Source organism: Equus caballus, chromosome 15 (assembly GCF_041296265.1).
Source record: "Equus caballus isolate H_3958 breed thoroughbred chromosome 15, TB-T2T, whole genome shotgun sequence".
Lineage (NCBI taxonomy): Eukaryota > Metazoa > Chordata > Mammalia > Perissodactyla > Equidae > Equus > Equus caballus.
In genome coordinates this window covers 28,796,504-28,868,003 of record NC_091698.1, presented here as the reverse complement: position 1 = coordinate 28,868,003, position 71,500 = coordinate 28,796,504, and the positions used below count along the sequence as shown (strand labels likewise).

General features: G+C 47.6%; 1 protein-coding gene across 2 annotated transcripts; it reads left to right on the top strand.

The window, feature by feature from the left end:
* The first annotated feature begins 38,055 nt into the window (after window positions 1-38,055).
* LOC100629143 (myelin and lymphocyte protein) lies at window positions 38,056-65,109 on the top strand. 2 transcript variants are annotated; one of them, XM_014731020.3, is made up of 4 exons: window positions 38,056-38,283; window positions 58,885-59,052; window positions 60,219-60,350; window positions 63,542-65,109. In XM_014731020.3, the coding sequence occupies exons 1-4, from the start codon at window positions 38,221-38,223 to the stop codon at window positions 63,641-63,643; spliced, it is 465 nt and encodes a 154-aa protein (XP_014586506.1). In that variant the 5' UTR covers window positions 38,056-38,220; the 3' UTR covers window positions 63,644-65,109. The 2 variants fall into 2 exon arrangements, with proteins under 2 accessions (XP_014586506.1, XP_070092255.1); XM_070236154.1 differs by having other exon boundaries at window positions 38,075-38,283; window positions 63,827-65,109.
* Window positions 65,110-71,500: the final 6,391 nt, after the last annotated feature.

Below are 71,500 nucleotides of genomic sequence, written 5' to 3'. Positions count from 1 at the left end.
TTGAGTTAATTTTTGTGTATGGTGAAAGATAATGGTCTACTTTCATTCTTTTGCATGTGGTTGTCCAGTTTTCCAAACACCATTTATGGAAGAGACTTTCCTTTCTCTGTTGTATGTTTTTAGCTCTTTTGTCAGAGATTAGCTGTCCATAGCTATCTGGTTTTATTTCTGGGCTTTCAATTCTGTTCCATTGATGTGTGTGTCTGTTCTTGTGCCAGTACCATGCTGTTTTGATTATTAAAGCTTTGTAGTACATTTTGAAGTCAGGGATTGTGATGCCGCCAGCTTTGTCCTTTTTTCTCAGGATTGCTTTAGCTGTTCAGGAATTTTAGGATTCTTTGTTCTATTTCTATGAATAATCTCATTGGGATTCTGATTGGGATTGCATTGAATCTGTATATTGCTTTAGTTACTATGGACATTTAAACTATATTTATTGTTCAAATCCATGTGCATGGAATGTCTTTCCATTTCTTTAGGTCATTATCTATTTCTTTCAATAATGTCTTATAGTTTTCATTGTCAAAGTCCTTCACCTCCTTGGTTAAATATATTCCTAGATATTTTATTCTGTTTGTTGTGATTGTAAATAGGATTGTATTATTGAGATCTCTTTCTGTTAGGTCATTATTAGCATATAGAAATGCAATTGATTTTTGTAAGATGATTTTGTACCCTGTAACTTTACTGTAGTTGTTGATTATCTCTAATAGTTTTCTGATGGGTTCTTTAGAGTTTTCTATATATAAAATCATGCCACCTGAAAACAGCAAGTGTTTCACTTCTTCCTTGCCTATTTGGATTCCTTTTATTTATTCTTCTTGCCCAGTTTCCCTGGCCAAAACTTCCAGTACTATGTTGAATAGGAGTGGTGAGACTGGGCACCCTTGTCTTGTTCCCGTTCTCAGAGGGATGGCTTTCAGTTTTTCCCCATTGAGTATGATGTTGTCTGTGGGTTTGCCATATATGACCTTTATTATGTCGAGGTAATTTCCTTCTATCCCCATTTTGTTAAGAGTTTTTCATCATAAATGGCTGTTGGATGTTGTCAAATGCTTTCTCTGCATCTATTGAGATGTTGTGGTTTTTATTCCTCATTTTGTTAATGTGGTGGATCACATGGATTGATTTGTGGATCTTGAACCATCCCTGTGTCCCTGGCATAAATCCCACTTGATCATGATGTATGATCTTTGTTTTTTTTTAATTTTAATTTTTTTCGGATGTACATCATATTTCAAATTCTGGATACATTACATCATGTTCACCACCCGAACACTAATTATAGTGCATCCCCTCACATGTGACCTTAATTACCCCTTTTGCCCTCCCCCCACCCCCCTTCCCCAATGGTAATCACCAGTCCAATCTCCAATGCTATGTGGTTTTTTTTCATCGTTTTTATCTTCTACTTATGAGTGAGATCATATGGTATTTGACTTACTCCCTCTGACTTATTTCACTCAGCATAATACCCTCAAGGTCCATCCATGTTGTCACAAATGGCTGGATTTCATCATTTCTTATGGCTGAGTAGTAGTCCATCGTGTATAAATACCACATCTTCTTTATCCATTCGTCCCTTGATGGGAACCTAGGTTGCTTCCAAGTCTTGGCTAGGTGTGTGATCTTTTTGATGTATTGCTGTATTCGGGTTGCCAATATTTTGCTGAGAACTTATGAATCTATGTTCATCAGCGATATTGGCTTGTAATTTTCTTTTTTTGTGATGTCCATGTCAGGCTTTGGTATCAGAGTGATGTTTGTCGTGTAGAATGTGTTAGGAAGTGTTCCATCTTCCCTAATTTTTTGGAATAGCTGGAGAAGGAGACGTATTAAATCCTCTCTGAAGTTGGTAGAATTCCCCAGGAAAGCCATCTGATCTTGGGCTTTTATTCTTTGGGATGCTTTTGATTACTGTTTCAATCTCTTTAACTGTGATTGGTCTATTCAGATTCTCTATTTCTTCTTGATTCAGCTTTGGGAGTTGTAAGAGTCTAAGAATCTATCCACTTCCTTTAGTCCATTTTGATGACATACAGTTTTTCGTAGTAGCATCTTATAATCCATTGTATTTCTGTGGTATCTGTTATTATTTCTCCTTTTCCATTTCTAATTTTATTAGTCAGAGCTTTCTCTCTTTTTTTCTTTGTAAGTCTGGTTAGGGGCTTGTTTATTTTATCTATCATCTAAAAGAACCAGGTCTTTGTTTCATTGATCCTTTCTGCTGACTTTTTTGTTTCAATAGCATTTATTTCTGCTCTGATTTTTATTATTTCTCTCCTTCTGCTGACTTTGGGCTTTGTTTGTTCTTCTTTTTCTAATTCAGTTAGGTGCCATTTGAGATTGCTTATTTGAGATTTTTCTTGTGTGTTAAGGTGAGCCTGTATTGCAATGAATTTCCCTCTTAATATGCCTTTTGCTGCATCCCATATGAGATTGTATGGTATGTTTTCATTTTCATCTGTCTCTAGATATTTCTTGATTTCTCCTTTAATTTCTTCAATGATCCATTGCTTGTTGAATAGCATGTTGTTTAGTCTCCACATCTTTGCCCCTTTCTCATCTTTTTTCTTGTAATTAGTTTCTAGCTTTATAGCATTTTGATTGGAAAAGATGCTTGTTATTATTTCAATCTTCTTAAATTTATTGAGGCTTGCCTTTATTCCCAACATATGGCCTATAGTTGAGAATGTTCCATGTGCACTTGAGAAGAATGTGTATTCTGCTCTCTTTGGATGGAGTGTTCTATATATGTCTATTAAGTCCAACTGGTCTAGCTTTTCATTTAATTCCACTGGTTCCCTGTTGATTTTCTGTCTGGATGATCTATCCATTGATGTGAGTGGAGTGTTGATGCCCCCTACTATTATTGTATTATTATTAATATCTTCTTTTAGGTTTGTTAATAGTTGCTTTGTGAACTTTGGTGCTCCTGTGTTGGGTGCATAGATATGTATAAGAGTTATTTCTTCTTGATGGAGTGTCCCTTTGATCATTATATACTGCCCCTCTTTGTCTCTCTTTACCTGCCTTATCTTGAAGTCTACTTTGTCTGATATAAGTATTGCAACACCTGCTTTCTTTTGTTTGCCATTAGCTTGGAGTATCATCTTCCATCCCTTCACTCTGAGCCTGTGTTTGTCATTGGAACTGAGATGTGTTTCCTGGAGACAGGATATTGTTGGGTCTTGTTCTTTAATCCATCTTTCCACTCTGTGTCTTTTTATTGGAGAATTCAATACATTTGTGTTTAGGGTGATTACCAATATATGAGGGCTTAATGGTGCCATTTTATCACTCATTTTTTGGTTTTCCTGCATTTCCTTTGTTTCTTGTCCTGTGTATTTTGTTGTACCAGTCAAATTAAGTAATTTTTATGTTGTCTGTCTTTTTTTCTCCTTATTTATTATTGATGTCTCTGTTCTGCTTTTTTGTTTAGTGGTTACCCTGAGATTTGTATTCAAAATCTCATGGATAAGACAGTCCCTTTTCTGATGGCCTCTTATTTCCTTAGACTAAATCGATTCAGTCCCTCTCCGCTTCCCCTCTTAAGTTGTTTTTCTCACATCTTATTCCATCTTGGGTTATGACTTTGTGGTTAAAATGACAAGATTCTCTTTGTTTTTGCTGTTTTGCTTCTCTTTGTCTTTAATGCTATACTTGAGTATTTCCTATCCTGCTCTGCTTCTGTCTACCTGTTTATCTCCTTACTCTGTGCTCTGTAACACCTTTCTCCTTTTTTTTTCCAGGTATGAGGGCCTTGTTGAGGATTTCTTGTTGGCAGGAGTTATTTCATGGCTACAAACTCCCTTAGCTTTTGTTTGTCTGGCAGAGTTTTTATTTCTTAATCATATCTGAAGGATATCTTTGCTGGATAGAGTATATTAGCTGAAAGGTTTTGTCCTTCAAAGATTTGACTATGACATTCCAGTCTCTGCTAGCCTGCAGAGAAATCCAATGAAAGCCTGAGAGGGGTTCCTTTGTAGGTTATTTTCTCCTGCCTTGTTGCCCTGAGTATTCTTTCTTTGTCATTCACTTTTGCCAGTTTCACTACTATATGCCTTGCAGTAGGTCTTTTTACATTAACATATTTAGGAGATCTGATAGCCTCTTCCACATGGATTTCCATCTTCTTCCCTAGGTTTGGGAAGTTCTCTGCTATAATTTCTTTGAACAAGTTTTCTGTTCCATTTTCCTTCTCTCTTCCTTCTTGAATACCTATAATTCTTATGTGTCATTTCCTAATTGAGTTGGATATTTCTTGGAGACTGTCTTCATTTCTTTTTAGTCTCAGTTCTCTCTCCTTCTCTATCTGGAGTGTTTCAACATGTTTCTCTTCTATTATGCTGATAGGCCCCTATATGCTGTCTGCTCAAGTGGTCAGGGAATCCATATTTTGTTTTATTTCTTCCATTGTGCCTTTCATCTCTAATATTTCTGATTGATTCTTCTTTATAGTTTCACTCTCTTTTGTGATGTAGCTCCTGAACTTGTTGTTTCTCTACTTTCTCTTTTAAGTCATTGAGTTTTTTGATGATAGCTATTTTGAATTCTTTGTCACTTAGATTACATATTTCTGTGTCTTCAGGACTGATTTCTGGGTACTTGTCATTTTCTCTCTCTCTGGAGATCTAATATAATGTTTGATATTGCTATAGGGAGTGGCTCTGTTTTTTCACATCATGATGTTATTTGGTCACAGTTACCACCTATTGCCACTGGGTAGGGGTCAAAAGCCTGTATTCTGAGCCCTCTGCCTAAAGCCAAAATCCCAGGGGCTGGAGCCATTGTGGGGTGGGTGGTGGGGGTGCCTTCTCCTGCATGCTCTCAGGGTTTTCTGCCTCTGCTCTCCTGGGGTGTTGGCTTGATGAGGTCACCCATGAAAGCTTTCACCCCAGTAGAGGGCTTCCCTCTAGGCTGCAGGGGTCCTCAGGGACTCTTGATGTTCGTCCAAACGAATGTCACCTCCTGCATTCCTCCCCTCTCAGAGGCCTCCTGTGTCCCAGATTGCAGTCTTTGGGGGTGGAGCAAAGTTTTCTCTTACCCCATTGCACCTCCTCCAAGGGGGCTACAGCGTCTCCACATTCCATCATATGGCTGCGTTTTTTGTGTTGTGTTTGGATGTCCTCCGGTGGAGTATGAATGACATTTTCATTGTATGTTGGAAGGGAGAGATTACTGGGAAAGCTTACTCCATCATGCTGCTGATGTCACTCCCTGCCAAGTACCTTTTTATGTTGGTGTTTTCATAATAATAATGGCACCTGGCCTGTTTAGTAAGACATTCTGGCTCTCTAAGGGTCCTCTTCAAACTCTCCAGGACCCACAGGCACAAGAGTGAATACCATGTAGGAGCACAATCCCATAAGATAGTTCTTTCACAGTAATAACTACAACCATTCCAAGACGTGGCTTGTGAGTACACAGCCTGTGGTCTCTTGGTGGAAACTTCTCCTCTATTTCATGGAGCATCTCTTTCTTGGTGCCATATGTCACATTCACCCCAGCGCCTCCCTACTGAAAAGGGCCGATGCTTTCATGTAACCCATGAAATCAGGCACCAACAGAAGGAAACCTGCAGACAGACATGAAACCGAGGCCCTGGAAGGAGCAGCCAGGAGACTGGGAACACTCCCCAATGCTCACAGTCTGCCCAGAACTGGCACTGAGTGCCTTCAGTTCACACTTCTGTGGGATTAATGGAACTCTGGGTTTCTTATTTCTTTAAAGAACATTTGTGAAGATTTGTGGATAGATGAAAATATTTACTTCCAATGCTGTACTTCAACTTATCTCACCCCAACTATTGTCATCGTCATGGCCGACAGAATTGTATAGAACTGTGGAATTTGGCAGTTTTCTTTTTCATTGGTGTCTCACCTTAAAGGCTCACTAGTATTTAATTGTTCAGCTGCTGTCTTTCAATGGATGTGTTAGTGTTTCACTGATTCTGTTCTTACAGTAGTTTTGACTTGTAAGAATCATGGGTTTCTGAGGTATCTTTCACTGCCTATTCAGTCTGAGTCATTAGAATAGATGCTACAGATCCACTTCTTACATGTCTAGGTTGTATACAGTGTTTCAAACCCTGTCCTTAAGTTTAATTACAGTGAAGTTGCAGAAGCGTGACAAACACTTGTGAATACTAGGATCGGATTAGTATATCTATTTGTTTTTTAGAGTTTGTGGACTGAGAAAGAAAGCAAATTAAAGAGATATGATTTTCCTCAACTAACTTACTATTTGCTGTGTTCACTTTTGCTTGCACTTTCTAATAATGCTTCTTTTTTAGTTAAAGTAGCCAGAGTCACATCCCTCTTAATCAGTTCAACTGTTTCATTATGGTTGACAGGACACTTTTCATGAAAGGTATGGGTGATCAGTTCTTAATGTGAAAAGAAACACTTCATCAAGACAGTCATTTCAGATCACTGTGTTTGTTTAATTGAGGGAAAGTCTCTAAACCGAAGTCTTCCACTTGGCTATCAAATTTCTCTTGTTTTCAAAAAATTCCTCTAGCTCTCTATTCCATATCAGGTAAGGAGAAGGAAAAAAAAAATTGACCTAATCTGTATCAGACATCAAAAAAGTTCACAGTTCGTCCTTCCATTGCCACAGGGGTACGGTTGTTACCAACCAGAACTTACATTAGTCAGTGAGTAGGGGCTTGACTGCTCCAACCCAGGATTCAACAAACTTCTTCTGTAAACTTCCAGGCCCAATCTCAGCTGTCATCTCTCTCCTCTGTTTTTCCCATCTCATCCTTGTGCCCTCTTACATTCACCACACTCCACTCAGAATTTTTTTTCCCCAAATACAAACTGGAACACGTCTCTCTCTCCTACTGAAGATCTTGATCGCTCCCACTGCTTGTGGATTGAGCCCCAATTCCTCAGCATGGCTGAACTGTGTGTCCTGCAATGAGAGAAGTCCACAGGAGGCAGATGGTGGCTGATGGAACCCAAGGCAAGGTGGTCCTGCAGAATCCAGGAATGAGCAGGACCCCTAGACCTCAGGCCCCCTGGGACCAGAGACTTAAGCCCAGCTCTCCTTTGCCTTTCCAGTCTCTGCACAGCAGCCTCTTTCTCTGTTTGTGGAATGGCGCCCTCATGTGGCAGGGAGCTCACAGCCAGAAGATTCCTCCTGTGGAGCAGCCTGACTTTGCTCCTTAATCCTCACCTGAACTCCCTAGGAAGGACTCTCCTGCCCAGGCTGGATCCAAGCCCACCACTGACCAGTCACCGTGACCAGAAAGGTCGAGTCCTGTGTCAGTCTGGGGGCTCCCACAGGGACCAGGTGGCAGGAAGAAGAGGTCCAGAATGGGGTGCTGTCCCCAGCATGAGAGTGGGGTGCGGGAAAACACTGTGATGCACTAGGGGGTCACAAGGTGGTTGAGCTGGCTTCTCAGCCAATATTTGAAATTAAAAGGCTCAAAATGACTTTGTTGTCAGGCAACTGAAGTACTTAAAAAGGAAAGCATGTATATTAAACTGATGAAGGAAGTTGAAAATATTGGAAGGTATTTCCTTAACTAAGTTTTCAATTGAAAGCAAATGTCAATCAAAGACCCATTGAAAGCGATTGCTGGCTGTACACTAGCAACCAATCATCCAAAAATAGAATTAAGAAGAGAATTCCATGTACAATAGCATCAAAAAGAATGAAATACTTAAGAATAAATTTAATTTAAAAGCTGCAAGACTTGTACACTGAAAACTATAAGACACTGTTGAAAGAATTTTTTAAAGACCTAAATAAATAGAAAGACATCCTGTGTTTATGGCTCAGAAGACTTAATATCATTAAGATAACTATATTCTACCAAACTAACCAACAGATTCAGTGCAATCTCTATCAAAACTCCACTGGCAGTTTTTGCAGAAATCGACAAACTGACCCCAAAATTCATAAGGAAATGCAAAGGACCAAAAATAGCTAAAACAATTTTCAAAAAATAAAGTTGGAGGCCTCACTTTTCCCAATTTCAAAACTTAATACAAAGTACAGTAATAAATACAGTGTGGTACTAGCAAAATGTTAGACACATAGATCAAAGGAGTGGAATTGAAAATCCAGAATTAAACTCTCACATTTATGGTCAATTCATTTTCAATGAGGGCATCAAGAGTTTAATGGCAAAAGAATTGTCTTTTTCACAAACAGTGTTGGGACAACTGGGTATCCACATGCAAAAGAATGAGGTTGGATCCCTACCTCACATCATATACAAAAATTAACTAAAAATAGATCAAAGACTTCAATGTCAGAGCTAAAACTACTAAAGCCTTATAAGGAAACATAGGATTAAAAGTTTATGACCTTGGATTAGGCAAGAGTTTCTTAGATAGGACACCAAAAGCACAAGCAAAAGAGAGAAAGAATAAAATGGACTTGATAAAAATTTAAAAAGTTTATGCTTCAAGGGACAGTATGAAAAGAGTGAAATGACAACTCACAGAATGGGAGAAGATATTTGCAAATCATATATCTGATAAGGGACTTGAATCACAATATATAAAGAACTATTACAGCTCCATAAGAAAAAGACAGAATCCCCTTAAAAAGTGGGCAATATATTTGAATGAAAAAAAATTATACACCAGTGGCCAATAAGCACAGGCAAAGTTGTATAACTTCCTTTGCCACTAGGAAAATACAAATTAAACCCATAAACCTATCAGAATGGTAAAATTTAAAATACCAAAAGCTGGCAAGGATGCAGAAAACCTGGATCTCTTACACATTGCTGATGGGAACGTATGTAAAATCTGTGAAACTACACATGAAACCACCACACAATCCAGTAATCGCACTCCTGGGCACTTACCCCAGAGAAACAAAAACTTACATTCACACGACACCTGTACACACACGCTCACAGCAGCTCTATTTGTAACAGCCCCACACTGGAAACAAGCCAGGTGTCCATCCACAGATGGATGGTTAAACAACTGTGGTCCATCCACACCATGGAACACTACTCAGTAATTAAGAAGAACACACTACTGAGATACACAACAACCGGGGTAAATCTCCAGGGAATTATGCCGAGTTGAAAAAAACCAATCCCCAAATGTTGCACACTGTGTGATTCCATGGAAATAATGTTCTTAAAATGACAAAATGATAGAAATGGAGAGGAGATTAGGGGGCCAGGGGATAAAGAGGGGGTGGGGCAGGAGGGAAGTGAGTGTGATTATAAAGGGCTCAGGAGGGGTCCTTGTGGGGATGGAAATTTTCTGTATCTTGACTGTGGTGGTGGATACACAAATGTACACATGTGATAAAACTGTACAGAACTCGATACACACACACACCTACACAACAAGTACAAGTAACACTGGGACATCTGAACAGATCCGTGGACTGTGTCCATGTCCGTACCCTGGTTGTGATGGTGCACTGTGGTTTGCAAGATGTTATTACTGAGGGAAACGGGGCAAAGGGCATATAGGATTTCTCTGTATCACTTCTTACAACCCCATGGGCATCTACAATGATCTAAAAATAGAACTTGGGTTTTTTTTAAGAGCTTTGGATGAGGAGGCAGGAGACCTGGGATCTGGCCGTGGCTGTTCCATCAAGTCACTGTGTGACCTGGGCATGTCACTTCTCCCTCTGCTTCTTTTTCACTTTTGTTTCCTTATCTGGAAAATAAAGGTTTAAATGTCCCGAAGGTGTCTTTCAGTGTGGAAGGTCTGGAATGATGGCTGTGGGGTTGGCGTGGCCTGAGGCCACAGTGAGAGGGTCCTCAGGTGCCCAGAACAGACAGGCCTCCAGGGGCTGCCCTGCCCCCTGGGGTTGGGGGGGAGGGTCTTAGGGCCAGGCATGGCACAGGATGTTAGGTACCGGAGACCAGGAGTCCTGGCATGAGGGGTCACTTGCTCTGCAGGCCCAGGCCAGATGCTCCACGTCATGACCACACACCTGCTCCCTGTGGGAGGCAGAGCACCTGGCCAGAGGGGGAGCAGCCAGGAGCTGCAGAGTAGAGAGTGAGGAGGAGGATGCTGGGCCCACACAGCTGCCCAGGCTGACGTGGGGACAGTGCTCGGCTGACTGAATCAGCCAGAGTCCAGTTCAGAAAACAGCAGCCACGTTAGGTATCTCACAGGAGGGGTTTAATTCAGGGAACTGGTTCCAAACAGCGTGAAGGGCTGAGGGAATCAAAGGGGAACGAGGAGGAGCTCAGAGATGAGTAACTGCAGGAAGTGGGGACAGCCCTGAGGGCCAGAGGAACACAGAGTGAGGTGGTGACACCACAGCCCAGGGGGACATTGCCGCTGATGTTGTTGCAGTGGGACCACAGCCACAGGAGCCACTGGAGCCCATGGCTGCCACAGCCAGAGCCACCCCAGCAGCAGAGGGAGAGAACATGGCTTCTCCCCTCCACCCTCCTTCCGCTGGCCTGCTGGAGCCCACCTGGGCCAGCGACAGAACCCCGCAGCCAGGAGCCTGGGAGACAACACAGAGCAGAGGGAGGAGGGGAGGAGCTTTTTGAGAACTTGTACTTTTCAAATACGCAGCCTCCAGTTTACACATACGTGTCTGCACAGACACTGCACACCAATACCAGCTGGTTACTAAACTCTTGATGTAAATTTTTCTAGATAGTCATATCTTTATCTTATCTGACTCCCGAGAGTCATTGGTCTTCTCAGGAGAAGTCTCATTATAGAAAAAATAAATTGTAGACATTTAAAAAATATTTTAGAAAATTTCAAGATGCAAAAAGTGAAAATAAAAATCACTTGGAATGCTCCTCCCCAGGGATGGACAATGTTAATCTTCTGGTACGGGCGAGCCCTTCCTGACTGTAGTTGTAGATGTGACAGGGTGACAATGGGGTCCTTACTCACTTTGATGCTAGAGGGGAAGGGAGGGGGCCCTCAAACCAAATAAAGGGGCAGCAAGAGAGTTTCCAGAAAACTTGGCTGGGGCCCCGGGAGTGTGGGGAGGCGGGCGCCAGGGCCCAGCTCCAGATTTGTGCCTGGAAATCTCAGAGCAGGACAGGTGGCTGGAGGGGCCTCTCCGGCAGAGGGAGGACAGAGTGATGGAGGGTGCGCACCGCCTTCCCTGGGCAGCAGGGGCAGCCGCAGGCACGAGCATCCCCAAGGGGCCTGGGAGGCTGGGAGAGGCAGGGTGACCTCCCCCAGGGGAATCCAGCCTGGGGTGGACAGCCAGAAGCCCAGAGCTGAGCTGCAAACAAATGGGGAGCCCTGTGAATGACCCACAGGTGGAGTTCCCAGCACAAAAGCCCACAGTGAGGGAAAGGCCGCCCAGGGCATGACCCCAGCAGGGAGGACTGTAGGGAGACCTGGCCCCCAGGTTTCTGTCCTTGTCCTCTAACTGGCTCTGCCCCCTGGTCCTGGCAGGGGAAGAGGGTGCCGGGGGCAGAAAGAGCAGCTCTGGAGTGGAAGAAAAGGTAAAGTGAGGGAGAGAGAAAGCCCCCAGCTGTCCCTTTGACTGCAGGGGTCTGAGCCCAAGTCACCCCGGGCTGGGAGGGGGTCGTTCGAATGCGACAAAACATTGCAGCTTTGGTTCCAAACCGGACTGGATATTTTAACACCAGAAAACAAAACCATCCCTGATGTCACAGCCACACACGGCTACCGAGCACTTGAAACGAGACCGGTCCGAATAGAGATGTGCTGTGAAGTGTGAAATGCACACGGCATTTCAAAGACTTAGTATGGAAAAAAAAAGAATGCAAAATTCTCAATAATTTTTATATTAATTAAATGTTTAAATGATAATGTTTTGCATATATTGGGCCAAATAAAATACACTATTAAGATTAATTCTACCTGTTCTGTTCTACTTTTTCTCCTGTGGCCCCAGAATGTTGACACTCAGGTCTGCACAGCTGTGGCTCCTGTTCTCTCTGTGGGACAGCGCTGCTGGGAGCAGAGAAGCTGAGACCTCACCCAGGAGTGGGCAGGAAGGACTCTGCATGACATCGGAATGGGCAGGAGGGGGAAGGAGGAAAGTTGCTTCCACTTTTCCTACCCAGCCCGGCCCCTCCAACAGCCTGTGATGTTCAGGGGGACTTGTGCAAGCAGGCGGAAAGCAGCTGCATTTGAATTGCCCTCTGTCCCTTTAACTCACTCTTGGGGCTGGTTCTTACCCTGGATGCAGAGGAGGGCCAGCTGTCAGGTGTTCCTAGGTCATGGAGACTGGATCCTGTGTTCAGTCCCGTCTCCCCGGCTCCCTCCCACCCCCACAGCTCAGCCTGCTGCAGCCCAGGAGGAGGCATGCCGGGCTCCTCAGCTCTTTTTCAGGCCCCTTCTTGCCAGTGCAGTTTCTGACCCTTCCAGGGTGAACCAGGAAAGAGGAAGGAGCGGCAGGGGGAGGTTTATCCAGATGGGTCCTGTGGTGTGAGGGGCACTGGCAGAGGTGGGAAGATGCCTCTTCCTCAGACAGGTGTTTCCATGACTTCTGAGGACATTCCCCTCCCATCCCCCAGGTGCTCTGCTGTCCCCTTTGGCCTGCAGACCCTGAAGGAGGGAGGATGTGGTTCTGTCCACCTGGGCTGCTTACCAAGGAGGCCCTGGGCAGCCAGCCTCGCCTCCAGCCCCTCAGTGCTGTCCTCCTCCCACAGGAGCCAAAAGCACCTCAGGCCCCCGTCCTGTCTGGCCCCCGTCTGGTCTGTGGCAAACCTTGCTGGCATCCTTCGCCATGACCCACTTGGGCTCCAGCCAGCCTGTCACTCACTCTGATTTTTCAGGCTTGACTCTGAGACCAGCCCCTGGGTCCCTCAAACTGCGGGGTCACAGGTTAAACTCTTCCACAGCTCCTCACAGCCCCGACAGGAGACAAGCTGATGGTCCTCTCCCCCTCCCCTTGGGGATCAGCCCCTGGCTCCCAAAAGCCCTTCCTCATTTTTCAGCCTTTCATTCCATGTGAGGGAGCTGTGAGGAGTCTTGTAACAGTTTTCACCCCCTGGGTTGAAATTCGGCAGGTGGTTGTTCCAGGATGAAACCACAGTTGCACAGCTGTCCAGGGACAAGGCTGTTGACAGGAAGGGGTGACAATGGTGAGGACAGCCAGGGCGCAGCGGGCCTGGGTGCCCATGAGAGCCTCCCCTCTCAGTCCAGCAAGAGCTCCCTAAGTGAGTCCGAAAGCAGCACGGCCGCAGGGCCACCTCCAGGCCCTCTCTGGGGTTCATCCACCTGCAAACAGGCGTTCAAACCGTGAGGTCACGGCGCTGCGCTCACTCGTGTAAAGATGGTCCCGCTCTGAGCGGGCGCTCTGGTCTCTGTTCCACAGCATCTTCATCCTGCACAGCTGCGCACCTGCGCCCCAGCATCCTCCACGTCCTCTGACGGTCAAGTCTAGAACCCGGATTCTGGGCTCCGGTGGGTCGCACTTGGCCCCTCCTCCTGCTGTGCCCCAGGGGTCCAGCCCCTCCTGTGAAGTGTGGGTGCCTCCACTGACGTTTCCTTGGGAAAGCCTGCTGCACATGTGGGAAGGGAGACCGGCTCACACTGCACATGCCCTTCCGTGCAGCGGATTGGGACGTCTTTCCATGTTCCTGTAGGTTCACACTGCAGTTTCCACAGGGCAGATCCCAGAATCCCTGCGAGGCACGTGCGATGACACCCCTCCAGCTTGGCTTGACGCCCCCGTTACTGTGGCCGCTGCCTGGAAAGCAGTGTGGCACCTAGCGGGCAGGGACAAGCCCTTGAGGGACTGTGGAGGCCTTGCTCCTCCCACAGGCCGGACCTGACCCAGGGCTGCGGGTCCCTCTGGCCTGCTGGTCACCTCCACCAGCGCCATTGCTCCAGCCTTCCCTCTGCTCTGCCGTCCTGGCTCTGCCCCATCTGTGCAACCAGGGCCCAAGAGGGTTTAGGATGAAGTACAGAATTACTTGAGAATTAAACCTGTGATAATAATGTTGCATGTAAATTTGTACATGTATCACATCCTACGTGTCTTGTCAAGCTGAAAAGAATTTGGCCTAGTAGAATAAAAGTTTTGAGCATTTTAAAATGTCATTAATTGAGGTTTGTGGTTTTAGGTTAAAATGTCCTAAATTTGATCAATAGACTTGAAAGAACTTAAAACATACAATATTTCTAAATTTAATTCACTATATTTATGATTTATTTAAATATTCAGGAAGTTTTATATAAATCAAATAATTAGAATACTTAAAGAAAAAAGAACTAGTACATTTATAAATACACTTTTAAAGACTTAAGGGAATTTAACCATCAAGAAATAAAGGGGCAACCATTAAAATAATTGCTAAATATGTTAGATAAAATATGTAAAGTTTAAAAATGTGTTGGCTGAGATTAATGCTTCAGTAACACTAGGTTTTGAGTTTGTGAGTTTGGTGGGTTGGGTGTTAAACTGTAAAGTGGAGGAAGCTCTGCCTGACGGGTCCTGCACCAACCCCTCCCTCAGGGACGACAACAGGGGCCATGGAGGAGGCCTCCTGGGGGGCTGGAGAGGGACCAAAGTGACCCCAAAGCCCAAGCCCTGTGGGCAGAGAGATGGACTAAAAAGCATGAAAAGAAGGAGCTGTGATCATAACAGGGGAAGTCTAGTCCAGGTAAGACCTAATTTCTCCCTAGGAGCCACAATTTTTATTATTGCTCTAAATTTGCATTATCTAGGCAGTAATTTTAAGATCCCTCATGTATACTATTATTTGATAAATCTACTCTTCAGTTATTTATAAGGTTTGGAGGGCTAGAACAGAAGCACAGGAGGATTTACCATTAGGCTGTGAAGCCTCAGCTTCCGGGCCCTTCCTTGGCCCTTGGAAGGGACCCTGGTAATGGGCTAACAAAGCTGTGTTTGTACATTTTGTAAATCATGAGTGTGTAAATAACAATTTTAAATTCGAATTACTGAGACCCAGAGGCACGTTCGCTGGGTTGGGGCAGAATCCAGCACTGTGGTTAAGACCATGGACTCTGGAGCCCAGTAGAACCAGGTGCAAATCCCAACTTTCCAGCTGTGTGACTTCAGGCGAGTGACTCCATATTTCTGTGCCCCTGTTTCCTGTCCTTACAGTGGGCGTTCCAGCAGACTTCCTGGTAGAGCTGGTGTGGGCTCATCTCCATCAGCTTCAGCGCAGTGGCTGCTGCCCAGGACACTTGGTGGCTCTTAGTGGATGTGGTGGGTCTCCAGCTGGAATCAAGGGTGGAGACTCTCCCCTTATGTGTGAGTCAGCTCTGGCTGCTGTAACAACACCACCGACTGGGGGCTTCACAGCAGACATTTATTTCTCACAGTTCTGGAGGCTGGGACGTCCAGGATCAAGGTGCCGGCAGATTCTGTCCTTGGTGAGTGCTCTCTCCCTGGGTTGCAGATGGCTGCCTTGTCCCTCTGTCCTTACATGGTGGAGAGAGGGAGCTCTGGTCTCTCTTTTCTTCTCCTAAGGACACTAATCCCATCGTGGGGCCCCACTCTCATGACCTCATCTAAACCTAATCACCTCCCAAGGCCCCCTCCAGCTACCGTCACAGTGGGGTGAGGGCTTCCCCCTGGGAACCTGGGGGAACACAGTTCAGCCCATAGCACCTCGGCAGCTGCAGGCTCCATGGAGGATGAGTGTGGGGGGAGGGCACATGGCAGGGGGAGACCATGCCAAGCAAAGGCCTGGAGGACAGACAGCAGGAGCACATCCAGGACACAACAGGCCAGGAGATGGGGCCACACGAGGGCTTCCTTCCATCAGGAGATAGTCCTCTCACTGCACGCTGCTGCCTTTCCTCCCACTGTGGGCAAAGTCCCGTCTGAGATGAGTGTCTCACTCTGTGCCTGAGGCTCCTGCGGGCTGGAAGGCTGATGGAGGAGCTTGTGGGAGGGGCAGGATTTGAGGGTGGGGAGGAAGCGGCCATCCTGGACCAGGACAGGGGGAAGGCCCACGGGTGGGAATGCAGGCTGGGTGGATGCACAGAGCGGGGAGAGATGGGGAGGATTCTGGGTGATAACTAGTGCCTGAGGCTCTGCTTTGTTAGCTGCTCAGGTGGGATGTGCTCAAGACAGGAAAGATTCAGTGAGTCCCTAAGGACCCCAAGGGGAGGGACCACGAGTGCACCTGCTTCACAAGGAGGAGGCTGAGGCTGGGGGAGTGAAGTGAGATGCCTCAGCTTCCAGGTGACAGAAGTGGACTTGAACTCATGCTCTGTGACCCAGCTCCCAGCAGGCCTCACAGCACCCACCAAGGGCCCATTCCTTAGACCCCTCTGTCTTTGCCCCACAGCCACCATGCCCTCCGCTCCAGGTGCCAGGAGTTAGAGTGGGCCTTCCCACATCCACTCCATCCTATGCTGTGGAAGCCTGCAGAGCTGCAGGTGCGGGGCCTAGCTCTCCCCCAGTCAGTCAGTGAGTCCTGCCATGGGCCTGCTGGGCTCTGGATATGCCTGTCCGGCCTTGGATGGAGTATTAGACGCACCCAGTGACCAACTGCCTAGCCCAACAGGGACTACTGTCCACCAGTCCTGTTCTGGCTGCAGAGTGATGGAAATAAAGATTAAATTCCAAAGTCTTTCACCAGCCAATAAACCCTGCAGCCCAGGGCAGACCCACCACTGTGTGCACAGCCACCTGTGTTCCCCCAGCTCCCAGCACATTGGTGGCTGTGAGGACAAGGGCCTCTGCACCTTGGACTTTGCAGTGGGGAGACTAGATGATGGGGTCATCCGTGACTTTCTTGAAGGCCTAGGGCTTGACTCCATGCTGCCGGCATCAGCTCCATCTCCTCACTTTCCTCTAATGGATAGAGGTAAATTCTAAAGGAGGCGGTCCAGCAGGAGGCCAGTCACACAGTGGTCAAGGGCTGCTCTGTGCCAGGACCCACACACATCCCGGTCAACTCTAATGACAGCAACATCCTCACTTTACAGTTGAGGGCATTGAGGCGCAGGGACAAGGTAATGGCCCCACCTGCCCTGGTCACCATGCTGGCCACTGCAGCAACTGCCCAAGGCTTTGCATACCCAGGATGGTGGCCAGGAGGAAGAGCAGGTTCTGCATTCTTGGACAGACCTGGGACAAAGCAGGCTCCCCACTTCCTTGGTGTGTGAACTTAGGGAAGTCACTTGGCGTCTCTGAGCATCACTTTCTTTGTGAATAAGGATGGTTGTAAAGATCAGAGATCATGGCTAAAAAGCACTTGGCACTTAATACATGGCCAATGACTCACTACTCCCACCCTCTAACTCTCAGAAGGGACCTGGGACATGGCTCTAGCCACCAACAGGAGACCTGGCACACAGCTCCTGGCACCAACGACCTTGCCTAGAAGTCATGGGCTGCAAGGGACAGCCCCCAACAGCACCCAGCCCACCAGAAAGTGTTCTCTGGCCCTGGGACAGGCTACCAGGGCCTCACTCTCCCAGGGACTCCCGTCCTCCTGGGTGCAGAGCCCCCTGTGGCCCAGGGCTCAGGGCCTTGGTCCCAGCACCTTGGCCGCACGGTGGTCAGCACTTAGACCTTCTCCTCAGGTCCTCAGGTCATTAGTGACCACAGCAGAGGGGACAGTCCCCTCTCCTCCAGCTTCGCCTGGTCTGGTTCAGTGAGTCACTGACTCTGACCTCCCCCACTGCCAGGCTGGCCCGTGACTGCCCTCAGCCTCGCTGGCTCCAAGTCAGAGGTGGGCGTCCTGCCTGGGACAGCACCCAGCCTCTCCAGGGCTGGGCAGCCCCGGGGGGACCTGTGCCCCAGTACACTCCAGGAGACTGGGGGCTTGTGGGGCTTTGTATAAACAGCACATCAGAGACACACAGAGAGATCTAGAGGGACCCACAGCTGCTCTAAGCTCCTTGGCCTTGTGGAGATAGGGCCCCTGAAATGCAGGCAATCATGCAGTGTGAACAGTGAGTCAGGCTGCTTCTGAGTGCAGGAAACAGAATCCCCAACCAAAGTGCCTTAAACTATAAGGAATCTAGTGCTGGATCTCACATCCTGAAAAGACCAGAGGTGTGGTACCTGCAGGGTGGATTAATTCAGTAGCTTGACCACAGTCAGGTCCGGGGTCAGCCTCTCTGTTATTTCCATGGCTTTCCCTCATCATTTCAGGGAGGCTGCCACAGCTCCAAGCATCATATCTTCACACAGTAACATCCAAGGACATGAAAAAGCCACGGTGCAGAGCACCCCTCTGTGTTGTGAGGCCTAAAACTAAGGCCCAACGTCATGTGCCGCCTTGATGTCTGGTGAAACTGGGAGGACTGACTGGTCTGACCACACCTTCCCCTCCCTGCTCTGCCCATGGATGAGGGCCCTGCCAAACCAGCCTCCTTATCAAGGGACCAGGCCCGGCTCCTGTTTATCCCTGAGCAGCAGGTGTCCGCTCCCTGCCGGCCCAGGGGATCATTCAGACAGGCCGATCCAGCCTCCTCTGGGAACCTCCCTTGACCCCTGGTTGCTGAGAAGCCTGCCACCCACGGCCCCTGCCGCTCACCTCCTCCTGGTGCACTTGCCACACACAGGCTGCCCCTACAGCTCCAACTGCCTGTACCCCCTCCCCAGGGCAAGCTCCTGTGTGGCCCTGCCTGGCAGCTGGCCCTGGTTGGAGCTGTAAGTGAGAAGGAGCCTCTGAGGGTCTCTGTATTCTGTCCCCACCAGAGAAACCTTTAAATCTCATGGAACAATTGGTGCTGTGACAGGATGGTGTGGCCATGACCTCTGGCTCTCGGATGGCCTCTTGGGGAGACTGCTCTTGGTTTGTTAATTGCTCCAGACCATGGAGAGGGGCTGGGCACAGACCTGGCGTGTTGGCCCTGTTGCCCACTGCTGTGTCTGCCAGTGGTCACCACTCTCTCCTGACCCAAATTTCCTCACTGTGGTGATATTCCAAATGGTGCTAATTGTCTCAACTCTGGGGACTGCATGCCAGCTCAGGCGAGGCCCACTTTAGGGCACTGCTTCTGTGTCATTTGTCTTTTCACTCTTTGGGGCAGAATGCTGGTGTCGCTCAGGTGACCCCTGGTGAAGAAGGCATTGGTTGGCCTCCCCGTGGTAGAGAAATGGCACCCTAGTCTCACGTGGATGTGGCTCAGGTGGGGATAGCGGCCCACCTGTCTCTTTGCTGCTCCCACCTGGCTGCTGTCACCTCACACTTTCTGCCCCCAGGTCCTCAGGGGTATTGTGAGTTACACCCTCCCCCACCCTAACACCTGCAGATGTTACCCAGCTGCTTAAGTACTGCAGAGCCCCTGCCAGTGTGCTTGGGCCTGAGTGAGGGCACCGCCTGTCCACGTGCAAAGGGCCTGAGACCTCAGACAGGGTAACTGTGCTGTCCCAGGAGAGGCTGCTCTCTCTCCTCAGAGCAAACCCGGACCCCAGGAGGGGAGGCCCCTCCCGCACCTTTTCCTGTAACCTCCTAGAAGGCCCACACCATCAATTCTCAGAGACGGAAACTAAAAACCAGGGCTCTAGGCTGCTGGAAGCCTCCCTTACAAAAACACCAAAGAAACTTGGATATCAGGGGGAGGAGGTTAAAAAAAATATGTATATATAATTATACATTTATATATATATATAAATATGTATAATTAAATTGAAACAGAAGTCCATAATCTGACTCAGTTGAAAACCTAAATTTACTTTAAAAATTATTCAGCAAAAATAATAAAAGAGTCCAGATTGGCTTTTTGCCTATACAAGATAGGTTCTAAATTAACTTTAACATTTGCATGAATGCATCAATAGACAGTTTCATGGACTTAATCAATACTCGAGTTCAAATTATAGTTACACCTGGGGACAATTAAACATGCATGGTACCCCCTATAATCTTAGGAAGTAACTAATCATAAGATAGAGAAAAGATAGGTGTGCCTCCCTTTAACTGTAGCCTTGGCTAAATTTCCCATAGTTATAGTCCCATTGCCCTAAAATATCCCACAGATGCTCTGACACAATGAGTAATAAGTTGAAACTAAATTAAGACTTTGGGGGCCGGCCCGGTGGCGCAGCAGTTAAGTTCAAATGTTCTACTTCTTGGTATAGCCCATAGTCCACCAGTTCGGATCCCAGGTGCGGACATGGCACTGCTTGGCAAGCTATGCTGTGGTAGTCATCCCACATATAAAGTAGAGGAAGATGGGCATGGATGTTAGCTCAGGGCCAGTCTTCCTCAGCAAAAAGAGGAGGATTGGCAGCAGTTAGCTCAGGGCTAATCTTCCTCAAATAAATAAATAAATAAATAAATTAAGACTTTGGCACTTACAAATTGATTTGACAAAATGGGACCCCATGGATTCCCCAGTCATAATAGTAATCATGGTCCTATGTAAGTTAAAACAAGGCCTTCAAGGATTAAAACTTAATATGAAAGATCTAATGAATGACTGGGTGGTTATCCCCCTGCTTCTCCATTGGCAGCCCAATTTTGCCTGCTCTTACCCCTGAAAAGATATGTGGCCCCTCATGGTGAATTATTGCAGCCTTCATGCTGTGGTCCATCCAGTCAGACCCCCATGCCCAGTACCCGTTGTTGAAATCACTGACTCCATCCAGTGATTACTCTGCTGTTGTGGATTTGGATGGTGTGTGCTGTTCAGTGCCTATTTCAGTAGCCTCCCAGCTGTAGGGTGCCTGCCCCTCTGCGGAGTAACTGTATTTTCTCATTTTTTGTATTCTTTTTTTTTAAAGATTTTATTTTTTCCTTTTTTTCCCCTGGTACATAGTTGTATATTTTAGCTGTGGGTCCTTCTAGTTGTGGCATGTGGGATGCCACCTCAGCATGGCCTGATGAGCCGTGCCATGTCCATGCCGAGGATCCTAACTGGCAAAACCCTGGACTGCCACAGCAGAGCATGCAAACTTAACCACTCTGGCACGGGGCTGGAGCCTCTCATTTTCTGTATTCTTCATGCTCTGACATCTGAAGTCTTGCTGATACAGAGAGACACCCCCTCCCAGGGTGGCCAATTCTTAGAGATACAGACAACTCACTTGCAAAGCAATCAGTCCAAAGTCCATGCCCCACCCCTCCTCTGCCTGGCTCTCACCCTCCAGAAGCCAGCATTCCTCTCCCTCATCCCCAGGGCCAGGGGCAGGACACCTAGGGCCACCGCTCTGCCCCAGAGCCCGTGGAAATGATTCCAAGACTCAGTCATTCACTGAGTTTGAGTGTTCCTCAAACACGTATGCTCCAGACCTTAAGAATAGACAGAAGTTTAAAATTATTCTTTCCTTGAGAAGCTCCCAGGCCTGTTACAGGGGTTAGTGAATAATTACTGTACAAAACATGCTGGATGAGTCGAGTGTCTCGAGAGGCCTGGAGAGGGGCTGCCCTAGGTGAGCAGGAAGGAGAGGCATGGGGGCTACACAGGCAGTAAGTGCGGTTGAGGGGCATCAAGTGGATGAGAGGGTGGAAGGCAAATGCACAAATGCAGAGAAGGGCAGGAAAGTTCTTGTCACCGTACAAAGGAACCTGTAACTTTCACATCAGACATCAGTTCTAGGGCACAACCAGTGAACACTAAGGAAATTCTGACGGATCTCTGAGGGAAAGGAAATGTGTACTGATAGAGAAAATGAGAATTGATGCGGGCTTGGAGAGCAGAGGAGTTGAAAGAAAGATTTCTTGGACTCTCAAGTTCTGGTAGTAGTGTTCCTTTATTCAGACAATAGCGTGGAGCAGCACGGGGACAGGACCCACGGGCAGTGAAGAGCTGCAAGCATGGGAATAGAACCCAGGGGCAGTGAAAAGCTGCAATGGGTTGAGGGTAGGGCTAAATTTATAAGGCAGTGGTATGTGAATTATTTCTTTACAAGAGAAAGGAAAGATTATGTAAAGAAGTCATTAAAATGATATCAGTGTGGGAGGGCGGGTCTGCTTATTGCGTGGTCCTATAACTTTGGATAAGAATCAGGTCAGATCAGGTCAGGACATCCTATGCTTCCCAGAGGATGATATAGATCCATATGTAGGGCAGGACGCCGTGGGCTTCTCTACCCGGGGCAGCCTTGATCCTCATCATAAAAGTCCCCCCTGAACCCATTTGGCTCCAAAATCTTTTGGGGATATGGATGATGGTCAATCTTCTGTAACTACTTCCGGCTGTAGGAGGTCATAGAGATGTCCCTAAATGGGGCCATAGGGATACAGGCAGGAAGTTCAGTGGACTGGAAGGTTGCACCTGTGGAGTCCAAGGCTGACAAGGTATACAGCTCCTCTGGAGGTGAGAGAATCATTTGATGAGAAGTGGTCCAGGAGGCGCAACTTTGTTGACATGTGGAAGACAAACAACAAAATAGACAACAAATTATAATACGAAATACAAGTAATATGATTAACCCAATGAATAAGGTTTTGCTAGTGGTCCAGAGACCTGGACCTGACCCATCGTTCCAGGATAGGCTAGGGTGAGACATGGATTTAATTTGGTGGCTCATATCAGATAGGAAGCCAGAGATATTTTGATAGTAGTCAGAAATATAGACACAACATTCGGTTTTTATAATGGTATAAGTGCCCCCCGTGCTGCTGTCAAGACATGTAGTGCCATTCGGTTTTGCAGAACTGCCTTATGCATTTGGGATACTTCTAAATCGAGCAGTGAAAGGCTATGTTGTGTATCATTTAATGCCTTCATGGTAAATTTGTTTAGGGCTTCCATGTCCCAGATGACACTTTCGATTCCTAATTGGGGAAGGAAAATTGAGGCAAGGTGATCATACCAGTGGAAGACAGAATGAATCCAGCGCTGTTGTAGGCTGAGTAGGTTAGCAGGAGGAGATATAGTAAATGCAGTCTACCTTGCATCCAGATGAAGCCTAGGGTGCCCAATCCATCCAGGTGGCAGCCAAGGCTATAAGTTGGAGCCACATAACCACTGAGTGCCTTTAGGGGCTAACCAACGTGTGCCAGGCCATCTATCCCAGTCAGTCCCAAACCAATCTGCATTTTTTAAGGCTATGATATGAGAACACACATGATGGGGAATTTGTCCCAAATTTGCTATAGTCCATCCTGTGTATTGATAGGTTGGGGACTTTACTTTAGGAACTTGTTGTTTATGATCCACTTGAGCGAAGATAATTTAATTAGTATTTGGGCAGTAGAGTTGAAGGAAAAGGTTTGATTGTGGCCAGGGAGCTCCTAGGTATCAGAGACGGATGGCCACAAGGAGACATTAGAAATAGTAATAGATGAATCCTGTAGAAGAGAAGAACAAGAATCTAATATCCATGAATGCGTACTATAGCTTCTGCCAAAACATAATTTTTCTCTCTAAAATCACTCTCATTTTACAAAAGATAGCCAAATTAAGACTAACTGGTTTGCAAAACACGTAGTTTCAATAAAACTTGGTCCAATTATTCACACAGGTGCAGCAAGAATAGCAATTGATCATATAGCCTCTTAAATCTGCTTTGCTGGAATTTTTTTATGAGGAATCTCAGATTGAACTTTAAAGCTTCTTGAGGCCAGAAAAGCCAAGACAAGAACTTGCCATCAGATTTTGCCTGCAACACCTACAGATTTCGGCGGATCCTCTCTTTTGAGGTCCCCCCAAATATTTCTAGGTTCCTTGCTCCTGCCAGATAAGTGAGCTTCCCTACTTACCAGGTAAGATTGCTGGAATCTCTGTAAGCAAGGTACCAGGCCAATATTTCCAAGTGGCTTTATTCCAGAAAGTCAACCATCATTCCTCAAGGGTGGTATTGTCATATCTGAGTCTGCATGTTTCTCTCAAATATGACATTCCTGTCAAAGCCTTGGTAAGATAACCAATGTTTACAAATGTATCCTGTTATAAGGAGAGCAGATTCTTATTGAACTTATTCAAGTAACTATATTAACACAAAATAACCATACTCATTCACTAAGTTTCCAAATTCAGGAGGGAGGAGGTAGGGAGAAAGATAAATGTTTCAGCTCTGCTCACAAAGGTATAATTTCACCAAATTGCTGTAAGTCATAGTTAACATAAGAAGAGAGAAAAAGGTTTCCTTAAATCTGAGAAAACAAAACAACACATAAAAAAATCAACAATATTTCAAACAAAAGTCATAAAAATTATAATCATCCTCATCAGTTCATACAGTCCTGTGTAATCGATTCTTGATCTCAATCTTCTGTTAGCAGATTTATGAGGTCATCACTTTGTCCATTAGAATTCTGTAATTTCTTACCCAGTTCAGTTTTGCCATCTGGAAGCTTATCAGAAACTTGTATTCTAGAGTAAGCACCAGAGGCCTTTCCATGAAGTTCTTTGAAGATGAAACATATTTTCAAAAGCAAAAAGCATCAGAGTAAAACAGCAACTATCTGCAAATGAAAAAAGACTCAAAAGGGCAATTGATAAAGAAACTTAGCTACTTCTGTGACATACAACACTAACTAGAACTACGGCTGACAACCAGGACAGATCAGAACTTCAGGAATGTTATATAATTCTAAACCATTTATGTCAATAACATTTATCCTCATAATACTACCTAAGAAAGTTTAGCATCACCTATTTGACAATGCTTCCCATGTAATTTAATAGACCAAATAAGCCCAATTAGTTTAGTAGTTTCCTCCTTATGGGAAGAGAGAAAAAATTTCTTTGAGAAGTCTCAGGGGCCCTGTGAAAATCCTCAGAGAAATCCTCTTCATTAATCCAGGTCAAAAGAAAGCCTTTACTCAGAATTTGAATATTTTTTTTAAGGGAGAAGCTTGCCAAAAGTATCAAAAGGTGTTAAAATACTTGTTCAAATAGGAGACAACACTCACTGCAAAACAATGCTCAGGTATATATTCAAAATGACAACGGAAACAGTCAAAAGATCTCAATAGAGAGACCTCAATCCTTCTGAACATAGGAAATTATTTTAATAAAACAGATTTTCTGTCTTTTAGACAGACTTAGAGAAGGCCAAAAGTTCAAGAAAATTATCCTTTGAGGGAAAACCAAATTTTGATTTTTCACCAGCTTATTATTAAAACTCAATTACTTAATTGGATTTACTTTAATCTTAGCCAGCTTGACCAGGCATAAAACTCCTTTCTGAATTTCTCTTTCACAAACCTTCTACAACTTTCTTTTTACATTCAGAATTTCTCCCATGCTTTCTTTCTTGCTTCTAGTACTTCAGGACAAATTTATCTTTCTTAACACTATGAACAAAAATACTTCCATTCTTTATACGTTCTTCACTGAAAACATATGCTTTACTTTCCTTGAATACAGAGCTGTTTTCCTTATTAATTTCCAGTAGCTTTAATTACATATATTACTTAGAATTTTTAACCCTTAACAGACCCTAGTAAAAACTAAAAAACTAAGCAATTATGAACTGCCTTTTATTTCAGCATTCTGAACACTTTTTGTAATTTCTAGATAACATGCTACTTCATAGTAATAAAACATAGGTATGTTTGCTAATAGACCCAAACATCCTTTAGCCTCTCTGTTATAAGAAGCCAAAAGTAGGTAACTTTAGACATGTTCAGCAATGTTTCAGTGTTCCATTCAATCCAAAAATGACCCAGATATTCAACAGATTTTTATCATTTAACTTAACTTGGCAAAACTCTAAACTTTTAAGTTATGAACAAGAATTTGGAAGCTGTTTTTTCCCCCAAGTATACAGACCATAAAACATAATCATTGTACCCAAAACTCTTGCCCATTTTTATCTATCTAAATTATTTGTTTCCAACAATTATGTTCAGATTACCCACAAAAACTTCATGAGATATTAGACAAAATTAGCCATCATTTAAAGCTATCATTTTGCTGATGATTTTCTAACAGACAACATGAGCTTATTTGACTAGCAAACCCAGGCTGCATGCCTGCATCATATCCAAATACTGACAAATATGAGGACATGCCTATTTTAATCAAACCGACAAACTTAAAGAAGCTTTCATTTACCAAAGTTTAATTCATATCACGTTAACTTGAAAGACATTGGGTTAATTTTTATTACTTTTAGAGTTTATGTAAGCACTTATTTTAAGCCAATTAAACAGAGCTCTTAATTTTGGCCATACCATCCAGTGGTAAAATGTTACACATAAATAACATACATATAGACACACATGTGCAGAGTCTCCACAGCTATCATTTTAAAAATTATGGCCATGAATCAAGTACAGTAATACAAAACTCACCAGTTATGGATCTAAATTTTGTTTTGAGCCTGTTTACTAATATTTGTAGAGAAGACACTCAAGACAAATTGCTAAATTATTGGCAAGGGCACTCTATGACCATTTTTCCTTTTTCCTTTTTCTTTCCCTTCAGTCCTAGGAATTAACTACATCTCAAAGGCACAGAGAAACTCCTCAAGTTTCCTCGAAGATGGAGTTTCTGGAGCATAACCCATCCAATTAAAAGTGTTTCCAATTAATTAAAGTGCACCCAAGGGGTGAGTCTCCAGGCATGCTTTGGGCATTCCCCATGATGGTAAAGCCAGCATCTGACTGACAGCAGCTGGAGAAAGGGTGCAGAGCACAACTGCAGGTGTCAACGTAGTTATAAGATTTAGTTAAGTCCCGGTCAGCCCAGGCACTTAGTCCCTAAGCCAGCACAAGGCGAGCCAGGGATGCAAGAGGCAAAGGCCTGGAGTGGACCAGGGGCTAGGGCTCCTAATACCAGAGCTGAAAGTTAAGTCCCTGACAAACGGTTTTCAAGTTTTCAATTTTACAGAGGGTCCAGGTTCTGCTCAGGTCCAACCTGAACTTAACCTCGACTTGGTGACAACAGAGGAGGTGACAAATGAAACAGACAAGGAAAGGAAGAGAAGAGATCAGGCTTCTTCCCGAGGGTTATCAAGATAAGGGTCACACAACAGTTCTTGTGTGGGAGCACATACCACTGGCAGCACACTTCACAGAATAAATCACAGGTCTCCTATCCTCATAACCAACTCAGTAGGCACCTAAAATACTCAACAAGTCAACTGCCAAGAGAGGGTACCCCACTTTGAGTCACCGGGGTGATCAGGCCTGGAAACCAGAGTGGGGGCTCCCCGAGGTGGAGCCTTTGACTCTTTAAAGATTCCTTTGTTTCTCAGTTTCAAAGCTCAAAAGGAGCCCAAAATGGCCACTGTAACTTTAAGAGAGATGAAAGAAAAGGGTCTATTACTTTGAAGATCCCCCCTGAACCTAGGGCATCATCCTGCCTGTTGTTCCTCCTGTAGGGTTCCTATAGCAAGGGGTTATGGGGGCATCCCCCTGAGTTACATCCCTTGTATATCTTCCATATTATGCCTGGTGGTAATAGATACCTGGTGAATGGTCCCAGAGATAAAAGAATAGAGAAAAACAGTGAAGAATTTTCTGCCAGTTTGAGGGACATTCTACCCAACTGAGTCCTGGAGCTGTTCTCCCAAGAAGGGGTTCCCATACTGAACCAAGGGTTAGAGTTTGGTACATTCCTTGAACCAGAGTCCCCACTGGGACCAGAGAGCTCAGCAGCAAGTGACAACCACAGATCAATTCTCATCAGTGTAAACAGAAGGACCAGAGAGCTCAGCAGCAAGTACTAACTGCAGATGAATTCTCATCAGCATGAATAAAAGGACCAGCCCTGCTTTCTGAACTAGGCTGGCTTCCAGTTTCTCAAAGGATCTCACCACATTACCCTATGAGATGCATTGGCTCACCCAACAGCTGTTTGTGGAGGGCCTTCTCTGCGCCAGTGTTATTCCAAGATGGAGAACATGACATGCCTTCCAGAGGGTGAGCGTTCATTAAACAAGTAAACGTTGGACAATCCTGAACAGAAGAAACTGCCATGAGAAGTGATCGGGGGACACAAGAAGTGATGTGGGGAGGAAGGGGCTTCTGGGGTGGGGGTGTCAGGGAAGGTCTCTCTAAGAGGAGATCACGTGACTGAGTCCTGCAGGAAGAGGGGTTCCGGGTGGAGAGAGAACCAAGACCCCGACGTGGGGTCAGGCTTCCTCTGTCTGAGGAGTGGAGAGGAGGAGTGGTGAGACCTGAACAGCCCGAACAACCGAGATGAGGCTGGGGGACAGGGGAACCGGGCAGTGCTGTGGAGGAGAGGCCATCAGAAGGCGTGAGCATGGGCTCGAAGTGCCCTGAGCATAGCTCTATAGGGCTCCTCCAGACCTGCAAGGAGGCTGCCTAGTGGCCGCAGCCAGGGAGGCCTCAGGCTTAGAGCAGGGCAGTGAGGGAGAGGAGAGAATAGACAGATGGGTGAAATCTTTCAGAGAGTCCATGGGCTTTGGCGCGAAGCTGATGAGAGGAAATCATGCCCCCCAATGGTTGTCCGCAGGCCTGGGTTAGAGCAGGAGAGAGGTACCTTCCAGTTCACTCTCCCTTCTGCTTCCTAGGGCTCCACAGGTCCTGCTTTCCCATCAACCTTTTTATGCACTGATCCCACCATGCCCCCCGCCCTGTGCAGATCCCCAGGTTCTCCTCCTGCTTGTTCAAGAGCTGGGCTCTCTTCTCCATGCTGTTGACTCTGCTGATCAGGCCACAGCTGATGAAAACACACTCCACTCACCATCTTTCTTTACTGGATGCCCCTAGAAGACAGAACCCAGAACAGGGAGCTAAGAACTCGTTTCCCTTCTGGCCCCTGTGGTCTTTTGAGCCAAGGGTTTCAAGATTTTTGGTGGCCAACCACTAGATTGGTTCCTGCTTTCCAGTGCAGGAAGAACTTGGTGACCACAAAGACCATAACAAAGTAGAAATGATGCATTGACACAGGAAGAAAGCAATCAACAAAAGAAAGCATAAATTGCTCTGAGGCCATATTAAGTAATACAAGTGAAGCAGCAATTGAAACCCATGAGAAACTCAGGGTGACACTTGTGATATGGTGATATTTCTCAAAATTGTAAAAGTTGTGTGCACACCTAGCAGTGGGCACCTTAGCCTAACATTCCTTGCAAGATGGATTTCTTAGGGAAATATTGAACTAGGGCCTCAGAAATCTCTGGTACCAGTCTTATCATTCCCTTGTGCTCCTAACTACTCCCACACTCTCTCAGAACTGAGTACCTGAGCCAGGAGATTTCAGGTTGTAAGTAGCATCAAATTATGGTGAGAAAAGTGTTCCCTTTTCAATTTTTTAAATAAATCATTCTTTTTATTTTATTCATCAGTTCAAACAAAACTCAAAGGTACAGATTAGTGTATGGGGCAAAAAGAATTTTTCTTTCCACCTGTGTCCCCTAACCACCCAATTCACCTCCCAGGAGGCAACTGCTACTTCCAAGTTCTTGTCCATGTGCCAAGAATACTCCAGGCATCTAAAAGCAGGTTCAAGAGCAGTGGGGGAGTCTGGACAGTTCAGTGAATGTTGCTGCGACAATGATCCAACATCTGAAAAAATGAAATTAGATCTCTACCTTCACCATACAAATGTCAATTCTATATAGATTGAAGTCGTAAATGGGAAAAATATAAACCATGATCTTAGGATAGGAAAGAATTTAAGACACAGAAAACACAAACTGTAACAGAGAAGCCTGATAAAGTCTCCTTCATTAAAAACAAATGAACTTCTGTCCCAGAAGTCACAGACTTGGAAAAGACACTGGCAAAGAATAAAACTGTCACAGTGCTAGTACTTGAAAATATAAAGAACACCTATAAATATCACCTCAGACCCTTCAGATTGACAAAATTTAAGGAACTTGACAATGCTGGGTGTTGGAGATGTAGAGTGGCAGGAAACCTCCCTTGGGGGAGGGCAGTCAATTCAGCCCACTCCTCAGGGAGCTGCAGATGAGGCTGTACCCTGAGGGCCAGCCGGTCTCATCCTTCTCATGCTGTCATTGGGGCCACATCTCCACACCTTCTCAGGCCCTAATGGAGACCCTGGTTTGGCCACAGAATCTTCTGGAATATAATTTTGCTGTGTGGGTTTCATACTATCTTTTCAGAGCTCCTTTCTATATATGGTAAGTGATACTGTTTTTCCATTTACAAAGGTGACAGAGTTTCCACTTAAGAAGTACAGCTGTTAGCCAGAGGATTCTGGGAAGATGATGGAGTAGGAAGCACCAGGAATCTTTCTCCCCGCCTGAACAACAGCTGCAGTGGTAGAATCCATCTGATGTAACTATTTTGGAATTCTGGAATCATGAAGTCCTGCAACTTTCAATGGAGGACTTGGGAAGACTTCAATACCCCACTCTCAATAATGGATAAAACAACCAGACAGAAGATAAGTAAAGAAACAGAGGACTTAAATGACACAGTAAACCAGCCAGATCTAACAGACACATACAGAACATTCTATCCAACAACAAGAGAATACACATTCTTCTCACATGCACATGGGACATTATCCAGGATAGGTCATATGTTAGGCCATAAATTAAGTCTCAATAGATTTAAAGAGATAGACATTATACAATGTGCCTTCTCTGATCACAATAGGATGAAGTTAGAAATCAGTAACAAAAGGAAAACTCGAAAATTCACAAAATCATGGAAATTAAACAATACACTTTTAAACAATCAGTAGATCAAAGAAGAGATCAAACAGGGAATTAGAAAATACTTAAAGATGAATGAAAATTGAAACAGAACATACCAAAAGTTATGGGGTGCTGCAAAAGCAGTGCTACGGGGGGAAGTGTATGGCTAGAAGCACTTACATTGCAAAACAAGAAAGATCTCAAATTGTAACTTACTTTACAACTTAAGGAACCAGAAAAAGAAGAAGAAAGTAAACTCAAAAGAAGAAGAAAGTAAACTCAAAGTTAGCAGAAAGTAAGAAATAATAGATTAGAGCAGAGCTAGAAAAAATAGAGGCTATTAAAAGAATAGAGAAAATCAATGAAGCAAAAAGGAATCAACAAGACTGACAAACATTTAGCTAAATGGACTAGGAAAAAAAGAGAGAAGACTCAAGTTAAAAAATCAGAAATGAAAGTGGGACCATTACTACCAACTCTACAGAAATAAAGATGATTATAAGTGGGTATTATGAACAATTGTACACCAACAAATTGGATAACCTAGATGAAATGGACAAATTTCTAGAAACACAAAACCTACCAAGACAGAATCACAAAGAAATAGAATATCTGAATACTCCTATTACTAGCAAGGAGATTGAGTCAGTAATAAAAAAAAATCCCAACAAAGAAAAGCCCTGGACCTGATGGCTTCACTGGTGAATTCTACCAAACATTTAAAGAAGAACTATTACCAATCCTAAAATTTTCCAAAAAATTGAAGAGGAGGGAACACTTCCAAACCCATTCTATGAGGTTAACATTGTCCTGATGTCAAGGCCAGACAAAGACGGTACAAAGAAACTATAGACCAATATCCCTTCTTAATGTTGATGCAAAAATCGTCAGCAAAATACTAGCAAACAGAATTCAGCAGAATATTAAGAAGATTATGCACCATGATCATTGGGATTTATTCCTGGAATGCAAGGTTGGTTCAACATATGAAAATCAATCAATGTAATATACTACATTAACAGAATGAAGGGAAAATAACCCCATCATCACCTCAATCAATGCAGAAAAAGTATTTGAAAATATTCAATACCATTTAATGATAAAGACATTCAAGAAACTAGGAATAGAAGGAATTAACAACATGACAAGAGCCATATATGGAAAACCCACATTGAACATCATACTCAATAGTGAAACACTAAGAACATTTTCTCTAAGATCAAGAACAAGGTAAGGATGCCTGCTTTTACCACTTCTATACAATCTTGTACTGGAAGATCCAGCCAGAACATTTAAGCAAGAAATAGAAATAAAAGGCATTCAGATTGGAAAGAAGGAAGCAAACTTATCTCTCTTCATAGACAACGTGATCTTATATGTAAACAGCCCTAAAGATTCTGCCAAAAGTCCGTTAGAACTAATAAATGAATTCAGCAAATTAGCAGGATACAAAGTCAATAGGCAAAATCAATTGCATTTCTCTACACTAACAATGAACAATCTGAAAAGAAAATTACAAAAGCAGTGGTTCATTTACAATACTCCTTTATAATAGTATCAAAAAGAATAAAATACTGAGGAATTAACTTAACCAAGGAGATAAAGGCTTGTACAATGAAAGCTACAAAACATTGCTGAAAGAAATCAAAGAAGATGTAAATAAATGGGAACATATCCCATGTTCGTGGATTGGAAGACTTGACATTAAAATGTCACACTACCCAAAGTGATCTACAGATTCCATGCAATTCCTGTCGAAATCCTAATGATGTTTTTGGCAGATTTAAAAAAATTCATCCTAAAATTCAGATGGAACCTAAAGGGACCCCGAACAGCCAAAATGATCTTGAAAAAGAAGACTCAAGCTGGAGGACTCACATTTCCTGATTTCAAAACTCACTACAAAGCTACAGGAATCAAAGTAGCATGGTATAGGCATAAAGACAGACATATAGACCAATGGGATAGAATAGACAGCCAAGAAAGAAACCCTCGCATATGTGATCAAATGATTTTTGACAAGGGTGCCAAGACCATTCAGTGGGGAAAGGACAGATGTTTCAACAAATGGTACTCAGGTAACTGGATATCCACATGCAAAAGAATGAATTTGGACCCTTACCTAATACAGTATACCAAAATTAACTCAGATTGGATCAAAGATCTAAATGTCAGACATAAAACTCTTTGAAGAAAACATAGGACAAGAGCCTCACAATATTTGAATTTGGCAATGATTTGTTGGGCCGGACAGCAAAGGCACAGGCAATAAAAGAAAAAATAGATAAATTTATTTCATGAAAATTTTTAAAAGTTCTACATCAAGATACACTACCCTCAGAGTAAAAATGCAGTCCATAGAATGGGAGAAAATATTTGCAAATGATATATCTGATGAGAGACTAACATCTAGAATATAGAGAGGATTCCTAAAACTCAACAACAAAAAAGCAAAAATCTGGCACGGTAGGTGGGAGGTTAGAGGTTCCCTCACTCTCTCAATGACTCCAGGGCAGGTGGCTTCTCTAGAAGGTGGGCTCCTGGTCATCATGAGGGGTCAGTCCCCATGGGGAGGCCTTTGGAGGAAGCCCAGGAAGCAAGATAAGTGTGAGAGTGAAAGGTGGGGGCCAGGGCTGTCCCAGGAGGCATCTGCTAGATTCTGATCTTCCCTCAGCAACTGCTTCCCCATCTAAGAAGCTTGCTGTGTGGCAAAGGTGCTCTGCAGGGGCTGTAGGTGAAACCTGGGAGGAAAGTGCTGAACTGGGGAGCAGGCCGCCCAGCCCCAACCTGCTGAGGCTGCATTCCCAGGACCCACTGGTCCAGCCCTGCTCTGGGTCTCTTATGTTTTGGGAAACTTGGACCAGATTCCCGGTGGAACTCACTGGGCAGGTCGTGAGCTCTCACGCAGAGTTGCAAGGTCCAGCCCCTCTCTGGGCAGAGAGAATGAGCCCTGTCACTCTCAGGGCCAAAGAGTGGACAGGACTCAGCTTGATGGAGGCTTTATACTCTGAATTTTGCCTCTTTCTCCTGAGCCCCTCCTACCCTTGGCCTTTCCAGCTCTGCCACAGGAGCCACCCTGCCCCTGATGGAGATCAAAGGCTCTCTGGGCTCTGGGACTCACCCATGCTGCTCCCTGGCCTGGCACATCCCTCCTCCCTCTGCTCTGCACAGGCCCTCCTCACACTGCCCTGTGGGCATCAGTCCTGTCTCTTCTTCCAGAACTCGCTGCCTATGCCTGTTTCCTTCTGCCCTGGACTCCCGTGGCTGTCCACGTTCTACCTTCTGCCCCTCCCTGAGTGCCCCCAACTCTTATGTTGGATTTCCTTATTTATAGTTGTTGCCCTGCAGTGTGGGGAGCAGTGCCTGATGCTCCTCCAGGAGATGGCCTGGGGCCTGGCACAGGCTGTTTCTCTGTAGGGAAACTCTCTCCCCCTCCCCCCAGTTAACCACTGCTCATTCATTCAAGGGTCCCTTCCTCCCACAAGCTCCCCTATCCCCAGACCAAGCCCGGCTGTGCTGGTGGATGCTCTTGGGGCTCCCTTCCAGCACCAACCTCATTACACATTTATGACGCAGGTGTGGGATTGGTGCCCATCTCCTGCCCCCATGAGAAGCTTCACAAAGGTGGGGAGCACATCTGCCCTGCTCCCATTGCCTGGCACTCACTGACCTGGTGCTGACAGGGCACTGAGGGCAGGGCCTCTATTACTGCTGCATCTTCAGAGCACCCAAGACGTGCTCAGAAATGGGGGCCTGTCCCCACCCCAGCCTGATTGCGGAATGACTGGCCAGTGTGCCTCCTCTCAGCATCTGGACTGTAGACACGGGGAAAGCGCCCAGTGCAGGCCCAGCCCAGGGGTCTATTGACTCTGAATGTGCTGTCCCTTCAGGATGGAACTCGCCTAGGGAGGAGGGACTCTGTCTCCCTACTCACAGACCCTCCACCCTCTGTTCCTGTCCCTGAGACACCAGACAACGCCAGCCCCTCCTGCGTGCTCAGAATCTGGAGCTTGGTGATGAGTGTTTCAGGCGGTGGGAGAGTGCCAATCTCCCTGGAACTAGGAGACCTGAACCTGGAAGAGGGTGGGAACAAGTGAAAAAGATTACATGTGGTGGATCATTGTCACTGGAGGCTGCAGGGCACAGGTGTCCCACGGACCCATCACAGGATAGCTCTCTGGTGAGCCACCACTCACCAGCTCTGGTTTCAATTGTGTGGATTTTATGCAGTAGGCACGGAGACAGTGGGGACAGTCCACCTTCTGGAGTCAAGACATCCAGGTGTCCTCTCTGTGGCCTGGACACCTTCCCTCCCCATCTCAGCCCGCAGGATGGGGTGACAGCTGTCAGAAAGGCTCCATGGGATTAATGAGGTCATGTGGGCCAAGTGCCTATGGTGGGGCCGGACACTTAGTAGGCCCTCAGCAGTGCTGTCTCCCCTCTGCCCTCCCAGGGTCAAGGTAGCTGGGACTCCATTAGTCCGTCGGCCCAGCAGGTACCCTTGTTGCTTCGCCAGGAGTGGGAATCCCGAGCTGTAGGTGACTGTTAAACAGATACAATCTCTTGTGGTCAGTGCTGGCCACAAGAGCCTTCATCCAGCTTCCCTGTCCATAAATGGGGATGATGGCCTCCAACCTTGTGTTCCCAGTCTGGATAGGAAAGGTCCAGAGCCCTGTGAACCGAGCAGAGATGCCTCAGAGAGCCAGTCCCGAGCACCACGTTTGAGATGAGCATGAAGACTGGACTTGGGTGGCTGCCAATGGTCTGCATGGAACACGGCATTTGACTGGCAATTGTCCATCTTAAGCTTGGTTCTTTTTGTTAAATTTCTATATTGTTTGAAATGTTTTCTGGTTTCATTGAGGAATAATTGACAGATATCACTGTGTGAGTTTCAGGTGTCCAGCTTGATGGTTTCTTTCCTGTATCTCATAGAGCAGTGCTCACTGTAGTCACCGTGCTGTACAGTACGTCCCCAGTACTTATTCATCTTATAACCGGAAGTTCATACCCTTACACCACCTTCCTCCAATTCATCTTCCCCCAACCTCCATCTCAGGTAACCACAGGTCTAATCACTTTTTCTATGAGTTTGGTGGGATTTTTGTTGTTGTTTTTAGGTTTTATATATGAGATCACACAGTATTTGTCTTTCTCTGCCTGAGTGATTTCACTCAGCATAATGCCTTCAGGGTCCATCCATGTTGTCACAAATGGTAGGATTTCGTCATTTTCTACTGCTGAATAATATTCCATTGTCTGTATATACCACGACTTCCTTCTCCATCCATCTGTTCATTAAGTACGGTCTTGATCAGGGGCTTGCAGCTTTGGAGGCGCAGCGTCACTCCAGTTCAAGGCTGAGCTCCACCACTCACCTGCTGTGTGGCCTTGGACTGCTACTTAACCTTTCCGAGCCTCCATCACCTCATCAGTAAAATGGGGGTCATTCTACAGACCCCAAAAGTAAATCCCATGTATTATAATTTCCTGGCAATTCCTGCCCCATGAATCTTTCCCTGAATAGGTCCCTATCCCCCAGTCCCTTCTCCCACTCCCAATTCCCTCCCCTGACACACACCAGCTGGAGGTGACCTCTTCCACCCGCAGGGTGGCACAGCAATCATCACTTTCTAGTTCCTGCTTTGTAGAAACCGACCCTAGGCCATGTTTTGTTTTGACTGAAGCCCCAGATCCTCCAAGAATGACCCCACGTTCACACCCACTGTGCTGCCAGGAGGACCAAGGACCCTGCATTGAGTCATTATGGGCTGAGACTGTTTTCTCATGTCCTGCTGGAGACCAAAGTGTGGTCCTGTCTTCTTATGGACATGAACCCCCTGCATCATCGGCTTGTGGCCCAGAGCACCCTGGGGCAGCTCTGTGACATGCAGACAGACCGTCCCTACTGACCGTACTCTACGTTCAAACAGAGTCATTGTGCTTCCTTCTTGGGCGGTCAAGCACCAACAAGGCTGGGTCCATCCCGGCAGAGGACAGGTACTTACTGAGCACCGTGCATGGGCTGGGGTCTTGGTTGGGCACTGAGGACGTGATGTGGCAGGAAGGAGACAGGCGGATGGGGACGGGGTGGGGGCTGCCCTGCAGAGGGTAGAGTGTGGTCAGGAAGAGGACCATCAAGCAAAGATGGCAGGTGAGATGAGGGTCACAGAGAAAGGGCCCTTCCTAAATCCTTTGTGGCTCTTGGGCCTCATCAAAGGAGGCTGGAGCCCATCAGCCTCACTGGGCTGCACCAGGGAGCTGCGCCTTCTCCCCAGAGTCACAAGCCCAAGCCTGAGGAATTCAGCAGCAAATGTTTGAAATAGCCAGCAGAAAAAACAAACAAAAAACTTCAAGGCCTGCAAAGAGGTTATAAAGAATTGAGACCTTGTGTGTTAGTGAATACTGACAGAGAAATTGCCAATCGACTTTGGATGGATTTGCTTGAGGGTGTCTTGTGGCTTGTCCCCACCAGAGTCTCCTCGGGAGGAAGGGGATGGACACCCTGGGTCTCAGGCCATGAAGACCAGCAGCCCCATAGGAGGCTCACAGAGGCGCAGTGGGATGTTCTCATTTCAAATGCCTGGTCCCTCTCTGTGAGTGGTCAGAATGGACAGCTCATGGCATGGGTTTTGTGTTGTTTTGTTTGGAAAATGTGTCCAGGAATTGACTTCTCTCCACAGTGACTGGGAAGGAAACAGAGCTGTGTAGAGCGAAAGAGTGAGGGTCCCACTGGAGAAAGGGTGCGGTGCCTGCTGGGGCTGTGGGTGCAGCCACAGAAGCACTGGGGAGTCTGAGCTGGGGCTGCTCTGGACTGCGGGCAGATTCTAGGACTTGTATGAGTTTTGCAGCAGTAGTATCTGAATTACAAAACAAAAACAAAACCAGGCAAACTCCTGGAATGTGATACTTGTTTAAAAATACAGTTAAAAAAGAATAAAGAAATTGTGGTCCAGGAAACAAAAACCCAAAGGCAACAGGTAGTGGAAGGACACGGGGAGGGGAGTCCTCCCACCTCTGAGAGAAGGGCACGGATCTGCTCGAGGCGGCCCTTCCTGTCCCTTGGATTCAATGCAGATTGGCCCCAGCGCCGCCTCCACCGCCCTCCTCCGGGGCTGGCAGGGCTGAGAGCGGCTTCCTCCCCTCAGACAGACAGACTGAAGCTCCAGCACCGAGTGGTGCGGACCGCGGGTGCAGGGTTCCTGGCGCCGGCTTCGAAGGCTGAGGAGAAGGGATGGTGGCGAGAGCTGGTCTCGACAGGGCCCCGGCAGACCCCCAGCCTGCAGCTGTGGGCAAGACTAGGACCTCATCCCACAGCGAGCCCAGAGGCGGAGGTCGCGCATATCAAGGCACCCTGTGAAAGATGAAGGCGACCCAATTTAAGAACAGTTAAAGCAGTGGTGACCCGAGCGGTGCCGCGGTGGGGAGTTTTGGGAGCCTAATTATTGATGGTTCTCGTTCTTAAGGGATGGAGATCCCCTGTGAAGAGGGCAAAGAGTGCGAAGCTCTTCATCAAAGCGCCTTTTTCTGCTCCCCACGGGAGCTGGCTCCAGGAGTTGGGACACAGCAGTCAGGCGCCGACCCCAGCTCTGCAAGCCGGCTGCGCGCCCTCGGGTGGTTCTGGGCGGTGCCCCAGGCAGTCTGGCGGGTCCCTTGGGGTGCGCAGGGCTGGCACGGACTGCGCGGGGCAGGCGGCGGCCCGGGGCTCCTCCCTCCTGGGTCCCAGGCGCTTCTGCTCTTAATCCGCGCGGGGCGGGGGGACCGGGTCACTGGGCTCCGAGAGCAAGCGAGCGGTCAGCGTGGAACCAGAATCTCGAGCCTCCTGTCCTGAGGGCACGCCAGCATGCCGGCATGGCCCGGCCCAGCGGCGTCAGAGTCTTCATCAAATACCCAGCGTTTTTCTTCTGGGAGCTTGTGAGTGGCTGGCGCCCAAGCCTGGGAGGGAGTGGGATGGGCCTTGTGGCATGCCATCACGGGGGCTCCGCACAGACCTCTGACCAGATCCACAAGTTGCTGGTCCAGGGAGCGTCGGGATGGCAGGGCCAGGGTGAGGAATGTCTCTCCCTACCCCAGTGGTTTGGCCCCTTTTAGACCAACGACAAAGGGGGAAACAATCTCCAGGATTTAGGTGGAAAAACCACATTCGCAGGCAGCATGGGTCAGATGTTGGGAGCAGGCCAGGGTCCTTCCTTGTGTGCTGGTTCCATAGCTGTGCTCCTGACCCCATTAACCTGGGCGGAGAGGAAGCCCTTATGGGAGAGGGACGTCCTTGTAGAGGTGGCCAGCTTTGTCCAGGGTTAGGATTTCATTTACAAAAATCAGCAAAAGAAGCCTGAGCATCACCAACCGAGGTTTGGGGACTGGGCTGGTGAGGGAGGAGCTGAATCTGGAGTATTCTCTTCTGGCCTTTGAAGGTTTCTGGTGAGAGAATATATTTGCGACATCTTTGATCTGGAAATAATAAAACAGGCCACCGTTTGATTCACAGTCATTCTACCCTGTGTGTGGAGTAGGGGGAGGGGAGAGGCCAGCCCAATTGGTACCCTGCTTTGGCTGACCTTGAGCCATCCAGTGGCCTCCCTACCTGTGGCTGGTTCCTTCTTCGGCTGCAGCCACACAGGTCAGCTGTTAGCTGCTGGAAAGCACTTCCTACCCTGGGCTCCTGGTACAGTGCTCACTGTATCAGGAACTTCAGACCGCCCTCAGGCTAAACTCCCCAGGGGCCACAGGCCCTTACCTGGGAGGGGCTGCTGTGTATATTCTGTGGGCGCCCAGCGATGCAGCCATGGAGACTCCATTCCTGCACCCCCAATGCGGAAGAGTTGGTTGGAAGTTTGTCTTCAAACCTGGCTGTTTAAAAACAGGACCCCAGCTTCTTCTTGCCTGATTGGAGGTGGGAGGGTGTGACCAGGAAAGGGAGTAGGTTCTGTCATCCATGGAGGGTTTGGGGAAAGGGCTAAGGGGACCGAGGTCACCTGGTGGCCCCGTATCACTGCATTTGTGAGGGTTGAGTTGAGCTCACACCTGTGTGTATCCAGAGTGACATCAAGTCTTGGGGCCACCCAGGGTCAAGGAAGTGACATCTGGAAGAAACCCTGGACACCACTGTGCCCAGCCCCACCATTTATAGATAGGGACACCCAGGCCCAGAGTGGGGAGAGGCTTGTACCCACTGGAACATTCTTTCCCCAAGTGGCTCCTCTGGGTGCATCTATTCAGCGCTTGGCCTGTCCTTGCCTGAGGCTGGACGTCTGAAGATGAGCTCACAGTGCCCAGGGCCTGGGATGAGTGGTGGTGGTTCCGTCAGAGGCCACTGTGTTTACAAAGGCAAATTCATGACCAAAAGAGATGGTGGCTAACCGTGAGGCGTGATGGGCAGAGGGATTTTTAAGCAACAAAAGGTCCTCCTAGTGTCTCTTCTGTTGCCCTAATGAGGGGCTTCCTCTGGCTTTGCAGCTGTTTGGGGAGCACTGTGACAAGAATCATGAGAGGGTGTTAGCTGGGCTCCATGCAGAAGACTCTGGGGCACCTCCTTCTCTTGCCTTCACAAGAGCTGGCTCAGGTGGCAGCAGGAGATGGCGGGTGGGGGACCTGGCTTCACAGAAGGCACAGCCCAGTGCCCACTGCCTCCTCTTGGTGTCCCAGCCCAGAGGAAGGAGTGCGCCTGGGGGAGGGACAGCCCAGCCAGACAGGGTGCTCTGTGGGGGAGGGAACAGGAGGATCACCAAAATCCCACCAAGGGAAAGGAGAGAGCAGAGGGTGGGAAATCTCAGAGCCCTGGGTTAGTGGAAACTTTCTCCTCCAGGGTGGTTTTGTGACTTGCAACAGTAGCGACTTCTAGAAGAAATAATTCTCCCTTGTCCAGACCTTGTCCTGCCCTCTCAGCTGTCTTAGAAGTTGTTTTTTCACCTCTACCTCAGCCCCTGCTCCCCAGATGCTGACCCCACTCCCCCCCCCCCGCCACACACACTTCCTGAGAGATGCTGGGCACCTCAGCTGTCACCTCCAATCTCTTTCTTCCTCTCTAGATTGGGGATGGCTCGGCTCCCAGGGAGCAGGGAGAACAGGAAGAAGGCAGACACCAGTCCTTTAAGTTTCCTCTGCACACATGGTGGATATGAAGCTGGATGTGCTTGGGTGTGTGAAAGAGCAGAGAACTAAAGAGCCTGAGGAGGCGCTGGCCACCCTGGGAGAGATTTCTAATTATGGACTGTTACAAGGCAACAACCAAAAGATAAATAAGCCAGTTAGAAAGTGGGGGAAGGACTTGAATAGACATTTTGCTGGAGAAGATAGACAGATGTCCAATAAGCACAAGAAAAGATACTCGACATCACTAGTCATTAGGAAAATGAAATCAAAGCCACAGTGAGGTAGCAGTTCACATGAAATCAGGATGACTATTATCAAAAACTGGAAAATAGCAAGTGCAGGCAAGGATGTGGAGCAATTGGAGCCCTCATACATTGCTGGTAGGCATGTAAAAAGGTTTGGTGGTTTCTCAAAACAGTTACCATATGACCCAGCAATTCCACGCCTAGTTTAAAACCAGAAGAATTGAAAGCAGGGACCTGAATAGGCACATGGACATGCATGTTCATAGCAACTCTATTCACAGTAACCAGCAGGTCCAAACAGCCGAAATGTCCGGTCAATGGATGAATGGACAAACTGTGACATATTCACACAGTGGAATATTATGCAGCCCTAGAAAGGGAGGAAGCACTGAGACATTCCACACAGTTGGAAACACTGTGCTGAGTATAAGAAGCCAGACACGAGGGTCACATATTGTGTGATTCCATTCATATAAAATACACAGAATAGGCAAATCCATAGAGACAGAACACAAACTGGTGGTTTGCCAGGGGCTGGGGGGAGGGGAATGGGGAGCAGCTGCGTAATGGGTGCGGGGTTTCCTTTTGGGGATGGAAATGTTTGGGGTTAGATAGAGGTGGCAGCTGCACAATACCGTGAGTGTATTCAATTCCATTGAACTGGGCAATTTAAAATGGTTAGCTTTATGTTATGTGAACTATTGTTTTAAATGGTTAGCTTTATGTTATGTGAACATTGTTTTAAAAGAACAATGATTAAAAAATATTTAAAATATTACAGAAAAAAATATTATATATAATACTTTAATAAGCATCCATGTAATTATCACTCAGCTTTGTCAAATCTTAATATTTTGCTGTATTTCCTTTTAGTATGAAGGAAATAAGCTTTTCAGGTGGCTTCTAAGTCCCTGGATGTGCCTCTGTCTTACTCCCCTCCCTCCATCCTCAGGAGCCTCGGGCTGGATGTGGTGGTCCTGACGCCCAGGCAGGGTCAGCCCTTCCCTGCGCCCTGACTGCCTGTGAGCTCCACGGGGCACTGTTTGCTGTGTTTTCACACTTCATGGAAATAGTGTCGTCCTGTCATGTCTTTTTGCAGCGTGCTTTCCATGCAACGGTGTTGAGGTTTATACACGTTGACGCTGTTTATCCATTCTTCTGTTGATGGGCATTTTGGTTATCTCTAATCTGTGGCTTTTTGCTGCTGCAGACGGCATTGACAAAGCACATTCTTGTATTTGCCTCTGTGGTTACATGTTGGGAATTTCTTGGGGGACACAGAGGATTGGACTCGCTGGGTCATAGGGAACGCACATCTTCATCTTCCCAGAGTTACCACATTGCTGTCCAAAAGGGTTATTCCAATTTACACAGCCCGGGAGCGGAGTCACTGGGAAGTGTATGAAGCTTAATTAGGCTCAGGACCCCCACTTGCTCAGGCCCCTTTCAAGATTCGGAGTCACTTTTTATTCTTTTATAAAGAAGGTCCCCAAATTGTATAAGCTTCAGGCTAACCCTGGACCTTCCTGACTCCCACCAGCAGCAGATGAAAGTCCCCGTTGTCCCTCATCCTGGCCACATTTGGCATCGTCAGACTTTATGATTTTCTGCTAATCCAATGGGTGTAAAATGCTTGATTAGTTTTTAAATCTGTCATCCAGCGAGTTGATTACTCACAGTTCCCATTTCCATGCCTGAGCTCCCAATAGCCTGGGAGGGGCAGATGTGAAACCCTTGGCCTCCAGGACCAACAGGGTGGGGCTCCCCCCACCCCCAAGGCAGGGATACTGCCCACCAGAGAAGGGAAGGACGATGGCTCAGGGTGGGGCCTGGCAACCTTACCCTGCCCAGCACCCCATCCCAGAGCTCCTGCCCTCTGAAAGCTCATGGTCCTCATGGGAGGTGGAAGGCAGCCCAGCCAGGGCTGTGACACTGCCTCTCTGAGCCCCTGGAGCCCACAGGCCATACGGCTGTTGCAGGCAGTGGGGTCCCAGTGCACCCCACACAGGCCCCGGTGGAACGCCCAGGGTCTCCCCTCCCCAACAGCTGCACCCAGGTCTCTGCTTCTGGCCTGTTCCCCTGTCCCCACCCAAGGGGGACATTCCTTTTGGAACCACAGTCTGTTTCTTCCTCCTCCTCCTCACTTCTAAGCCAGGGGCATCCTGACACTCAGGCCCCCATTCACAGCACAGGATGTTTACCTAGGATGCTGTTTGTCTCAGCTCCGGCCAGTCCCAAGAGGAAACTTCTCTCACAAAGTACCAGGAGGTATCCCCCTGTCCCACACTTTCAGAATCTGGGAAGGAAATGCCTGGAAAGGGGTTGTGAAGTCATTAACCTGGCTCCCTCCCCCCAGCCTGTGTGCAGTGCAGCCCCTGAAAGAATGGCTGGAATGGAGAGAACTTTTCTTTGGACAGAGCCTGCTGGATGCCACCCCCTCTCCAGGGCGGACCCCCTCCTTGCATGCACCCCTCAGGAGCTTGGGGACTCAGAGGGGTAGGGTCACCTGGTGGGAGGCAGCGCTTGTAGGGTGCACTTTTTGGGGTGGGGTGGGGTGGGGTGGGGGAACCACCTAGAGTTGGTTTGCAGTTTCCATTGTTATAGTGAACTGGACAGAGTAGTTACTAACATGAGCCTGTTTCTGTGACCCAAAGGGACTGGGGACTTCCTGTTAATTGAGAGTGACCTGGGACCTGCCCTAGGTTTTCACCTGTCTGGGATTCTCAGACCCCAGAACCAGGATGGGGCAGTGGGGTGGTGGGCAGGGTGACAGAGCAGCTTTCTGGTGAGTGACCCACATTCTGGCTCCACAGAGAAGGCCCCATGAGGACTCCTGGGCTGAGAGATGCAGAAGCAGAAACCTGACTTTCCAGAGCTGGAAGGAAACTGAGGCTCCAGGAGGGGTGGCAGCTGCCCAGGTGCCCCGGTCTCCAGGGTGGGACTTCTTGCAGTGACAGCAGGTCACGTCCAGGTTCCTGCATTCACCCAGACACCCGGGATGAACTGTCCACAGCAGGAGGGATCGTGAACAGGGGACCCCACCCACCTGTGAACCCTGGGCAAGGCCTGTCCCCTGCTCTCCCCCCAGGGAGTGAAGGGACAGCTAAGAGCCACTGGGGACCTCACACCCCCAGGCCTGCTTGTCACATACACACTCTGGAGGTTCTGAGTCAGTACATCCAAGGCAGACCCACGAATCTTCATTTGATAGTCACTGCGAAGCCCCCATGGATCCAACGAGGTTTGGAGTGGGCATCGGTAGGCCAGCGCACCCCCCCGACGTTGCTATGGGGGAGAGGATAGTGGGGACAGTTCTCAGTGAGAAGCTGGGGCAGGGGGCCAGGGGCCCCTGAGAGCCTCCCAGGTTCAGGGCAGGCACCCTCTCTGTGCTGCCCCAGCCAGGGACCCTCATACAGTCCCCAGGGAGTAGGGGCGGCCCTGCTGGCTGGTGCAGGACGGTGGGAGAGGCTGGCCTTCCCTGGCTGTGCCCACTGACCCCTGGCCCTGTGTCATCTTCCTGTGCTGTGGGCCCCTCTCTGTGGCTGTTTAGCAGGGGTGAGGGCACTGCCCGGGTTTTCTCCTTCCTCCTCTCTAAAGGGGGGAATTACAGGCAGAAGTCTCTCAGGGGTTTGTTCTGGGAATTAAGTGACTTTTACAGTTTTCCAGAACCAGGGGCCTGGTTTGATTAGCAGTCAGTGACTCTGAGCTGTTGTCTGGAAGCTGCTAAGTGTGATGGTGGACTCAGTTCTATGATGGTCATGCATATGACATCACAACCAAGCTCCTTGGAGAAAGATTGCTTTTAACCTTTCCATAAGTCATTCTTGGGCTCAATGTAGATGGGGTAATGTCAGGGGTGTATGAGGCCTCCTCTCTGTCCCAGTGCATTCAGGAGAGAGTAGGAGGGTCCCAGATGCCATGTCATGGAAGAGCTCAGGCTCAGGTTTGGCCAGAATCAAAGGCTGACTATTGTGCCGAGGCAAATAATCCACAACCAATCTATAAATCAAAATTGGGGTGAGTTTATTATGAGCCAGATCTGAGAACTAGCCTGGGGCCATCCTTGCTCAAGGAAGGAAGGGCACTAAAGTATTGGGGTGTGCAGAGTGGTTATATACCATCTTGGAACAAAGAGCATACATCGCATATGACAGGCATGTCCCTTTTACAACAGTCAAAAGATTGCCCACCTGGCACAGCACAGCAATTCGCACAGCAGGTGGCAGGTCTGTTGTCTTGAGCTGGGTGGTCACAGGGTGATCACAGCAATTAATCCCTAGTCTAAGGAGAGATGCTTATGCTTAAGGAAATGCCAGTGTAGGGGAAGTTACATATTTATCTTAAGCATTTGTTCTTGTCTTTGAGACATAGTAAATGCTTAAAGCAGATATACAATACATGCTCAATGGCCACATAAGGCTCTTTTGGAAAAACAAGTTTAGGCTGAATTAGTTTTACACCAAATTCCTGCCTCATATACTCCAATATGTCCTATTGTTTGCCACTTACTTATCATTTTCCCCTTTTGATCTATAATCTTTTGATAGAAAGCACTGGTGGTCAAAATATTGTCCCTTGGCACCAGGGTGGTTGCTGCCTGCCCTGGGTCCATCATGTCCCTCAGTGCTAGGCTTCTATCTCATTTATTTGCCCTGTTGTCCACATTGGGGGGAAATAGATATAGTGATCAAGCATAGAGGTGTACATATTAACAGAGGAAGCATTTCATATGTTATATAATTTTCAATTAATTTTAAATTGTTGCACAAACATTGTACACATGTTCCAAATCAGTCACTTTCTTAAGTATGATAGTATTTTAAAATCTTAAATGGAACAATTATAAAACAGGTATACAGTTTAAGCATAAGAAAGGTTTAAATGAGGTGACATAAGTTTGGGAATACAGGCCTGGTCTGGAGTCTTGGGACAGCTGTCTACAACAGATGCATCTTTTTCTCATCCTGGTGTGGTCCTTTCCAACAGGGCTGCAAAGAGTCTTTTATTTGATGCCTCTTCTCATAAATAAGTTGCCCAGGTTTTAGTCCATGATCTTTAAGGTCTGGGAGCTCTCTGTGAAAAGAATCAGCTACCAACCTTTCATTTCTTTTAAGCATTGTAATGAGACCCTGAGAACAATATAATATATCACCATTAAGCAAAGTTGGTTCATATATTTACTCATCTAATTGCGTAGGCTGTCCTATTAGTATTTCAATAGAAGATAGCTAACGTTTACCAAAATCACGATCTAAGATTAGATCTAAGATTAAGGAGCACAAGTGGAAGAGCTTTTGGCCGTGAGAGAGTAAATGCTTCTGAAAGCTTTGCCAGTTGAGTGTCAATTGTGCCATTAGTTCTTTCCATCAATCCTGAGGATTGGGGATGGTAAATGCAGTGGAAATGCTGCATTATTGGGCAAATGTTACAAATAGATTTAATTATTTGTCTGGTGAAATGAGTTCCCTGGTCACTGTGTAACTTGGCAGGAATTACTCAAACAGGAGTCATCCTTTTCAATAATAATTTACCTAAAGCCATTGCCCTTCTGAAGAAAAAGCCTCAACTCAAAGTGAGAACATAATGATCATTACAAGATATATTTATATCCTTGAGATGGTGGCATTTGGACAAAGTCCAACTGCCATACTTCAAAGGGTCCCTTAGGAAGGGGAAAGTCACCTTGTGATTCATGAAACAGTTTCCCTCGATAATATTTCAGGCATATAGCACAGCCAGGATAGCCTTTATGAACTACTGTGGGAGAAAGTTTCCAAAAGTATCATCTTCCCCCCTTTTGTTGCCACCTTTACTTCTGTTCTTCCATGGCAATTTCTTGAGCCTAAAGAAGGACATCTTTCACTGGTTTAGCAGAGCTGATGGAAAGTAGTGGGGGGCTAGCCTGGTAGCACAGTGGTTAAGTGCGCACATTCTGCTTCAGTGGCCTGGGGTTCGCCAGTTCGGATCCTGGGTGGGGACATGGCACTGCTTGTCAAGCCATGCTGTGGCAGGCATTCCACATATAAAGTAGAGGAAGATGGGCATGGATGTTAGCTCAGGGCCAGTCTTCCTCAGCAAAAAGAGGAGAATTGGCAGCAGATGTTAGCTCATGGCTAATCTTCCTCAAAAAAACAAAAAAAAAAGAAAGAAAGAAAGTAGTAGGTATTCTTGAGCTGGACAGGATCTCCAGCTTGGTAAAGTCCTTGCTTATTGTTTAAGTGAGACCCATCTATAAACCAATTAAATAATAGGATGCAGTCATGGTCTTTTCCTTTTGTGATGTTGAAAGCAAGGTAGCAGGGTTAAAATAGTGAATAATATCTACCTACACAATATAGACTAAGGTTTATCATCATGTACTTGACAATGCTTCCCATGCAATTTAGCATACCAAACAAGCCTAATTAACATCCCTCCCTTTATAGGAAGAGAGAACAAATTTATTTGAGAAGTCCCAGGGGCTCTCTGAAACCTCTCAAAGAAGAAAGCCAAAAGAAAGACTCCATTTAGGATATGAATTATGGGGAGTTTGTCAAAATATCAAAAGATTTTAGAATACTTGTTTAAAGATCAAGGGGTTGCTGATCTTGTCACTGTGAAACAAGGGCTGCTGTGAAATAATGCTTAGTTATCCATTTAACCAAAGTCATGACAGAAACAGTCAAGGGCAAACAGAGAGTTAAAACAATCAAAAACCTTAACAGAGAGACCTCAGTCTTTTTGAACATAAGGAATTATTTCAGCAAAACCTAGATCTTCTTTCTTTTAAGTAAACTTACTCAAAAATAAAGAAAAACCTTTTATAACCTCTTTGTCAAGAGCAGATTGAGAGTTTAAGAAAAATTTCCCATTTAAGACAGAAAGCCATATTCTAATGCTCGTACCAGCTTACTTTTTATACTAAAACTCATTTACTTCATTATATTCATTTCAGTCTTAGCCACCTTGACCATGTACAAAACTCCTCAGGGTTTTACTTCCATCAACCTTCTACAATTTTCTTTTTACATTCAGAACTTGTCACATGCCTTTTTCCCCCTCCTATTACTTTGGGACAAATTTACTTTTCTTAACAAAACAAACAAACATATTTCCATTACTTATAACTTCTTTACTGAAAACATACCTCTTTCCTTAAATACAAAGATGTTTTCCTTTTTAATTTTTAGTAGCTTTAATCACATATATTAATTAGAATTTTTAATCCTTATAGACTTTAATTTTTTTACTGAAAACTAAGAAGTAAGTAATTTTAAACTGTCTTTTACATTAGCATTCTGTGGCTTGGCAAATTTATAAATATCTTTTACAATTTCTAAAAACATGTTACTTCGTAGTACAATCTTTTAATAAAGTACAAGACATGTTTGCTCATAGACCTAAACACCTTTTAGTTTGTCTGTAATAAGGAGACAAGAGTAGATAAACTTATATTAAATAATTAATGTTTAATATTTTATCTTATTTAGAGATGACCTAGATATTCAATGAATTTGTATCAATTAAAATAACCTAGAAAAACTTCCAAGTTTCAAGTTACCAAAGAGATGTTGGAAGCTATTTTAAGTCCATAGAGCATAATGCATAATTATTGTTAAAAGTTCACTCAACACTCATCTTTTCCACATCTATTTAGTTATTTGTTCTCAATAATTGTTTAGATTGCGTACAAGACTTCATGAGACATTAGACAAAATTAGCCATCATTTTAAGTTATTATTTTTGTTAACCAGTTTCGTAATAGAGATAACATCAGCTTATTTGACCAGTAAATGTAGAATAAAGGCTTCATGTCTGCATCATAGCCAATGCTGATAACTCTAAAGACATTCCTATTTTAATCAAACCAACAAAGTTAAACAAGCTTTTATTTATTATTATTTTATTTATTATTTCATATCATGTTAACTTGAAAGACATTTGGATTAGTTGCATCTAGAAAAAAATTTTGTAAGTGTTTACTTTAAATCAATTGAATAGAGCTCTTCAGAAATTATACCATCTGGAGGCAGATATCACACATTTCTAACATACATATAAAGACACACACATAAACAACAGACAGACACAATGAAGATTCTGCAGCCTCTGTTTTAAAATTTTTCCTTAGGTTTTTGGGTAAGGGTGTTTTCATGGCAGGTGACATCTGCAAAAACTTCTTTTCCCATATTCTTTCTTTCTCTCAGTCTTTGGAATCTGGGATGGGAATAGGCCCCCTTTTGTTAAGCAATTGCAAGTCTCACCATGAAGCCAATCAGAGCTTGGAGGAGAGGCTGTACATTTGGGAAATGGTTGGGCTTTTTTAGAAGCTTGATTTACCAATTTTCTTTTAGTTTTGCTTTGCTATAAAGTCTGAACAATTCCTAGGGACAGTGTGGTGGGTCAGAAGTCTGCTGCTTGTGAGTGTTACTCCCTAGAGAAAGGTCATAAACACTCTCTTACATGTCTTGGTTTCTCCCTCTGGCAGCCTAAAACCACCGTGGGGGCTTGGAATGTGAGTGACCAACCCTTATAAGTGCTTCCCCAGACAAACCTTTAATTAACATGAATGATAGTGGAGTTCCCTATGGGACTGATACATGTCTTGAGGGATTTGATCTTCCACAGTCATGCTAAGGTTCTCAGTCACCTGAGAACACCCTTCGGCTGGGAGGAGCAGTGTCCCTTTCCTTTGGAGCTGAACATATTCAGTCTCTCATTTCTCTATCAAGCAATTTGTTCAGAATTTATAAATAAATTCTTTCCAGTTTAAAGCCAAATTAAAAGGTCAGCCTGCCCCACTCACTCCAAAGTTTTCCTAGGCTCCCCTGTGTAGGAAATTCCCCCTAGGTTTTTCATTCCCAGGTTCCTCTTACCTAGGGTATGTACCAGTACCCGCTTAAGACACTTAGTCTTAAGGTTTCAAACAGCTCTGGACCATCAACTTAAAATAAGGAGGTCTGGGTTTCAGGAGAACTCACCAGCGTCACCTGAAGAATGCAGTGATCCAGGGGGCTCAATGGGCCCCTGTTGGTACTGAATGCCCGTTCAGCGTAGATTCCAGATGGTCTCTACTGGGTTTCTCTGAAATCATGCTGACTACACCAAGAAATGTAGACACATATAATTCTTAACCAATCTATAAATCAAAATTGGTGTGAGTTTATTATGAGCCAAATCTGAGGAAGGAAGGAAGGGCACCAAAGAAGTGGGGTGCACAGAGTGGTTATATCCCATCTCAGAACAAAGAGCATACATCACATATGACAGGAATGTCCCTTTTACAACAGTCATGAGCTTGCCCAGCTGGCAGAGTGATTCACGGAGCAGGTGGCAGATCTCCTGTATCTCGAGCTGGGTGGTCACAGGTGAGCACAGCAATCAGTTCCTAGCCTAGGGAGAGATGTTTATCCTTAAGGAAACGCCAACGAGGGGGAAGTTGCATCTTTATCTTAAACATTTGTTCTTATCTTTGGGACATAGCAAATGCTTAAAGCAAATATACAATGCATGCTCAACGGCCACGTCAGGCCCTTTTGGATAAACAAGATCGGGCCAAGTTAGTTTTACACCAAATGGTTTCCTCTTGTACTCCAGTATATGCTATTGCTTGCCATTTGTTTCTCAATGGGCACCCACAGGCCCAGAGAGAGTGGGAGAGGGCACTGTGCAACTGGCCGAGGCCACTTCTGCAGCCTTAGGAATGGCTTGGCTTTGCTCTGGGCTCAGGCACATCCTCTGAGGGAAGGGCTGGGGTGGGGGACTGCTCCCCTCTGGGCCATGCCTTGAGGTGGGAGGGGGCCAGCCAATCTAGACAGTCTGCAGGCTGAATCCTAATGGATTCAGAGCTGAGCCTGGCTCCCATCTGTGACACAAGCCCGTCTCGGCTCCCTCCTGGCCTCTCAAGTCTCAGTCCCTGGAAATAGTGTTGGGGAACAAAGGCCACAAAGGGCAGGCCCTATGAGATGGCCCAGCAGGTGTCCTCCTCAGGTGCTGATGGACGAGGACAGTGGGTGAAGATCCCCTGGTCCCTGGAGCACTGATGCCATGGAGAAGTGTGGCCGACTCCTCACAGGTTTCGGACTGTCCCGGGAGCAGGAGCAGCTCCCTGGGTTCTCTTCGTCCTGGGCCCTGACTTGCCCTCTTCATTCTGGTGGAAGATCTGGTTCCTGGTTGGCTCCTGCTGGGCCCCAGCAGCATAATGACTTCCTAGGGGGATGGGCTGGCCTTGACTCTCTGCTCCAGGCTCTCTAGCACTCCCAGCTCATTAATAGCTATTGTTCTGTCCATACTGGAGGAGAACCACCCCGTGGTGAGTCACTTTGTGGCACCAAGGCCCTTGGGCCTGAGAAAATATGCAGGAACCAGAAGAAAAGCCTTGTCACCTGTGATCACACCCTGATCTGCACAGGCAGTGGAAGAGGAAGACCCAGGGCCACCCAGCCCCTCTCAGCGGACCTGAAATTGCACCTCAGAGTCCCCTTCCTGTTATAAGGCAGTTGGGCTGGAGGGGAGGGGCCAGGATGGGGAGAGGGAGGACCCTGAAGCTCCTGGATCCACCTTTGAAGGAGGCCCTTAGAGGGCCCAGGGCACAGGCTTTGGGGGAGACACTCCAGGAAAAGAGCAAAGGAGGAAGGACAGGAGACGAAGGCCACATCCCGACCCTGGTAGTGGGGTGGGGGTGGGGTGACAAAGGTCCTGTGGATGGACCTGGGGATGACGACCCCAGGCCTGTGTCTGCCGAAGAGGGAGCAAAGTCCTTCAGGGTTCAGATCTTTTGCTTGTTTTTGGTCTTAAACACACACTTTGGTGTTCTTTCCTCTGAAGGGACAGAGCCTGTTAGCCAGTGGAGGGTGGGGGAGGGGAGGCTGCCTCCCATTGCTGCCTCCTTTGGGTTCTCTGCTTCTCTAGACTCAGGGAGGAGGGAGCAGGACAAAGTCTACCGGGCAGTCTCCTCTCCCTCCGTGTTACTGTTCTCATGGCCATTTACAAAACGGCCCTACACATGGAAGGTTTCATGGTGAACTGCCAGTGTGTAGCCTTGGGTGACTGCCACATGCAGGGCCATCCTGACCAGGCTCCACAACCAGCCTGTCAGAGCTGGCCCTCAGCAGCTGTGGGAGTGTGAGCGGCCACTGCGCCTCAGTTTCTGCATCAATGAAATGGGCTGTAATAGCACCGGCCTCCAGGATTGCTGTGAGGATTAAGCGAGTGTAACGTACACAAAGCTCTTCAAACCACGTGGTGCCTGCAGCTTCTGCTCAATAGCCATTAGGTGCAATTATCATTAATTTACTAATAAGTCAAACACCTGCTCCAATCAACTGGCCGATCTGCGCTCAAAGGGGGCACCTGCAGGATGGGCCGTGAGGCTGATCCCCACCACCTTTGACCTTCCGTGCCCTTCCCGGGCAGGGTGCACGAGGCAGGGGGAGAGTGAGATTAGGGGGTGGGCGGGGCTGTGGAGGCACACGTGACTTGTCCCTGGGGTCCCCAAGTACTGCAGAGACAGCCCCCTCTGTAGGGCTTTCCAGTGGCTCCTGTGCTTGGAGCTGCCCCTGGTCAGCCTGATGGGGGGGGGGCCAAAGGGAAGAGGGGGCCATGGCAGTCCTGTCCTGCCTTCTGCCTTGGGGGTGGGGACTTCCTGAGCCCCTCTCTGCACCGCCCTGCTAGGCCGGTGCCAGGCGCGGTGGGGGGAAAGCTCTGAATTCTGAGAGCCAAGCAAATTGCTGCATCTGCCCGAAGGCAAAGGGACCAGGTTCCCGTGGGCCTGGAGCAAACCTTTAAAACTGATTTATCAGGGTCAAAGCATCACCGTCTGGGAGGGCGTTGGTTCAGGGAGGGGACATTCTCTGGCACAAAATTGTGCCCCACCTCCCCAGCCTCCATCCTGCCCTGTGGCTGCTTGGTGATAAGCCAGGGACGGTTGGACTGAGGGCCCTGGCAGGAAGGAACCACCCAGCTTTTACATCTTACGACTCTTTCCAGAACCAGCCCCACAGTCCTCACTGGTCTCCATTTGTGATGCTCCTTTGGTGCAGGTGGCATGGTGGGGCTAAGTCCTCTGTCCCTCAGGCCCAGCTCACTGAATGCCTCCACTCAGAAGCCCACCTACAGGCACCGATTTCCTGTCCTGCAGGCCCTTGCTTATGGTCGGTCTCCCACCAGGATCCCGAGTCTGCCCATGTCCTGGCCCAGACCGTGGCCTCTGAGACATTTGTTCTCAGCATGCACTGGTGGGAAAGGGGCTAGCGTTTTGTCTCTCACCTGGACAATGTTTATGAATCACAAGAGAATCCTTGACCCCACGGGCAGACAGAGGGTGAAACTGACAGTCACCACCACTCCCCAGGGAGACCCCCGGGACCCTCAGAGAAGCGCCGGGCCGTTGATGGGGGTTTCTTCTCACTGTTGGCAGGTGCACACCTGTTTTGTTAGCTGACCACATCGCTCACTTATTTGGTGACTCCCATCAATACCTTTTGTTTTCCTTGCACAGAAGCCTCTCCTGTCTGGTCTACATGTCCACGGATTTTGTCTCTTAGGGGTGGCTTATGGAATTTTTCACAGATCCTTCTTGTTTCTGTTTATCTTGCTGGGTAAAGCCAGACGTTTCTGTGGGAAGTGCTCTGTGGTTCATGTCTTGACTTGTTATTGGAAGAGAGTCTGCTTGTGGAGACCCTGACACAGTAAAATGGAGCCCCCGAGAAAATTCCAGAGAATATGAGCAATTCCTCTGCACTGACCTCAGGTGTCCACGTCCTGCAGCAAGAACACTGGATGGTTGTGCACACAGAGCTCCTCCAGCCCTGCACGAGCAGGGGGATGCCACACGGATCTCAAGAACGTGCAGGAGGATCCCTTTCCCTTTGTGACCGAGGCTCACTGTTTGCAGGAGGACTTGCTCATATTTTTACTTCCTTTGTGTCCTTCTGTGGAGGCACACACATTTTCCTCCACTTTTGGTTTCTGGGAGATCACAGGTTTGTCTCTTTGCTGATTTTGAAGTTATCTTTAAATCCTGGGTCGCACCCGGATGAGGAAGGGGTCCCCGTGCACGGTGAGATCCTAGCCCTCCTGAGATGTCACGTGGTTACAGGGGAGACTCTGCCTCATCACATGACAGCTGTGACAGCGAGCACTTTGAGTGCCCCCCACATGCCAGGCACTCAGGCAGAACCCCATGAGGCTGTCCTGCTGTTATCACTGTTTTTCAGAGAGGGAACAGAGAGGTTAAGTAACTAGCCCAGGGACAACAGGCCACCCAGCTAGTAAGTGACAGAGCTGATTCAAACATGGTAACTCTGGCTCTAAAGTCTACACCCTTCATCCCCCTTGCCTGCCTCCTGTGGATTAATTCAGAGAGAAAAAGAGAGAACCGTCTCTGAGATTACACGAGAGCTCCCCCCATGACTATCTCCTGAGGAAATTTTTTTCACAAAAATCATTTGATCCGGTAGACCACGGATGTAAACTCTTAAGTCTGGAAATTTTTGGTCTAGTTTTGTACATTATCCTTGGGTCTTGGGGTTTTTTTGCCTTTTCCATTTTTTTCTTCTTCTTCTCCCCAAAGGCTCCCAGTACATAGTTGTATATACCAGTTGTGAGTGCCTCTGGTTGTGCCATGTGGGACACCACCTCAGCATGGCCTGATGAGCAGTGCCATGTCCGCGCCCAGGATATGAACAGGCGAAACCCTGGGCCTCTGAAGCAGAGCACATGATCTTAACCACTTGGCCACAGGGCCGACCCCTATCCTTGGTTCTTGGAGAATCTCAGCTCTGCTCAGCATCCAAAGCCACACTGAATTAAGATAGGAGGTTTCCAGTCCTGAAACACCAGGGTGAGTGGGGCCTCAGATCACCAGCCAGCAGTGCTGAGCCAGGCAGGGTGTGCAGACAGCAGGCACTTCTTCTACTGTCTGACGGGGTCACCAGAGCATTGTCCACAGGCTCGTGTGGTGTAGACACATCCCCAGGCCTTTGGCAAAGAGCCCGAGTGTCTGTTTCCTGTCCTGTAACTCTGCTTCTCTGCAGTCTAGTCAGACCCTGGGCCCCAGACCTGGGCATCGGTGTTTTTCCAGGTGTCAGTGATTCTAGTGTAGACTGAGGGTGAGAACCACAGAGCGTTAGCCCAGGCCCCACCCCCATTTTCCAACTTGGGGACCTGGGCCCAGAGAGAGAGCTCTACCCAGGTGACTGTCGGCCCCCCGACTTAGAGACCTTCGTCTGAGAGCACACCAGCCAGCTGCACCCTCTCTGGTGTGGAGGACGGTGACCCAGGGGCCGGCGGGGCTGGCGGAAGTCCAGCCTGCACTGTAGACAGAGTGGAAGGGAAACTGAGGCCCTGCCTCCACTTGTGTGCTTCGTGTTTCAAGGTTATTGCCTCTGAGCATTTGCCGCCTGGAAGCTGAGAGCTGCTTAGAGTTTTCTTTATGAAGGGAAATGCTTGAACCCTCAGCTACCCCTTTGCTCTTGAGAAGTATTTGTTCAGCGGGGTCCTGAGGCCGGGATGGGGTGGGCTACTCCCTGCCCAGGAGGCCTGGTCTCCCTGGGTGTGGGTGCAGCGTCCACTCTCCCTGGTGCTCTCTGCACACTGAGTAGGGGGAGGGCGGCAGGTGCTGGCTGTGTCCGTGATTCCCGCCGAATCCCAGCTTTGCACTGAGCGGGGCCTGGAGGCCTCCACACTGGCCCAGCGATCAGTTCTGTCGCAGGCTCACCCTCCCTCGAGCCCCATCTCCAGCCACTCCTTGTCCCCCACCTCGTGCATGGCTCCCCGGCCTTCTGAAACCCTCACTGGTGCTCCAGCATCCTCTGGACTCGGCGTGTACTCTTCTCTCCCCCTGGTGAGCTACTTGGTGACCCTGTGGCCAGGTCAGCCAGTGCCGTCCACCTCTCCCTTCAAGACTTGATAGGGTCCTGCCCCGGTCCAGGATGCTTGGCCCACTCGGGTGGGGCGTCATCCTGCATTGTAACGGGCTGCCTCTGCGTCTGTCTCCACCTGGCTGTGGCCTCCTGGGTGAGCAGTGTCCTACCCTAGTTGTTGGGTGGTGCTGGGCACGATGCCAGCAGCTTCACACTCACCTCCATGGTTTCAGCCAGTTTGCACCAGCCCGGAGTGTGGGGAGACAGCTGCAAAATGCCATTTACAGACAAGGAAGCCATGGCCCAAGAGGCCGGGTTATATGCTCCATCTCCTCCAGCACATGCAGTGAGAGCCGGTCTCCAGGGCTCACATGCACCCCTGCGCGTGCAGATGCTGCATGGTGGAGGTGCTGGGGGAGCTGGCATGTGCCCGGGAGGAGCGGGGCCTTCACACCTGCACAGCTGTTCCAGCTGTGACCCTTTCCAGCACACATCTGCACTGGAGCTCTCACAGCAGCTGTGTCTGTGTCCAGGACGCTGCCCATGGATGTCCAGCTGGAATAGACCCTCTGTTCTCACTCTCCTCTCTTCTCCTTGATCCACCCATCCTCTCTCAGGGGTGTTCCGCACCCACCTCAGCCCCCTCCCAGGTGGTCTCCTGTGCAGGTTGCCCTGCATTTCTCCCCGGGCGCATGCTGGGCAGGGCTGTGAGGGGTACAGGGCAGGCCCACAGCCCATCTCCTGGGAGCAAAGCCCCCTGTGGTTTCATCATTTCCTCTGTGCTGAGGACATTCCCATCACATGATGTGTCACTTAAAATATGTTTCTGGGACAGACGGGGCCTGGTGGCATGTGTACTATGAGAACATCCCTGGGAACCAGAGGCTCCTCAGCTCTTCCCAGTTGGGGGCTCCAGAGAGCTGAGCCACATTCACTCAGTGTCCACACATGGTGGGTCAGAATGGCCGGTGGGCTGTGCTGTGATGGTGGAGACATTTCGTAAACGTCTTTCAAGGAGAATTTCTAACCTTGAAAGATGTTATGCCAAAGGAAAGAAGCTTAATTACATAAGTCCCCGTTTTATATATGATTCAGCTCATGTGAAAGTTCACAGGGGAATCCATAGAGACAGGAAGTGGATCAGTGGTTGCTTAAGGATGGGAGGGGTGGAGGGGGCCATAGCAATAGGGTGCAGGGTTTCTTTTGAGGGGATGAGAGCTGTTTTCCTGATGTGGCATTCAGTGTCTCTCAATGCCATGTCCACTGGCCACATACAAGCACCTCGGGCCCCTCTGGGTCCCACGTGGGATTCCAGAATGGAGGGCTCTCCCCTCCATGTGCAGGGCCAGCTGTTCCTCTGGGATTTGGTCCATCAGTCACTTGTTTGGGCACACCAGTCTCCCAGGAGACCCCGAAGGCTGGAACCAACTTGGACACTGACACACGGCTGGACGGGTCTTCCCTGTGTCCCACACCCAAGAGTCAGCCATGAGCAAGGGGTACCTCACCCCCTCCCTCACCTGGTCAGGGACAGTGCCACTTTGTGACTAACCAGATCCACCTGTCTTGTGCAGAAAGCTGCAAATGGGACAGTGCAGGACTTCCTGAGAGCACATGAATGGGGACCTGACTTAGATTGGTCCTCTTTGGGTGGTCACCCGCTGACCAGGCAAAGGACACCTAGGACAAGTGTGTCCCAGGCCCTTGCCTATGCCCACAGGATGGGCACGTCTGATCCTCCCTCTTCTCCATGCCACACTGTTGTGCCTCCTAAATCCAAGTCCGTCTCAGCCATCAGCACACTCATGTCCCTGTGTCAGTGCCCGTGATGGAAAAGGCCAAGTGACCTGTTTGGTCTTAAAGGCAACTGTGGATGAGATTGACACACACGTCTTATCTATGGCAGTCTGAGGATTTGCATTTAACTGATTTTGCTCCAATTACTGTTAGTTGTAAAGCGTGTCACACTCACTCTGTCACGTGCCTTCCTCCAGGCCATCTCAGGTTCATCAGTAGAGGAAGTCTTCTGGGCAGAGATGCCCAGATCTGATTCATGAGGCCCAACTTGGTTTTGATCACTCCAAATGCTTCATTGCACTGATTTTTCCACCAAATGTGATCCTCTCCTGAAGCTTCTCAGCTAAGAGGATCAGAGAACCCCTGTGAGGACAGTGGTGTCTCTTACCCAGCAGGTGGGCAGCAGGGACAGGGAGACGAGGTCAAGGTACCACTTGAGTTCACACCACAGGGGACGTAGAACTGGCAAGCAGCCCGTCCTCAGCCCTCAGATGCTCAGGAGGATGGTGCAAGGGTCACAGCACCTTGGAACCTCTGACCGCAAAGCCATCTCCCCAGTGTCCCAGCCCACGCCCAGCACAGTCCTTATCTGGGTGGTGATGGTGGATGAGGCTGAGCTGATGTCAATGGGATGAAGATGGACAAGTAGAAGGGAAGAGAAGCACAGAGAGTCCCAGCTTGGGGTGTGCCTGTCCACAGCGGGAGCGGGACTGTGGCACTGAGGGGTGTTGTGACCGTCATGTCTGTCCTTATGCTCCTCTTTGATTGGGGCTCACTGATCCTGTGAAGATAACTGGGGTGTATTCTGAATAATGACCAGGGAGTGCTTCTGTCATGCCCATCCTCAGCCCCCCAAGGAGCCCGACTGCCCTGGGCCCTCTCTCCAGCCCCAATGCCAGCACTCAGAGCACTTCCTGGACTTGGGGACTTAAGGGGTCAATTATTTTAAAAACTGGTAATGACACAATGTGGCTAATTTATTTTGGCAATAAAGACCAAAAGAATCTTCTGGACACTACCATTTCATAAAAGAAAGGATATTTTTAAATCAAAAACACTAGGAAAGATATAATCTCAGAATTAGCCCTTCTAATAATAGTACTGGCTGGTAGAAGTCCTTTCTTGGGATGATGAATTATTTAACTTCCATGTTCCTCAGTTTCCCCATCTGACAAATGGTCAGTACCTTGCTCATTGGGGTTGTAAGAGCACTAACTGAGTTAATATTTGTAAAGTGCTTAGGACAGTGGCTGGCATATAAATGTGATACAAGTACTCATTAAATAACAAAAAATAAATTGTATTTAAAAAGTGAATAAAGGCAAGGAAGCACAGGATTGGGCAAGACTGAGATTGGAGAGTCAGCCTAGAGCCTTGGGGCTGAAAGAGTCATTCTCGGTGAGGAAATGCCCCCCGCTGTTCTCTGCCTCCTTCCTGTTTTTCTGCCCCTCGTGCCCCAGCGTGACCTCTGGGTCTGGCCCTTCCTGGGCATGGGCTCTCCTGGCCCGATACTCACCCTGCCCCCCTTCCCTCTGCAGGTCTTAGGGGGCCTAGTGTGGATCCTGATTGCCTCGTCCCTGGTGCCCTTCCCCCTGACCCAGGGCTGGGTGATGTTCGTGTCTGTGTTCTGCTTCGTGGGCACCACTGCTCTGCTCTTCTGGTACATGTGTGGCAGTGACTATGAGGAGACTTCCTGGGTTATCCTGGTGAGTCCCAGACCTGGATGTTTGAGGAGGGTTGGTAGGACCATCTCCCCTGGGAGGCTGGCTTTTCCAGTGCTGGGTGAGGCTGCCCTGTAGACATCTCCCACCCATGTTCCAAGGCTGAGCTGGCCCGGCCTTCAACTCCGAGCTGTGCACAGCAGGCCAGGGCTCCCTGCAGCCAGGAGGTCAGGAGAAGGGGATGGCAGAGGTTGACTGTCACCATCTGCTCTGCTTCCTCCTGTGTGACTGCCTTTTTCTTGGGTAACCAGCAGCCCAACCCCCCTCCCATCCCACCTGCACCTGCCAGGGGCCTGTTGGCACCTCCCATCATCCAGGAGCACTGATTTCTATCTCCTGGGAGCAGGGTCCTGGGGGCTGGCCTTGGCTGCCCAGTGTGAGGCCATGCGTACTGCCCCGCTCCATGTCACAGCTTCTAAAGCTGGGTCACCAGAGAGGAGCTGATGGGGGAGAGAGATGACCTGTGGTCTCTGTTCTGCATAAATTCTGGCTTAAGGCCTCTCAAGAGGGTAAAATTTACTCATGGACCCCTGCCCCTTATGTCCCCTGGAGTGGGTGGGGTCATTTGGCCTGGGCTGTCACTCAAAAGGTCTCCTTCTGTCACTTGAGAAATCACCTCCCAATTACAGCCGCTCAAACCCCGGTCTAGGACTTTTTCCTTGTAAACATACGTGGAGTCCCCTGCCTTTCCCACTAAAAAACCCAAATGACAACAAAACAACAATGGAAATGGTCTGGGCCTCTCTCTCCTGCACTGGTCACCGAGGCCACATCCAGACTAGGACTGTGACCATGTATGACACTTCTCAGGTCCAGAACCAATTCCTACCTATTAACTCCACAGCTGCCCCCCTCACTAGGTCCCCCCTCAAGGGAGGGCAGCGTCCCTTCTCCATTGAAGTCCTTCCTCTGCCCCCAAACCAGCGAGATGAAACTCAGCTGAGCAAACAACCTCCAAGTGAAGGGTGTGGGGGTGTGGTGATGGTGGATGGGCTGGGGAGAGTCAAAGGAAGCAGTGGAAGACGACCAAGGATCCTGAGCCATGCCCTGTGGGGACAGGTGGGATGGACCAGCCCTGCTGAGAGCAGAGCTGGCCCCAGTGTCCATGTCTGGGCTCCTCATCTCTCCAACGGCCCTTTCTGACCCTGCAGGACATAGTCTACCACTGTTTCGCCTCCATGTTTTACCTCAGCGCCTCCATCCTGGAAGCTTTGGCCACCAACAACATGCAAGAGGGCTCCTACTTCACATACCAACATTATCTTGAAAACATCTTTGCTACGGTGGGTCCCCCAGTCAGCCTACCCATGTGCACAGCTCCCACTGCCCACTGACGAAGGGTCTGAGTGGAAGGCTGCCCTGCGCTGCCCAGGCCTAGGCTGGCCCAGGGTCTGGTCCTGGGTGGGCTTTGTGGAGGGCGGGTGTGTGAGGACATGACCGCTGATGCCCGGCACCATCCGAGCTCTCCATGAACCATCATATTGAGCCCTCACAGCAGCCCTGGGGTGTGGGCGCTGTGTCATCCCCATTTCACAGATGGAGAACCAGGGCCCCACGAGCAGGATAACGTGCTCCAAGGTCCCCGGGAATGGGTGGGGCTGGTGTCAGGCCAGGTGCCTGTCGGCACCCTCAGCACCAGCTTGGAGCAGTGAGTCTGGCCCCTGGGTGTCCTGGCCCCCTGAGCGGTCTTCCATGGAAGCACAGTCAGGGGCGGGAGACTGAGGCCTGGGGTGAAAATCGAGTGACCGGGGTCTCCCCAGGCCCTGGCTCTGGGCTGGGCTGTGGGGAGGCCCTTCTGGGCCCAGCGAGTCCAGACCCCCAGCTGTGGGTGTTTGCTGTGCCATCAGGCCTCAGCTCCTCGTGACGGTGTCTCCTGCCCCACAGCTCTGAGCACCTGTGGGAGGAGGAGGGGCCAGAGGTCTCGTCTCCACCAGCTCCCCGTGCACGTCCCCTGTGCTCCCTGAGCCTCGGCCTGCTCCTCTGTGAAATGGGACGGGGATTCCTGTCCCTTCCCCTCAAGGACTGTGGATATTGAACAGCTTCCTGCCGAGGCCTCACAGGAGCCCTGGGGGGAGCAGGGCTTGAGCCTCATTTACCCCGTCAGCAGAACAAACGCGGGTGCCGAATGTGTGTGACTGGGGGGCACGGTGTGTGCAGGTCTCTGAGCTCTAAAAGGAACGTTCTCCACTGCGGGCCAGACCCACTGATGGGGGAGGTCATGTGAGGTCATGACCTGGATTTCCTTTTTATGGAATGGGTTGGAATGACAGGAGTAAGAGAATGTATTGTTTTGTAAAACTTTTCTCCAGAGCTGTGCATGGTGGGCTTGCACATGTGTGCTAACCCACCATATCAGATGTATTTCTAGCCAAGGGTATTCTTTAAAAAATAAGAAAAAGTTTCAGAAATAGCACTCCTCAGATTTCTAGAGGTCAACTTATGAATTATGGAAATCCTGAGGTGAAACGTAATGAAAGATCACAAGATAGCAGCTCCAGCAGCCAAAGCTGTGCCATCTCCCCATTTTGGAGAGGACAGAGCAGAGGCTGAGAGAAATCCCACAGGGATGGGAGTTGTTTGATTCCTTGAGGAAGGTTCCTCAAAGCCTGTCTGCTGGTCCCTGTGGGCCCATCCCCTGCCCCAGGGAAGCCACATGCTCCTCTTAAGCTCCCAGCATGCTCCCCAGATCCATCAACATGGCCACCTCATGCTCCCTGCACCCCTCAAATGTCACACAGTGTGGGATCGCCTCCCATATTGGCTCATCTCCCAACATGGCTGGTTTCTAAACAGTAGCACAGCCAGGCAGCCCCTAGGATGCTCTTCCTTCTCTTGGGAGGCTGGTCATACACCTCCTCCATCCTTCAAATGACTCTGTTTCATCTCCCCTCATCTAGAGAGCCTTATACCTTGCCCCTTTCCAACCCCAGAAGCCTTCTCTCTGAACAGACATCAGCAAGGCCTTTGCCAACAACTTCCATAAAGTTATTGCAGACAACAGTAATGATACGTAGATGGAACATGGCTAGTGGGTCAGCACTTGGCGGAACAACCCAGATGGGGTGGATTAATGCCCTTCCCACTGGACAGACCTCTAGCTGAGAACCACTGGGCTCTACCTTGTTCCGACTTCTCTTTACGTTTTATGAAAATGCAACATAGATCCAGAGAAGTGAGCAGGATGCAAGTGCACAACTTGATGAATTTCCATCAAGTGAACCCCTCTGTGTAACAAGTATCCAGATTAAGAAATAGAGCATCATAAACAGCTCCCAGAGACCCCCTTCCTGTCCTGCCGCCGTCACTGTGCACCCTCACCAAGGATGACCATGGGCCTGATTCCTAGCTGCCCAGCTCGATTTTGCCTGCTTTTGAACTTCATGTGAGTGGAACTGCACAGTGTGTCTCTTTTCTCTCTGGCTTCTTTCTCTCCGCCTTAGGTTTGTGAGGCTCGTCTCACTGTTGGGTGGAGATGCAGACTGTTTCTTCTCGTTGTTGCAGAGTATTCCATTCATGACTATCCCAGCATCTCTTTATCCAGTCCACAATTGATTGTGTCCCCCTTTCTGTTAGCTGGGTTGGAGAAACGTGAGCACGCCCAGGCAGAGTCAGGAGTGCCAGAACCAGGAATCACGATGTTTTCAGCAGGCAGGGATGCTGGGCTGAAACCATCAAGGGGGATACGAGCCTGGTTCAATGTGAAGTCCCGCCTTTCTGTTCAGAATATCAGCTGTGTCCGTGCACAGGGGAAGGAGTCCTGGTCACTCAGGGTTCAACCCCAGGGACTTGACTGTCCACAGGTGACCCTGTGCTACCTTTCCATGGACTTTGTTCCCAGCATCTAAACAGCCGCCTGCATCTTCCCAGTGGCTTTCTCAGGAGCCCCTCCTTTGCAGCATCTCACAATCCCACCTCCCTGTCCCTATCCCTCAGTCCTGTGAGCCTGGCTCCTCGCCCGTGTCTGTGAGATTATGATCCTAGAATAACAGTCTGATGGGTCTGAGGACATCCAGGCAGCATTGAGACCTTACCCAGAGCCAGCAAACCCTGTGCTCATGTTCTCCAGCCGAGGCCGCTGGGCTCACAGCTGGTGGACCTGGCTCTTCCTGGTGTGGAGGTAGCAAGTTTCCCATGGAGAGCAGTTGATACTCGCCTGTATCATTTGAGGGGCCTCTGAGGACCCCTGTTTGCAGTTGGTGGCACCAGCATGATGATGTGATATGGAGACAGTGAATCTTGCATACCACATCCAGGGGGTCATCAGGTCACCTGGAGCTCTGTGCCGAAAGCATTCAGGACCACGTCTGGGCTCAGTGAGAAAGAATGTCTGCCTGAGTGATGGGAAACAGTGACAGTCCACACACTTTGGGTCTGTTGTCCCCAAGCTCAACGTGAGTGTCCACCCAAGTGTGGACAGCCCGTGCCTAGTCATCTCCCCATGCATGCCATTAATGGTCATTTATCTTCATTTCAGGTTTTTTCGTACCTAGCCACTCTGGTATACGTGCAACATGTGTGTGCTTCTTGCGGCATATTAGACTATAGTTTAGGTGAAGATTCAGATAGTGATAACTGATCGGCCCACCTTGCAGCAAAGCTTTTCAGCATGCAGAAATGCTCTTGAAGGTGGAAAAAAGAAACCAAAAGAAGAGCAATGCTGTGTGTCTTGTGGGTGTTGTGCTGACTCTCCCCTGTCCCTCCTGTCAGGGTTGGGACCTGCTGCGTTTAACCTCCAACTACTGAGCCGTCTTTCTTTCAGGGTCGTCTCCTGTTTGTGGAAGGGGGTGGTGGGGTGGAGTGTAGGGACTGTGATCTGAGAGACCATGGAACAAAGATCCCTGCTGACCCCTGGACCGGATCTTGAGAACTCTCTGCTGGAATCTTCCACAGGCTCTTTTGAGCCCCCATCTGGTGGCGTGTTTCTAAGTCTTCATGGAGATTCTCCCTGTCATAAGGATAAAACTCACCCAACAAATATTGCAGATGTCCACGGTGAAGATGATAAACCTTTGAAATACTTTACAAAGTGCCTTTATGTTCAACACTTTTGTTGGGTGTTTTGTGCATTTTGTTTCGATTCCCCAGTATCAGGACCATCTTTCCAGCTTTCTTTCTGAGGAATCCTGGGCTTAGACTGACTGTATAGATGTGGCATCAATGGCAGTTCAGATGACAGCTGTGTGTGCTCGGCCACTGCACTCAGGGAGGCCCGCACTTGGTCTCCCACCCTCCCCAGCTACCAGGGGCCTCAGATGCCTTCACCCTCTGGACACTCACCAAGTACCAGCCTGGGGTCCCTTCCTTTTCCTACAAGACAGAGGTCTGTGCTCAATTAGACAGTCCTCAAGCCACAAGAAAACAAGGTATAGAAGTTTCCTCTCACTCTGTGAAGCTGGTCAGAGATGTTGTGGACAGTGGGCTGTGTGTTCTGTTCCAGTTAGTGATGTGGATAATAAACTGCTTTTAGAATTTCCTTGGGCCACTCCATAGGGGAGAAAGGGGACCAGACTGCAGAGTGACAGGAAGTGAAGTGACAAGTGCTGAGGGCCACATTCTGGGGATGAGATTCCCAGGTTGAAAGGAGAGGAGATAATGGGAAGGGGGCGCTCAGTGAGGAATCCTGAGAGTCAGCTCCTGGCATGAAGTGCTCCTTCATCCCTTCACTCAAAGAATCCATGGTGTTCCAGAGCTGGGGCACTAGACCAGGAGCCTCAGAAACTGGTCAGCCCCCAGCCGTGGAGGCAGACGGGCAGGGCTGGCTGACCTCTGGCTTGCGGCCACAAGGGCAAAGCTTACAGCCTCAGGCAGAGGTTTAACTAGTTGACATTTTCCTTCCCTCCCACCTTGGGGACCCCATGACTAAGTTAGGTCTCAGTGGCATCTCCAGGAAGTCCGTTGTTATCCCAGGATAATTATTCCAGAAAAGGGCCACTTTCAGTGAGTCCACGTAAAACAAAACTTAAGTAACAATCTTCAGAGTAAATCAGGAGCGGAAGGTTGACTGGGACGTCATCTTGAAAAATTAAAGTTCAAATTAAGAAATGATGGAAGCATGTCACTTGTTTAAGAAAATTCACAATCAAGCGTTGATTGACACAAGTCTTGTTTTTTCAACAAAACTGCCTGATCACATTTGGGAAGCCAGCTCCATGATGCTGACAGAGGCGCATTTTTGAACGGCATCAAAAGATAAACCAAAGGATTAGTTGAATTTCCCACGGGTTTCTCAGTGTTTTGAAAATTTTAATCATTCTCTTTAAAGAAACTTTGACATGGTCTTTCTCTATTTTCTCTTTTTCATTTGCAAATTGGTCTCGGGATAAAACCCTCATTAGTCCAAGGCTTTGCAGATGATGCTCTGACAGGACTCTTCCTCCCATCCTGAGTCAGCGTGAAATTCGCAGTTTCATTTGGCGTTTGATTTGCATCCTCTTCTCCTTGGATATTATGGGATGAGCAGGCTCAAACAATGCCCTCTCCTGGTCTTGCTTTTCCTTCCCCCAGACCACCCTTCTCCCCCAACCCGCCCTGGTCCAGATCCCTTGCTCATGCATCTCATTGCTCAGCTCTGTCTGCATCCAGCTCCTTGGGGAGTGTTTGCAAGTAAAAGTGCTGGCTGATGGGCAGGGTCCTGCTGGCGCACTGCCCCCTGGAAGCCCACGTGCCTGGGGAGGAAGGGGCTGGGGAAGGGGCATTTAAGGAGCCTGCTGGGAAATAGCTCAAAGGTGTCAGACTGCAGAGAAGGGGCATTGACTGAGCACCTACTGTGTGCTGGGACATTGATCCCTGGAGATGTGGGATGGTGTCTGACCCCAAAGCTTCTTGCGGCCGGCATGCCTCACCTTTCTGCCTCTGAGTCTGGGGCAGGAGGGAGCCTCCTCTGAAGCATAGCTTGGTACCACACCAAGGGCAAGTGGGACATTCCTGAGATGTTGCCTGCTTGGTGGCACTGATTTGGACCAAAGGTCAGGTAGGATTAACACCCAAACATAGCAGCCCAAAGAACCCATATCCACACATGCATAACCACCCAGTCTGCCATTTTTTGAGCTCTTGCCTTGCGCCAGGCACTGAATAAACACCTTACATCTCTGTAGCCTCCTGTCCTCCCCGTGGCCACAGGAGATGCCACGACTGTCCTTTTACAGGTGAGGAAACAGACTCTCTCAGCTAGGGAGAACTGGAGCTGGATTTTGGGCCTGCTCTTTCTGTCCCTGGGGCCCTGTGCTTGCTGACTGCTCTGGGGTGCCCAGACCTGTCCCCATGAGGGTCTGTCCTCCAGCCGCTCAGTAAGTGACATCGACAGGAGACCTTTCACTGGCCCTGATGCCAGTGGGCCTTCAGAAGGAGATGAAGCCGGGCATTTGGGACAGACCACTGGCAGGGTTTTCAGCAGGCCACATGGCCAAGTCCAGGTCCTTATTGAAAGGGGCTGGCTGGTGTGAGCTTTAAAGTCACAACAATGCCAGTTCAGGCAACTGCCAAGTTCCACTTTGCAGCCCCACAAAGCCAAAGTCCCACCCAGTGCAGCTGATGCTTTGTAAAGATGGTGAGGAACTAGGCGTTTTAAACTCCTGGAACAAAGAGCTGAATGCCTCCATGGGCACAAGAAAGGATTCAGAAGAAGCTGATGTCTCTTTTGTGACCAGGAACCAAAGCTTGCAGGACAGAAGAAACCACAGTCCCTACAAATATGTGCTGAGGGTGTGCGTCAGGGGAGGGCCCAAAGCGAGAGGCAGCTGTGGGTCACGTCCACCCAGGACGTGTTGGAGGCTGTCATCTGTGACTGCAGTGGCTGGGGCCCCCTTGTTCATGGGGCTCTGGGGCACCTCCTGGGGGCATTCTCCTGGTGGCCTTCCCAGGGCAGGGCAGGGTGGCCTGGGAGGGGCTTCATCCACATGCAGTCCTCCTCTGGGACCAGCCCCCTGGCCCCTGTTCTGCTCACAGTTGGTCCCACTGGACCTGCCCTTCTCTGGGGAGGATGCAATTTACAGGAGCTGAGCTTCATCGACATCCTAGAACCAAACTCTAAGAAGTATCTCTGATCAGAAGCCCGGCAGCAGCCCGAATGGGGGGGTTTAAGGCTCCTATGCTGACCTTACAGAGGAGCAGAGGGTTCTCACACCAGCCGGGGGTGGAGTGAGCAGGCCTGCAGGGCCCACACAAGGGCCTGCTGTTCTGGGAATCACTCGGGACCAGTTCGGGGTCACAATGGGGCCTTTCAGGGGAGAAAGTGTTTCTAGCCCAGCCGAGTGTCCTTGCTCATGAGGGCATGCGCCCTGGGCAGTTAAAATAACATGATTTGGAAAAACAGATTTACAGTGACTTCCCCCTCTCTGTGACTCAGAGGCCTGTGTTCTGTCCCCGTCATCCCCGGTCATGGCAGCCTCTAAGAGCAGGGGCGCTGCAGGCAGACCCGGGGCTCCCGGCTGGGACCACTTTCGTTCCTCACAGTAACGTGGGGACAGTCCCAGTGCAGGCTTTACAGATGGCCCTGAGAGGTGAGGTCCATGCAGAGCACTCAGCTTCCAGGACTTCCTTCAGCCCACACACTGTCAGCAAGAGCCTGCCAGGAGGCCCACACCCAGGGATGGGACCCCGCAACAGCACTGGGTGCCTGGGGCTGCTGGAAGTGCTTTACTTCTTCACTTAACCCCTGTGACAGCCATGTGGGGTGGGTAGCATTCAGATGAGGAATCAGAGGCACAGAGAGGTTCAATGACTTACCCATGATCACACAGTAAGTAAGGGTGATTTGCAGGGGTCTGGTTACAGAGCACCAAAGTTACTGTCATGTGCTGGAAAAGAAAAGACCACAAATAGAAATAAGAAAATTATCAAAGAAAAGAATCACTGTGAAGGCAAATATACAGTAAAGGTAGAAGATCAGTTACATATGAAGCTAATATGAAGGTCAAAAGACAAAAGTACCAAAATTATCTATTTCTGTGATAAGAGGTTAAGAGACACACACACACACACGCACACGCACACACACACACGAGGTTAAATATGATGCCATATACATAAAATGTTGGGGTAAGGGGAGTAAAAGAGTAGGGCTTTTAGTCAGAGGTCAAACTTAAGAGATCATCAACTTAATGTAGATTGCTATTGGCATAGGTTATTATATATGAACCTCATGGTAATCATAAATCATAAACCTATAATAAATAGTCAAAAAATTAACCCAAACAGAATACTAGAGAAAGCCATCAAATCACAAGGCATGAGAGCAAAAGAAAAAGGAAATAGAGAAGAACTACTAAAACACCCAGGAAAAAAAAACTAACAAAATGGAAATAAGTATATACTTATCAATAGCTACTTTAAATTTCAATGGACTAAATGCTCCATTCAAAAGAAATAGGGTGGCTGAATGGATAAAAATAGAAGAGCCACATACATGCTACATACAAAAGACACACTTCAAACTTAAACATACTTATAAACTGAAAATGAAGAGAGAGAAAAGATACTTCATAAAATGGCATTGCTGAGAAAGCTGGGGTAGCAATACTTACATCAGACAAAACAGACGTAAAAACTATAACAAGAGACAAAGAAGGGCACTACATAATGATAAAGGGAAGAATCCAACAAGAGAATATAACCCTTATAAACATCTATGCATTCAACATAGTAGAACCTAAATTTATAAAGTAATTTTGAACAGCATAAAAGGAGAAACAGACAGTAACACAACAATAGTAGTGGACTTTAACACTCCCTTACATCAATAGATAGGTCACCTAAACAGAAGATCAATAAGCAAACATCAGCCTTAAATGAAACATTGGGCCACGTGGACTTAGTTGACATATACAGAATATTTCATCTAAAAAAGCACAGAATGCACATTCTTTTCAAATGCACAAGGAACATTCTCAAGAATAGATCACAAATTAGACCACAAAACAAGTCTCAGTAAATTTAGGAAGGTTTAAATAGTACCAAGCATCTTTTCTTATGACAACAGTATGAAGCTAGAAATCAAGTACAAAAGGAACACTGGAAAAGCCTCAAATATGTGGAGATTAAAAAAAATGCTACTGAACAACGACTGGGTCATTGAGGAAATCAAAGGAAAAATCAAAAAGTACCTTGGAGACAAATGAAAGTGAAAATATGACTTGCCAATTTTATGGGATACAGCAAAAGTGCTGCTAAGAGGGAAGTTTATAGCAATACAGGCCTACTTCAACAAAAAGAAAAATATCAAATAAACAATCTAACATTGCACCTAAAGGAACTAGAAAAAGAAGAACAACAGAGCCCAAAGTCTGTGGTAGGAAGGAAATAATAAAAATCAGAGCAGAAATAAATGAAATCAAGACTAAAAACAATATAAAAAGTCAATGAAACTAAGCCGGTTCTTTGAAAAGCTAAACAAAATTGACAAACCTTTAGCTCAACTCACCAAGAGAAAAAGAGGAGGCTCAAATAAATTAAATCAGAAACTAAAGAGGAGAAATTACAACAGACACCTGGGAAATACCAAAGATTATAAGAGAATACTATGAAAAGCCATATGCCAACAAATTGGATAATCTAGAAGAAATGGAAAAATTCTTAGAATCATACAACCTTCCAGAATGAATCAAGAAGAAACAGAGAATTTGAGTAGACCAATCACCAGTAAGGAGATTGAAACAGTAATCAAAAAACTCCCCAAAAATAAAAGTCCAGGACCAGATGGCTTCCCTGGTGAATTCTACCAAACATTCAAAGAAGACTTAATAGCAATCCTTCTCAAACTCTTCCAAAAAATTGAAGAGGAGGGCAAGCTTCTGAACTCATTCTACAAGGCCAATATTACCCAGATACCAAAACCACACAAGGACAACACAAAAAAAGAAAATCACAGGCCAATATCACTGATGGAAATAAGTGCAAAATCCTCAAAAACATATTAGCAAATCGAATACAACAACAGATTAAAAAGATCTTACAACATACTTAAATGGGATTTATTCCAGGGATGCAGAGATGTTTCAACGCCCACAAATCAATCAACAGGATACACCACATTAACAAAATGAAGAATAAAAATCACATGATAATCTCAACAGATGCATAGAAAGCATTTGACAAGATCCAGCATCCATGTATGATAAAAACTCTAAACAAAATGGTTCAGAAGGAAAGTACCTCAACATAATAAAGGCTGTATATGACAAACCCACAGCCAACATCATACTCAACAGAGGAAAAATGAAAGCCATTTCTCTGAGAACAGGAACCAAAGAAGGATGCCCACTCTCACCACTCTTATTCAACATAGTAATGGAAGTTTAGCCAGAGCAATTAGTCAAGAAAAAGAAATAAACGGGATCCAAATTGGAGAGGAAGAGGTGAAACTCTTACTATTTGCAAATGCTGACTCTATATGCAGAAAACTCTAAAGAATGCACTGAAAAACTATTGGAAATAATCAACAAATACAGTAAAGTTGCAGGATACAAAATCAACATACAAAAATCAGTTGCATTTCTACACACTAACAACAAAGTAGTAGAAAGAGAAATTAAGAATTCAATCCCATTTATAATCACAACAGAATGAATAAAATACCTAGGAATAAATTAAACAATAAAATAACTAGAAAACAGACAGTATGCTCTTTGACATTGGTCCTAGCAGTATCTTTTCGAATATCATGTCTCACCAGGCAAGGGAAACAGAAGAAAAAATAAACAAATGGGGCTACATGAAATGAAAAATCTTTTGCACAGCAAAGAAAACCATCAACAAAATGAAAAGACAACCGAAAAATTGGGAAAAGATATTTGCAAACCATATATCTGATAAGGGGTTAATATCCAAAATATATAAAGACCTCATGCATCTCAACAACAAAGAAGCAAAAACCCAATTAAAAAATGAGCAAGAGATCTGACCGACATTTTTCCAAGGAAGATATACAGATGGTCAACAGGCACATGAAAAGATGTTCAACATCACTAATTATTAGGGAAATGCAAATCAAAACTACAATGAGATATCCCCTCATACTGGTCTGAATGGCTATAATTAACATGACAAGAAATACCAAGTTTTAGAGAGGGTGTGGAGAAAAGGGTACCCTCATATACTGCTGATGGGAAAGCAAACTGGTGCAGTCACTATGGAAAACAGTATGGAGGTTCACCAAAAAATTAAAAAGAGTGGTCCAGCCCCATGGCCTAGTGGTTAAGTCTGGCACTCTCTGCTTCAGTGGCCTGGGTTCAGTTCATGGGCACAGAACTACACCACCCATCAGTGGCCATGCTGTGGCAGTGACCCACATACAAAATAGAGGAAGGTTGGCATAGATTTTAGCTCAGGGCAAATCTGCCTCAGCAAACAAAAAAAAATTAAGAATAGAACTACTATATGATCCAGTTATTCCACTTCTGGGTATTTATCCAAAGAATACAAAAGTGCAAATATG

Bases quoted from the DNA above. Each gene is read 5' to 3' on its own strand.
- LOC100629143 (XM_070236154.1), top strand. From the start codon at position 38,221: ATGGCCCGGCCCAGCGGCGTCAGAGTCTTCATCAAATACCCAGCGTTT. The intron at 38,284-58,884 runs GTGAGTGGCTGG...TTCCCTCTGCAG, and splicing joins CGTTTTTCTTCTGGGAGCTT to GTCTTAGGGGGCCTAGTGTG. The intron at 59,053-60,218 runs GTGAGTCCCAGA...CTGACCCTGCAG, and splicing joins AGACTTCCTGGGTTATCCTG to GACATAGTCTACCACTGTTT.